At 43.6% G+C, this 50,629-nt stretch overlaps 2 protein-coding genes across 2 annotated transcripts; both read left to right on the top strand.

The window, feature by feature from the left end:
- Positions 1 to 4,977: 4,977 nt before the first annotated feature.
- On the top strand, positions 4,978 to 24,034 carry LOC140070953 (cathepsin D-like). The gene is made up of 9 exons (XM_072118085.1): positions 4,978 to 5,142; positions 7,950 to 8,100; positions 13,780 to 13,903; positions 14,565 to 14,683; positions 16,704 to 16,903; positions 17,219 to 17,341; positions 22,484 to 22,628; positions 22,732 to 22,830; positions 22,913 to 24,034. Exons 1-9 carry the CDS (start codon positions 5,072 to 5,074, stop codon positions 23,072 to 23,074), a joined length of 1,194 nt encoding a protein of 397 aa, XP_071974186.1. The 5' UTR covers positions 4,978 to 5,071; the 3' UTR covers positions 23,075 to 24,034.
- A 16,170-nt stretch (positions 24,035 to 40,204) lies between these two features.
- IFITM10 (interferon induced transmembrane protein 10) lies at positions 40,205 to 46,280 on the top strand. The gene is made up of 3 exons (XM_072118083.1): positions 40,205 to 40,383; positions 41,423 to 41,770; positions 44,208 to 46,280. Exons 2-3 carry the CDS (start codon positions 41,510 to 41,512, stop codon positions 44,343 to 44,345), a joined length of 399 nt encoding a protein of 132 aa, XP_071974184.1. The 5' UTR covers positions 40,205 to 40,383; positions 41,423 to 41,509; the 3' UTR covers positions 44,346 to 46,280.
- The last annotated feature ends 4,349 nt before the right edge of the window (positions 46,281 to 50,629 follow it).

Genomic DNA, 50,629 nt, shown 5'->3' with positions numbered 1-50,629 from the left:
TGAGGAGCGCTCACTCCCCTCCCTTCTCCACCTGGTCATGTGTTGGCCCGGGATCTGGTCAGCCACGTGAATAAGGCCTTAGGTTTTATTCATAATGTATAAAAGGAATACAAAAAAAAAAATAAAGATGTGTAGGTTTGCTAATCTGTGGGGAAAAAGTTAATCTCATAAGGTGGTGTATTTGTTCACTCTTTATAAGTTAGAGGAAAATGTTACCATGTCCAATATGGCTTTACTTGAATGTATATTTATCTATGGAATTACTGCCATGTTTATCCATGACAATCTTGACTGGTATAAAATATAAAACGATGTGCAGGAAAACTGCTTGGTACAAGGCAATAAGAACAATTGGTGGGGGCATTCACATCACTGTGACTGTAAAAAAAGCAGATAAACAATAAAATCATCTACATACTAATAAACTGGCATAAGGCACAATCATTAAAGACTGTATTGTCTTCATGTCTGAATTCTCCCAGGAATCATTCCTGCAAGAAACAATGAGGGAGATTTATCAAGCTGCCTAAGAGTAAGAATGTGCTTAGTTGCCCCTGGCAACCAATTACAGCTCGGCTCTCATTTTACCAGTGATCATGAATATTTTAAAAAGGAGCTGTATTTGGTTGAATGGGCCTACTCTTAGGCAGCTTGATTAATCTCCCCCAATGTCCTTCTGTTTCTTGTATGTTGCATATTCACTTTTAAACATCACCCATTTTACTCTGAAGGCAACGTATGAGAAGTAGTGTCCAAGTGTGAAAGTAATTTCATTATTTTGGTTTGATCAATGATGACACTTACAATACCAATCATACCATAACTACTAGTATGAGCATAACAGAATGACACAGAGATGTTTTCCTGGATTGTCAGCCCCATGTATATGATGTTACTGTATATGAGTGGTTAGTATTTATTCTATACTGAGTATCCTAGCTTGCCATGGGTTGGGGGGGGGGGAGGGATCATACAAGGACAAAGATGAGCATGATATTTTGATCTTAATTTGCTTCTTTTGGAGTGAGTAGGTTCATATGTCCAATGAGAATTTGAGTTGGGGCTCAAACACAAAAACCTGGTTTTTGGACGTGTGCTAGCCATTGCTTCACCATCTAGTACATGTCTCCATGTATTTCTGTGAGCTCAAACTTCTAAATCAGGTCTTATTCTTGGATTTATTTGCAGTCTTTTCTACTGTCATCGACATGTGACCTCACAAAGCGATGACACAGCGTTTTCAAACAACGGACTGTGGGTACTTTGTTTGCGGTCCAAGAATAATCTGTAAGATCTTGCCCGGATTGGATGATTATTTTATATATATAGGGGTCTATGACAATTTTTCGGTGTTTCTGACACTGTAGACGACCATGTGGTTTCTTCAACCACTGGTTTATACGTCACACATGCTTCATAGATTTCGGATTAAAAAATTAATCTAGAAACATTTTCATGAACTTTGAACTCTTGAGTGTATATTCTCTTTAGCTGGTTTTACCTCAGCCTTCGCTGATTGAAGGGTTAAAGGGGTTGTCCACCATCAGCAAATAATTGATAATTGTTTCTTTAAGGTAAAGTTATGTAATTTTCCAATATACTTCCTGTATTCCTGTGATTTTCAAATTTTCCTCTGCTTGCCGACTTTTAACAGAAAGGTTTATTGTCCTGTGAATAAGCAGTGATCCCTGGTCATGTGACATCACCATTCCCTTAAACTTATGCAGCAGTGAAAGAGGGACTGAAGATGTGGTGTAAGTTGCGCACCGCGGAAAATGTTTTGTACCCAAATCACATTCCTGTTGAATGACAGCAAGCAGAGATCTAGAAAGCAGAGATCAATTGATACAAAAAGTATATTTGAAATTTTTTAATAACTTTGCATTACAAAAACAATTTCATTTTATTTGCTGAAAGCGGACAACACCTTTAAAAGCCATACTTAAAGGCAGTGTGCAGTGTAGGGTACTGACCATGATATCATCAAGTCTTGGATGCGACCACACATTCTTCATCTAAATAACTAGTGGAACAACAAAAATCTATAACTACTAAGATCATCCAAGATTGAGGTGAAAGTGTGACCTGTCTTCAGACTGAATCCTATCAAAATCTGCTTCCAAAATCTGGATCAAAAACTGTTTGGAAATACACTGAAGTAGATTTTTACTTCTTTGTGTGAACAGACAGAATAATATCCCTATGCAACATTAAAGGGGTTATCTGAGAGTATACATAAATTAGGGATGGGCTGGGATGGGCTTTTTTAAAAAAAATAAAGCTGTGCTCTCCTCCTCCGTCGCTACTGATGTCCCGCGCCACAGTCCATCTGATCCGTGCCCATTTGTTTACAAGGACATGGAAGCTGCGCTCGAGGAGCTTCCGGCCGGCCCGGTCACTCCCATCTGTCACCATATCCCAATGTCTACAATGCTGGCCATAATGCACATAATTTTGTCAGATGGTCCCACTGTAATCATTGGGTTAGGCTGACAAACATCAAATGTGTATGGCCAGCAAATGATAACTGCCATGGCTCACAAGTTATTGCCGTCTTTAGTATCTGTCGTATACAGTTGACAACATTAAGTTTCTTTGCAGCAAGTTTATTTAGATCCATTAATCTTGGTGGGCTTGGTGGACATTAGTACATATTATAAATAATATTTAACATTAAATATGGTTTTATCTGCCAACAAATACGTGTTACTGATTAAATGGTCACTCTCTAAAGGTTTCTCCTGATTTCATCTTGTTCTATGGCAGTGGTGGCGAACCTATGGCACGGGTGCCAGAGGTGGCACTCAGAGCCCTTTCTGTGGGCACCCAGGCCTTCACACCAACACAGAGTTTGCAAGCTAAGACTCAAGGCTTTCTCCTGTAATCCAATACAACCCAGGAGCCGAGCTCAGCGCTATTTTAAAGCAACATCCTTGGCTGCCAGGACTACAAGAGGGGCGGGAAGGTGTGGATAGAGATGGATTGTCATTGAAGCTCCTGCTCTGGGCCCCCTGATTCTTCCTCTTCAGGGGACACTGGAGGAAAGCTACAATCCAAATTTCTCCATCTTTCTATTGTATTGTTGAACTCAGGACGCCAATACGATTGAAACCTGTGACACAGCAGGGATCAATAAGTTACTGCTTAAATTGTCGTGTTGGCACTTTGCGACATATAAGTGGGTTTTGGTTGTAGCTTGGGCACTCTGTCTCCCAAAGGTTCGCCATCACTGTTCTATGGTAACTATTGACCCATGTTACAGGTGCCTTGAACTCCATTAATGATGAAAAAAGTGGTGATTTTTGCTTAAACAAATTGTAATGATGTTTTCAGTTGTCAAAAAATAAAGAACAAATCAATAACATTGTCTCTGTTATTCTCTGTCGCTACTAAAATATTGAGTTAGTATTTTTGGGGTGTTTACAACCAATTACTATTTTCCCGCATATTTATTGTTTACAAGTTATGAAGAGACAAGTAATGTCCCAAAATGAGAGAAGGTGCTTAATGTTGATATAGAATGTAAAATACATACATAATGGGCCTCAAACCTCAAAGCAAATCAACCATCAAAATGAAGCATGGTAATCCAGCGTAACTACTGCTACTGCTATGGGGCCCACAGTGTCAGGGAACCAAACCTCCAGATCTGCCACACTAAAGAATGGAGGATGTGCACCATTATATACATATAATAGTGCACAGTACATATAGTACATACAGTACATAGTTGAGCCGGCAGCTCAGATAACAAATATCTGGTGAGGGGGGAGGCAGGATTGCAAGAACTTTGTATATGTATTTAAGTAAATAAATGTTTATAAATGAGTGTGTGTCATTCTGTAAATGTGTGTGAGCAAATTTTATTTTTTAGCAAAAATGATTCTAATGATAATGGGTTGCCCACCTCCATCTGAATTCAGTTTAAAATAATAACCTGCATCCACAAAGCTCTGCACAATGCTGCACCTCCCTATCTTTCATCTCAGTCTATCACCTGACCCGTGCTCTTTGATCTGCCAGTGATGTTAGATTAATCTCTACATTAATTCAAACCTCTCACTTCTCCCGAGCCCTGAGCTGCACCAATTCTCTAGAATGACCTTCCCCCATACAATGAGACTAATATCCAACCTCCAAAATTTCAAACATGCTCTTATGTGAACAAGGACATAAGATACTTCCCCCATTGGGACGTTCTATTACATCCCGCGTCTGGCACCGGCTCACGAAAGGGGCCGACACAAGAAGCATATTACTGTGAGCTACAGTACCACTGATTCAGGCAGCTAAAGACATAGCTGAAAACACAAGATCCAGGTAAAAATCCAGTTCCTGCCCCTTTTTTTTTAGCTTTCTGTACAGTTCTGTAGCTCACCATATTCTTGATGGGATATGAAAGATGAGATTATTATCTTTAAAATGACACAATGGTATGTTTCTAGGTGCTATAGTACAGAAGAAAGGGGCGTTTGAAGTGACACTACAGCTGCAATCACTAAACTTGACTCATGCGGCTGTGAAAATGAGGTGAGACGAGTCATATTTGCCTGACTTTGGGGGAGATTTCACATAAAAGAGGGAAATTCAGGAAGAACACTCCTCATTCCTATTGTTCCATATGACTGTTTGTACTCTGTAATGTAATATTATATATGTATATGTCCCCTATGATTTGTAAAGCGCTACAGAATTTGATGACGCTATATAAATAAACATTATTAATAATAATAACAACACTATATCCTTGAAATGTCTCTAATGACCACCATCTTACAATCTTGACATTTCTCACATTATTTTATAGTTTAGGCCACTTTCTCTGTAATTTTCTGTAAATTTATTTAATTTTACGGTATTTTTGTCCTTTGATTTCTGCATTATCTGTGCGCAGAGTCGTCCATCCTCCTCTGGAGGGCGCCAGCGTGCACAGTCACGCGGGAAGCACATGGTCAGGTCAGGTGACGGGCGGGTCAGGTGACGGGTCACGTGTGTATAAGAGGCCGCTGTGTCTGTGCTGGTGGCTGTCATAGTGCGCAGTGCTGTGTAGTGATCACTAGCGGCCGCCGCCATGGACTCACCGCTGCTATGGACGCTGCTCTTGTGCGCTGTGCTCATACAGCCCGGCTCCGCGCTCATCAGGTGAGGGATTAGAACTCCCAGCGTGCCGCTCCGGGTAGCCTACTGGTAGTTGTAGTTTCACTATGGCTGAAGCTGATTCCTTTTCTATGGCTTGGTCGGGGGAGAAGTATTAGTGATGTCATGTTGAGTTTTCAGATGCGGTTTTCTAGCCGGTATTTTTTTAATGACGCAAATGATGCGGTTTTTCAGTGCTTCTCTTTAGATTTGAACTAATCGCACCAAAAACTTTCACGTCACGTGATGAAATGTGACAATCTTTATGGTATCCATCTAGCTGTTTTGATGCAAAATTTGATTTTTGGTTCAAGGTACGAAGGAGATCACTTGCTGTGTGGTTTTTTTTTTTTTGTTTGGGCCACATGTTTAACTTACCAGATTGCTCTTATAATAGTCTTATTGTTTTCAACTGTAGAAAGGACCTTTGTTCTGATGGCACTTTTTATGATGTTTCGTGTCCCATCTTCAGGCAGCATGTTATAGAGTAGGGGGAGCTGAGCAGATTGTACATTGTGCCCTGTCTGCGGGCAGCATGTTATAGAGCAGGGGGAGCTGAGCAGATTGTACATTGTGCCCTGTCTGCGGGCAGCATGTTATAGAGCAGGAGGAGCTGAGCAGATTGTACATTGTGCCCTGTCTGCGGGCAGCATGTTATAGAGCAGGAGGAGCTGAGCTGAGCGGAGCTGTATAGTGGCTTCCATGTGCCTGTATATTGGGATGTGAGGTGTCTTTATTGCAGATAGCAGCGTACATCACACTTTATAGAGGAGTCTATGGATGGCTCTTGTGTTGCGAGGACTTGCGGTTCTCTTTTGTAAGGTTTCCTGATAGTTGTAGAAGTTGAGAGTTCTCAATGGTAAAACTATGATTTTTAAAGGGGATGCGGCTAATAAGTGGATGGGTGATGGCTGTCCTCTAACGGCGAGGACCCCCTACAATGCTCAGACACCAGTCTTAGTGGATAACTGCAACCAATGCATCAAAAACTTCTAGGACCAGGACCCTCAACTTTTAATTTCAAAATACCTTCTAGGAATAAACCCCTTTTATAAGAAGTGTATGCTCTGTACCTCTCCTCCAGGAGTGTAGGCCTGGTTTGTGCTGTGTACACACATGGAGTGCTTCTATCTCACTATAAGGAATGCCGGCTATGTCAGTACAGTCCGACAGGTTCTGGTGTTGTGATATTGAGGGCGTATAAGTGTTTCCTGCTCGCTCTGCGTGTCTGCACAGGCTGTGTGTCATCTAGTATTATCTAGCCAAGCGGTCACGAGACGCTGTCACACTGTCTGGGGCAGGACTAGTCCTTGTGCTTCTTGTATCATGGTGGATGCAGCACCATGACTCAGAATTAAAGGGATATGCTGAAGTTTAAGCTGGTCTAAGACTAGGACAAGACTAGCATTGCTGTCCTTCCATGCAGAAGTGTTTTACCAGAACTTTGAAAGCAATAGTGGCTTTGCTGATGGTAACTGGGCCCTATTCCTCTTCTTCTCCTGGCAGCCGCGTCTTCTGAGTAGGGACGCACATAAAGACGTCACACCGGATGTTAAGAGCGGTGCCGACGGATGGTGTCTTAAAGGCGTCAACTGATTTTTTTTTTTTTTTTTAATAACTATTGGCAAGTCCATACTACTCATGATTTGCCCCAAATCTCATGATCTTTAGAAACCTTAAGCAAATTTATCACCACATCATGTCCCCCACCCCAATGAATGGTCCTATAGGTAATAAAAAACAGTTGTGAAAAGCCAGATTTTACGGACTTGCCACAGTGCAGAGGATAGGTCTCTGAGCATCAGTGCTATATGATGCATGGAGTCCCTGCTGCCTCCACTGTAATTATTGTGCATCATAGTAGTGAGAACTGAGTCCACTGCCCTGCAATTCGGTTAGTGAAGTTTAGCCTGCACACAAACTTTTTTTTTACGGACTGACCAGACGTTTTCCGTCGTCCTAAGCCTTATAGGTGTTTTTTTTTCTTACACATGTCTTACAATGGTATCCATTGTGTAAACCTCCATCACCTGCCAATATTTATTGTGTTCATTGGGCTTCAGCAATAAATAATTATTTATATGGCGCCTACAGATAACGCAGCGCTGCACAGAGCTTGCCAAATTGTTTCCTGTCCCCATGGGGCTCACAATCTAAACAACCTACCAGTATGTTTTGAGCGTGGGAGGAAACCAGAGGAAACCCACGCAAACACGGAGAGAACATACAAACTCTTTGCAGATGTAGGGTTGGATTCAAACCCAAGACCCCAGCGCTGCAAGGCAGAAGTGCTACCCACTCAACCATCATGCCACCCTTAGTGGCAAGTTAATCTTAGATGGTGGCCTCCTTTCTGGCCAGTCATTATCTGTAGCGATTACTTGACACAAGGCCATGTTGAGAAGTGAGTAGACACCTGGTAAACAGAACCTTTTTGTAGCTTTTATCCGAGGACAACATCAGAAGCCACCCCTACCTAAGCTAAACAATTGGCCCAACACCTAATGTCCTGGTACCACCGACACGCTGCTGACTTTTGATAGCCAGGCATTTTCTTTGCAGCCGGAGTAAGTTTGTATTATTACATAAGCTCTCCTCCTTCTAGAGGGTGGTCCCAAGAATCAGACCCCCTCTGTGGTTTTCTTATACCCTGATAAAGACAAGGGATTTCTTCATGAGATTATATTGTGAAGTATCTATAATCTCTTATATAAAGATTTCGTGGACAATTAATGTCCTTAATATACTTTGTGTGTGTGTTTTTTTTTTTTTTTTTTTGTTACGTTTAGTCTAAATCCATGTTTTCTCTGCAGAATCCCATTAAAGAAAATGCCGACTATCCGCCATACAATGGCCTCCGCTTACAATGATCTACAGAATCTGGTTGGAACAAATGAAAAATATTACGCAGGATTTCCTTCCTCCAAAGAGCCCACCCCAGAGAAACTGCTCAACTATCTAGATGTGAGTATGGTGGTCTGGGTGATTCTGTGATTGGTCATCACGCCTCTTCACTTGCTACACAAAATCTTTCACTCCTTTGTGCTAACATTGCATTATGTAACTATATAATGGGACCCGAAGGGAAGGGATTCTAAGACTATTTGACAGTGGAGTTCAATGCGGTTTCTCATAAATTTCTCAATGGTTGTATCTGACCCCATACACACAAACGTATATGGCGCCGACTGCTCCCATGCAAAGGGCAGCTACTATCCAACCGCCGTATAAGTGCAGTATACGGTATGCACCTGTGACATGTCAAAATAAAGATGCTTGTCCCAGAGTGACTTGAAAACCTCTGGAATGTTTTATAGGTAACCTATGACTTTACTTCCACATTTTGAGATTCTCCTTCTATGACAAGTTTATTTCCCCCCCCCTCTCCCGACCTCTCCTATCCTCTTCCCCCTGACATCCTATTCAAATGTGATAGTCAGGACCGTTAAAAGGAACATAAAAAGATTACATATCCAGTGTCTGCATATTTCTTAAACTATATTCACAACTTCTTCTAGTGCAAATCTGACCAGCATATTAGTCTAAGAAGATCTATATGTTCCGTACGCTATAACCTGCCAGTATCTCATTATAGTCTCTGCGATCCAATTCTGTCCGCCATGCAATTGATTCTTGGCCAGCTTTCTGCTGGAAAGAAGATTCCCCTTAGTGATAAGTGGTGTAGGCATCTCAATGAATTGGATTTCTCTCATGCACATGCTGGCGGAGTGCTGATGCCTCTTTCTATCATCAATTATAGTAAATTTGATAGGAATTTGGGAGGCTCCACTGCCTCTCGCCAAGATTTGCCCCTGACATGCCATTTGGACAAGGACCTAAACTTATAACTTAACGTATATTTTATGCCAAAAACCAGTGTGAAAAATATGCGAATTTTCACTTTGAGTATTAAATGATAAAGGGGTTGTTTCCAAGTTATTCCATGCCTTCATGATGGGAGAAGATTACACTGCCGGGACCCCCACTGATCACTAAAACAGTACCCACAGCGATCTGTAGAATGAGTGCACTTATTCTCACTATGGCAGGTTAAGCATGTGTTCTCCCAGTAGTGATAATTGGACCCCCGATCTCTGGATTGCAGTTGGACTCGCACCGATCAGCCTTTCCACTAGTGTATTCTCACAATCTGTACAGGCACTTAGAGGAAACCTACCACTTGATTTGATGTATTATGAAGCAAACATACCTTGAGATGACTGTAGCTACACTGATGCAGGAACATATCTTGGTTAATCCCTGAGCTGAGTGGTTTTGCTGATGAAGCAGATATAACATTATGATAATGAAGCTCTGTTGCTTCTATGGTTGGTTCAGCACTTCTCCTAGCACGTGAGTTGTTATTCTCTGCAGTAGAGGATGATGAAATCCCTGGGTTGTGCCTGAAGCCAGAATAATCAATTGCTGAACCATCCCCCATCTGATGTGTATGAGTGATCCAGCTCAGGTTGATTAGTTATATCTTGACTAACCTCAATTTGTAATTACAAGCTCTGTGCATTGTGTTTATCTAGGCATCCAGCCTGACCCAGCTCTCCGAAGGTCCAGAATTTGATAATTGTTTTTACAGCAAAACTACTCAGTTCAGGGATTAACCAAGATATGATCCTGCATCAGTGTAGCTACAGTAGTCTCTAGTTTTATGTTTGCTTCATAATACATCAAATCAAATGGTAGGTTTCTTTTAAGTGCCTGCATTGTTTCACAATGCGACTCCCAGACTTCTTCGAGCATAAATTTATAAAGTTAGATATGTCTTCCTGATCAGCTTCTCTGTGAAAGCGGAAGCAAGCAATGATTTGCTGATGCTACGTTTCTGAGGGAACACCAGCAGTATGGGGAAGATTAATCATACGCCTGCGTTGGCATATGATGGTGGCCTTGGTACACATCAAGAGACTTGGGCCGCTTGATGTATCTGGTGGGTGGCAAGACTGCTGGGCAAAACTACTCCCGGTCTGACCTGACCTCTGAACGATTGCAGGCCATTCAAAATTATGCGTGCATGGAGCTGCAATGCCCCATGGTTGCCCACTCCACAGAACCCCTCTATGCTGCCTCACTTGGTGTGTAGGTGAATTTGCAATTCTGGCACTGCTTCTACACCAGAAAACTGTCTGAGAAGCCGTGATAAATCTGATGCCAATTTATCATAATTGGTTTCCATGGGTAATTGGAACCTCATACTCTTGATATATCCCCTTTATGTTTAATGGAGCCCGGAGATGGATGCCTTATAGTGGTATCCGTCTTCTATAGGCTATTTTGTCCTTTAAACTGCTATAGTTATAGCAGCTAGCAGGAAGAAATGGCCCTAGTGCATTTCCCTCACACATCATACACAATAAGCCTTTCAGGTCCTACTAGTATGGAAGAGGCTACTCTGGCTCTAGTACAATAACATAGTTTGCTTTTTTTATTGTTTCCTGTTGGAGCCAGCAGTCACATGTTATCAGAACAATAGATCACTAAATACATCTGCAGCAGCAGAGATCTCTCTGGCAGATTACTGTATCGTGTCGTTCTGGCTTCCAGGCCATCTAGCTCCTAATATGCTTATGATACACTTGCTGAAGGCAAAGTAATATCTGGAGAAAATAGAAATCATAGCATAATTTTAAAAATTTAAGAATTTTTGTCTAATCCCTTCTTGGTTCCATATTATAATAATAATCTTTATATAGCATCATCATATTCTGTAGCGCTTTAAAAATCATAGCGGACATATACAAATATGATATTACATTTCAAAGAGTCATATGGAACAATAGGAGTGAGAACCCTGCTCACAAGAGCTTAGTCTATTACTTGTCTATTTGCAGTATGTGTCCATTTCCTTTCTTGCAAGATCTTGATTTTTTTTTTTTTTTTTTTTCCTACCGCTCCTTCTGTCCCGGTGTTGGTTTAACCAGTTGTGTAAAACTTGTTCCCAGCATACATACAACTTAAAGGAAATCTACCTATTAAGGATGGTAGGTTCACAGTGATGGCCTAGACCAGTGGTGGTGAACCTATGGCACGGGTGCCCGAGGTGGCACTCAGAGCCCTGTCCGTGGGCACCTGCACCATCACCCCACCGGAGAGTTTACCAGACATGACTCAAGGCCTTTTGCAGTCCCTGGCAGCCCAGGACCCTAGAAGGAAGCTTCAATGATAACCAAAGGTTTTTCTCCTTCTTTCTACTGTATTGGTGTCCTTGGGTGCCTATACAATTTAAACATGTGACAGAGCAGGGAGTAATAAGTTACTGTTTAAATTGTCGCATCGGCACTTTGCGAAAAATATGAGGGTTTTGGATGTAGTTTGGGCACTGTGTCTAAAAGGTTTGCCATCACTGGCCTAGACCCTACACTATAATTCCCCAATCCTATAACACTTCCTAACCTGCAGTTTATCTAATCTAAATTTCCAGAGAGGCGACTGGGGCGGGGAGTAGCCTCTCTGGGGAGCGGGAGCAAAGACTACTCCACGCCCCAGTCGCCCAGTAGCACAGAGCTCTGGATGCCAGCAGCACGCCAGATATGACTTGGCCACGCTTAGGTAGGGAGGTATAGTGCATGGTTTAAAATACTACTGGGAACCTACCATCAGATCTACCCTAATAGGGTATGTGCAGCGCATACTGGAAAAGATGACCTATCCTATCTTTTCCCCGTGTATGGAGCGGTGTGGCACCATATCGCTCCGTGTGGCCATTGCTGTCTATGGGGGGGGGGGATACATATGTACAGCCGCAAGCTTACGTCCCCCTTATGGTTGTACAAATGCGGCCTGACCTGATGAAGCATATCGAGCAGAGTGAGCTTATGTATGTTTTATAGTGTGCAAGAAATCAATGAGTTGGGGCTATGTGCACCCAAACTCACAATTTTTCTAAAGGTTTTCCCACCAAGTAAGTAACTTGCTGATCGGTGTGGGTCTTGGTTATGAAACTCCCTCAAATCACGAGAAGGTTGGGGGTTTGAAGGGGTCCGAAGTACCTTCGTCAAACCCTTTGTCGCTCACCAGGATGAGTGGAGCAGACGACCACACATGTCCGTTCTGTGCCATTCATCTCTATGGAGCTGACAGGTTACTGAGAGCTACCGGCTCCATAAAGAGGAATGGCACAGAATGGACAGGCGTGGCCATCAGCTACACTTATCTCAGGGTTTGACGCTTTCACCGCTTCGGTATTATGCTGTAGGTTTTCCGCACCAAAATCTGTGTGGAAAGTCCATGGACAAAGGGTAGAGCAGCTTGACTGAGCCCGCAGGACACTCAGGCTTTCAGCGCTCTTATAGTAATAGTTGTGGAACTTTTCCCAATGGTCATTTCACAAGTATCCGCAACCAGCAATAATGGTGTTTTCATGAGCTGATTTTGTACCTGCATCCGCTAAAGGACATGCTACAGGTTAGAAATATGCAGTGCACAGATGCCAAAGACTGCAATTTGTGTATGAAATGTCCATAAATCTCATACACCACTCTGTTAATGTATTACGCAGGGGATTATCCATTTGTGTGGGCACCCATAGATGGCTCTGAGATTTGATGCTATATACCAGTGGTGGCGAACCTATGGCACGGGTGCCAGAGGTGGCACTCAGAGCCCTTTCTGCTGGCACTCAGGCTATCATCCAAAGACAGAGTTCACCAAACAGGATCAAATCTTTCTGCAGTCGCAGGCAACTTATGAGATGCTGCTCTCAGCGCTATTTTAAAGTAACACTTTATTGGCTGTTAGGATCTGCGGGAAAAGTGAGAAGGTGTTGACAGAACTGCATTATCTTTGGAGGTCCTCCTGCTGGACCCACCATTCTTCCTGTACAGAGAGACCCTGGAGAGAAGCTATTTGCCCTCTTTCTTTCAACTGTATTAGTGGCATTAGGCAGCCGATACAATTGAAAGATGTGGAAGAACACAAAGCAATAAGTTACTGCTTAAAATGCCACGTTGGCACTTCACGGTAAATAAGGATTTTGGTTGTAGTTTGGGCACTCTGTCTCCAAAAGGTTCACCATCACTGCCATATACTAATCCCCCCCCCCCCTCCCTCAGTGTGCGCAATGAGCAGGCACTTAATGAAACGAGACTCCACCGTCTTCATGCAAAAATTTCTAGGACCTACAATAGTGTCCACTTTACATGTTCTCCAGGAAATATTTCTTAGAATTGTGTTATCCTTGTAAATCTCTCTTGCTGAGCCTCTATAGCTCTATCCTTTATGCTGTCTTGTTCATTATTGCAGCTGTGCCACACACTACTGTTACTTCCCTCCGTTACAAAATTTAAAGAACGAAGGTTTAACATATCAATTAAAAATCCCATTGACATCAATATAAGTGTGTGTTTTTGTTTTTGGGACCGGAAAAAATGGAAGCTACAATACCTTTCCTAATTTTGAAGAAAAAAAAAAAAAAAAAACCTAACGGATCCCTGCCAAACAGACCATAACGGATGACATAAAATTTACATTGCTGTCAATAGGATTTTTAACTGATCTGTTAAGCCTCTGTTCTTCACTTCTTGAAAAGAGAGAAGGAACGGTAGTGTGAACTTAGCCTTTGATGTGTATATACACACACTGCCTGATGTCTCTTCTTTTCTGCAATGATTTTACCCTCCTCTTTCATGTCAGGCCCAGTATTATGGTGAAATTGGCATCGGGACTCCACCACAACCCTTCATGGTTGTGTTCGACACTGGTTCTTCCAACCTTTGGGTGCCATCGGTCCACTGCTCCTTGTTGGACATTGCCTGCAGTGAGTTTGCTTTTTATTTTTTTCCTTCTTTGATGTGTTTTATGTGGAAAAATATAACAATATACATCTGTCTACCCCTCTGTGGAGTAGAAACCGATAAATGAAGTGCTGAAAGATTTTTTTTTTTTTTTTTTTTTAATGTAGTCTCGGAGATCAATATTGCTGCCCCCAATTCTGCCAGTGGCTGGAGCTCTCAGCGTTGTGCTGCCCTAGGATTAGAAATGTATCCCTCATCTTTTGGACAGGCGAAAAATATCTTTATTCTGTACAAGCTTGGCATATCTCTTCCAGAAATGTCACAAGGCCGCTCTACGAGCTGTCTCTAGTATTGGAGCTCTGCTCCATTGATGCATAGATGGATTTTGGCACACATGTTTCTGTAGCCTTGGGCAACCCTTTAAGGGAAGCTGTGCACAACTGGGATTTGATCAGTATTTGTATGCCAAAAGCGGGAGTGAAACCTACATATAGAAAAAGTATGATCTGTATCCGTTTTATGTTTTGGATCATCCAAAAAAAATTTGGCTTAGAAATACCGCTGCAAAATACTGATCAAATACTGACAGTGTGCTGCTACCATTCTGTATTTCATCTAATTGGCACGTAATTTTTAGGTTTTTTTTGTTTTTAATAATAATTTTACTGTCTCCTCTTCTAACAGTGGTGCACCACAAGTATGACTGCTCCAAATCCTCCACTTATGTTAAAAATGGTACAGAATTTGCCATTCAGTACGGCAGCGGAAGCCTTTCTGGATACATCAGCCAGGACACTGTATCGGTAAGATGAAATTGGTCTGGGATTAGTGAAGAGTGAAATCAAATTTGATCACAAAGTTCCCCTTTGTGATCAAACTGGTTGGAATCTAATGTTTCTTCAATTGTCCTGGAATTTGGTATATACTCGAGTATAAGCCGACCCGAGTATAAGACGAGACCCTTAATTTTGCCACCAAATACTGGGAAAACCTATTGACTCGAGTATAAGCCGAGGGTGGAATATAAGCAGAGGTTGTGGTATACAGCCTGCCCCCTGCCAAGCGTATAAAAAATAAAACTTAATACTCACCCACCGGTGTCCGGATCGTTGGTGAGGCTCCCGATCCACGTCGCGGTACCAGGCGGCGGCTCCTCTTTCTTCTGTAGCCAGCAGATCGCATCCATGCACTATGACACCGCTGCATCTTATTGTGCGCCCGCCGGCAGATCGCATGGACGCTGCAGAAGAAAGAGGAGCCGCCGCCTGGCACCACGCTGAAGATTGGGGCCCGCACCAACGATCCGGACACCGGAGGGTGAGTATTAAGTTTTTTTTATTTTTTACTTGTCCCGTGTATAAGCCGAGGTGAGGTTTTTCAGCACATTTTTTGTGCTGAAAAACTTGGCTTATACACGCGTATATACAGTACCTGCATCTATTCCTCTAAACTCATAAAAACCAAAATCTCATCTCATTGATTGTTTAACCATTTAAATGACCCTGCTAGCAAAGCTGCCAGAAGCAGAAGTATTGCAGTATATGTTGGGTTCGATCAGATCCTTAGGGTTCAGGTACCCTAGGGAATCTAAATATACAGTAAACTTTTTTTAAATGAGTGTGGAGGGATATATTTTAAACAAAAACCTAAAGTTCAAATCTACCCCCTGCCTTTAAATTTTTTTTTTATATAAGTCTTAAACCAACAAAAAAATTATGCATTGTGCAGCCCTGTACACCAAAGTATGAAATTTAGTGGCCTCAGAATAGGGCAAAATAAAAAAAAAAAAAAAAAAAAAAAAACCTTTTTGGACACAAGATTTACTTTTTTTTTTTTTTTTTTTTTTTTTTTTTCTCCCTGGTAAAACATATATTTTTATTTCATGATCCTACTGGCCCAAAGGATAAAGGGGAGGTGTCCTTTGGTGCACACAAAGAAAGTCATAAAAACAAGGCCCAAAAGAAAAGTGTGCAAATGAAATTTAATGCAGTTTCCCAGTACACAGTTTGGAATATTAAAAGAAATCTACCATTTGTTTTTCAAACAAACCTTGATACCTGATCAAGTGGTTTTGCTCAAAATTATAAAATTCAGCACCTGGGGAAAGCTGGGTTGCATGCTGGCTGCCATTCATAAACACATTACACAGAGCTTCCTGAACTGTCCAGACAGGACTATTCAACCTGAGCTGGATAACTCATACACAGCAGCTGGGGGATGGTGCAGCAATTGATCACTTCTGCCTGTCAGGGACAACACACTGATAATTGGGGATTGCATAACTGGGGTAAGAGGAGAAGCACCGGAGCAGCCACAGAAGCGACAGAGCATCATTTTGTTTTCTCAGCAAAACCATTGGGGTCATGGATTAAACCAGAAATGTTTCTGCATCCATGTAGCTAAACTATTCTCAAGATATGTTTGGTTCACAATGCATGAAAACAAATGGTAGATTTCTTTAAATACCACTAGGAATTACAATGTGTCACACAGAAAACAACCCCTCATACAGCTGTGTACACAGAAAATTAAAAAAAAAAATTATGGACTTTGGAAAGTGGGAAATGTAAATGATTAGGGCTATGTCCTTAAGGGGTTAAAGATTTTAAGTGACAGAGAAGACTTCTTTAAAAGCCCATGACCTAGAGGCTCACTTTGGCTACTTAACCTTTGGCTCATGATTGATATGTCCTACCTCTGATGCATGTGTCCTAAGCTGAGTGCATAGACAGGTGGTCGTACATATGCAGCTTTCATACATTCATGGCTTACCTGTGGCATGAGAATACCCTGTTAATTATTAATTCTCATCTTCTATTTCAGATAGGAACCATTGCAGTAAAGGGGCAGCTTTTTGCAGAAGCTATAAAACAGCCTGGCATCGTATTTGTGGCAGCAAAGTTTGATGGCATTTTAGGCATGGCCTATCCCCGGATTTCTGTGGATGGAGCACCTACTGTGTTTGATGACATCATGGATCAGAAACTTGTGGATAACAACGTGTTCTCCTTCTATTTGAACAGGTACAAATCTTTGATGGATAAAATGACTGAAAAATCAAGACTTTTAGGTTTCTTAATTTCTGCTCTGAGCACATATATACCACGATTGACCTATCATTTAATAGATCAGTGTCCACGGATGTTATTTTTACCGACAGTTTAGACCTACTTTGTTAACAGATCGGTCACAAACCATCTTTCGAAGTTCACTAGTTCATGAGGATCCTTGAAAAGCTATGTTTCCAAACTGATTTCAAATTGGTCTTTTGCGGGTTTTGCAACATTTTTGTTTTTCCGATATCCTCACTGTATCCAAATACTTTGTCCTTTTGATAGGAACCCAGAATCTGAGCCAGGAGGAGAACTTTTACTTGGAGGCACCGACCCTTCATACTACACTGGAGACTTCAACTACTTAAACGTGACCCGTAAGGCATACTGGCAGATCCATATGGACCAGTAAGTAACGGAAAGTGATCATCCTGTAAAGCATTGTACAGGCGTTCTGCAACTTAACACCAAACTTGTAGACGACCCCCTTCCCCCTCCCAGGTATAAACTAACCTCTCTGCTCACAGGGAAATATGAAGAAGCTCTCTCAGTATCGGTCATTTTCTGAACTTTAACCCCTGGCATGATGATCATAATCATTATCACACTCTATACTTTGTTAATATTGGCTTGTGATTGGAACAAGAAGGGTCTCTTGATGAAAATATGATCATCACAGGCAAAAATAATACTGTGCATGCAAGTCGGATCTGGTATATTATGCAAGTGTAACTTCAGAGGAATAGACCTACAGAACTGATCCTGTGTGTAACCCAGTGACTGTCAGTGATCTTTACAAGATAACTGCATTCTATTCAAAGGGTATTTTGACACCTGATTTTTGGTGGAAACTGTCCCCAGCACCACCAGTGACCCAAGGGTGGATTTGCACACACGACTTATTCTGAGCAGTGGTGGGATAAGGTTCACAATAGTCAGAATAAATTAGACCAGCCCTTAAGATGTCACAAGACTTTTACATGAGTCACTGACCCGCAGGCCATAAATAAGGAAGTGACTTATCTAACCGTCTAAGAAACCTTTACAGTTTTAACCCCTGAACATCCACAATACTCGTGTCTGCATTACTTCAAGGGATCTGTGCAGTAGTGTAGAGATGTTGCATTTTCTGAGTGTACTTCATCTCTATTGTGCCACATATCTTGTATGAGACTCTAACAGGTTATTAAAAAGATATTTGAGACCGTGAATGGAACCCAGGTGAGTGCCACTGGTCATTAACCAATTTCACAAGTAACCCATAGATAATAACTAGATAATATAGGCAATTCCTGACTTAAAAGGAACCTGTCACCAAGTTTTCTCATATACAACCAGTGCCATGTTCCTATAAAGCCCTAATAACCAACTGGCACCCTTCTTTAAGCTAAAAAGGAAGCAGGGCAGTGATTTGAAGAGACAGGTGTCAGTCAGAATAATGGGGCGTGGTTCACTGCCAGAGAGTCAAAGCCACTAGAAGGAGTTAGGAAAGCTAATTTGAATATAATTAAACTGTCTGTAATTAAGATATAGTGCCTCACTGGCTGCTAATTTTAGGTGATATGGGGAGGACTTTAAAAAAAATGTACTCATTCCAACTTGCATACAAAGTCAACTTAGGTTTGTTCTTATCTTGTATGTCGGTTGGGGACTGCCTGTACTGCGCGTAGTGTTCCTGCAATCTCCATCTCTAAGGATACATTCAGACGGCCAGGTTCTTGCCTGGACTGGATTCCTCTTCACCCCTCCTCCCTCAATAGGTAGATGAGCGTCCATGCCACAAATCTGCACCATCACTGTGAGCCATAGAAATCTATAGGGGCCGAGATCTGGTCCTAAATCATGCAACCAGACCACAGCCCTCATAACGGCCGTGTGAATAAGCCCTAACATTGTACACAGAGTAGCCGTAGAAGTTGACACACTGTGCAGGAGATGCGGAGAAGACCTGCACACTTTGTGAGGTGTCCAGACCAACCATGACGCTCTTTCACACTGGCGTTGATATTTTTCCATGTCCACGCTTCAGTGACTTTCAGATTCCTTACTGACCATTTGTGTTTTATGGGTGTTTTTACGTGGGCTATTTTTTTTCACTGATCCGTTGTCTGTGGAAAAAAATCTTGAAACTTGTCGGAACGAACAAAGGCACAACACACAAACCAATGCGAATCTGCCCAAAGGCACACAATCGTGGTCAGTCCGGAAAAAAAGCCTAGTTCATGGCAGGATTTCACGGACCAACCACAGTGCAGAAGAGGGGGCTCTGCATGTTTGATTGATATATATCTCTCATGATCACAGTATCTGCGCTGCTGCTTGCAGGGAAGAAAGGACTCCATGCATTGTATATGACTAGGCTAAAAGAACTGCTTGTAGCCCTTCCTCCACATTGTGGTAGGTTCATAAAACCTGGCCAGTCTGTTTATTCACGGACCAACCAGTCATGTTCCGCCATACCTGAGGTGTTTTTTTTTTTTTTTTTCGTTTTTTCCAAGAAAATGTAGTAATCATCCAGGCAATCTGTCTCACAAGAATGTGAGGTAAATAAAGCCATATGAGAAACAGATGTTTTGGTCTTCTACCATAGTTTGTCAGGCTTTACAGGTTTAGTTTAAATCTGCTTTTATCTCTGCATCGTGAAACTTGACTTGTTTGACTTAACTTGCTAATAATGATCCTCAAACCACGGAAGGGGTGGGGGTGCTGCACATGAAGCAATTTACAGAAATGGAGAGGACTGTGAAGTAAGGGACCACACAGGAAAGACTAGAGTGCAACAAACATTTACACTGTATTTTAAAGTGTAGCTGTAAAGTTATAATTTTACCAAATTAATTTTCCCCTTTAAAAACCAGCAAAACGATGCCTACTTTGTACTGCTCACCCTTTCCTTTCCAAAGGTATGGCATTTTCTGTTCTGAAAGTGTTTTGACAAAAATCTCTCACCAGAGCTGAAGTGGGCAGAGACTAATGTCTCAGTCTATGCCCTCAATCTGAGGCCAACTAGCATGCCCACAGATCCCATGATACCTTGTGTTCCCTTTAAGTAATTTAGCATTAAATCCATTTAGATTCCCACTTGTAAATCCAGTACACTGCACAGTGCACATACAGGATGTATATGGTGACCGGTCTAGCAGCTTGCATCACATGGAGGAGACGGGAACATTTGGTAAGTGGTAGAAATCATAAGTAAACAAGTTACATGAAGTCTATAGCCTGTGCTGTGCGAGCACTAAGGATTAATAGGTTATTTGCACAGCTGATACTGCTGATGACAAGGTGGGGAAAGGGAGCACCAGGTGCAAAGAGACAGAGAAAGTTATGCAGAATCAGTTGGGAGTGGATGGACTGAAGGGGAACAGGGGAGATCTTCTACCTCACTGCTACATACTGCTACATACTGTCACATGAGCATTTTGCACCCCAAGATCTATTGATTTGAGGGGAAAAAACTTTAGTTATTCTTTAAGCTGAAACATAGTGTAAAATATATCATGGGGGTGATTGGTAACTGAATGTCCAGGTCATACATTTGCAGTTCTGTTCTGCACTTCTTTGATATGTAAACTGGTTCAGCTAATAAATGCCATCGTAGCCCTTTTTAGGGCTAATCCTTTAGTGGCCGCTAAGTTTGGAAACGTTTTATTGCCCTAATGTGAATTTGTGAAAGGGGCTACTGGGGCGTGGAGTAGTAGCAGCAGCTGAGGCTACACGACCTGGCTACTCCATGCACCAGTAGCCTTTTTCGATCCTCCTACTATGTCGTCTTCAGCGTGCAGCCCCTGGTAGCTGTGCACACTCGTCTGTGCTCTGCATAGACAACAGATGCTGCAGATGATATGGTTGAAGGATCAAGAGGCTACTGGTGCGTGGAGTAGCCGCGCCATGTAACCACAACTCCGGCTACTCCACGCCCCAGGAGCCTCTTTCACAAATTTGCATATTGGGGGAAATAAAAAGTTTTCAAACTTAAAAGGCCTCTAAAGGATTGGCCCTAAAAAGTGCTATAGTGGCATTTATTACCTGAACCTACCACCGGATCTACCTTAATAGGTAGATCTGAGATGGTAGGTTTCCTTTAATTGCATGGGTGTTTTTTGTTTTTAGAAAGAATTGGCAGATAAATTACGAAGATTAAGTGAAATTATACTTTTTGGTAATGAGCAGTAAAACTTGCCTAAAGATTTTAAAAATTTGCATGGCCTCAATCAATTGCTTTTCTCCAGGTTAAGCTACACATGCAGAGGGTGCATGTACTACTGTAAACTGCCAGCTCCATCTCTCTGCAGATCATTCTTTCTTCTGCTTTTAGGCTGGAGAGGGTCACACTTCACATTCCTATAGGGTGAATTTATAATTCCTTTATTTATATAGCGCACACCGATTAATCGGCGCTGCACAGAGCTTGCCAAATCAGTCTGTCCCCATGGGGCTCAGTCTAATCAACCTACCAGTATGTTTTGGAGTGTGGGAGGAAACCCACGCAGAGAACATACAAACCCTTTGCAGATGTTGACACTGGGACTTCAACTCCGGTCCCCAGCACTGTAAGGTTGTAGTGCTAACCACTAAGCCACAGTGATGCCCTTAATTTATCACAGCTTGAACACCTGAAAACGGGTGTAAAAGCTGTGATTTGGTCCCAATTCATTGTGCAGGCCAGGGTGCAATTCTATGCCAGGTCAAAAGCCTCCTATATAGAACTTGAGAGATCCACTGTTGGTAAAAATCTAGCTGTATATAAATAAATCACACTTCTGACAGCAACTTTAAAGAGGACCTGTCACCCAATTTATCGGCACTAGGAGCTGCTTACTAAAGTAAGCAGCTCCTAGTGCTCGATCAAACGTCCCAGTATTAGTGATAGCATTACGCTATCAAACACTGCGGCGGGGTAGGATGTAATTGTCGGACAGCTCGCAAAGCTGTCCGACGTATTCATGAGGGGGCGGGGTTGAGGTGTGGCTAGGGACGGTGACTGCCGCCTAGCACGTGGCAGTCACTGCCGGCCTATGGAGCTAGTGGGGCGGTCCGGGGAAGAGGCAGCGCCTCGGACCGCCCCCTCATGAATACATCGGACAGCTTTGCAAGCTGTCCGATGATTACACTGTACCCCGCCGCAGTGTTTAATAGCGTTACCGGAGGTTTCCGGTAACGCTATCACTATAACACTGCAGCGTTTGATCAAGCACTAGGTGACAGGTCCTCTTTAACAGTTGGTTCTGTGTCACCTAGAAACTTAATCGTGGGGGGGGGGGGGGGGAGGGGGAATCTCTTTAAAAGGACACCAGACCTGTGCCTGGATACCACAATTTAAAACCTTTATATATAATATAGCCGTTTTGACTTGGGATGTGTATTGACATCAGTGGCCGATCTGCCTGGGGTTAGGTTGTATATAGCAGTATGGCTGTTAAAGACCTACCAAATTCTGGACAACATGTCTCTTCCGTTGGTGCTGTGCCACAACCTGACTCTATAATAATTTTGTGAATTTGTTTGAGATTACAAATCTATGCTGTATAAATGTCTCCCCCTTTGCAGATTAGGGGTTGGGGACCAGCTGACCCTCTGTAAAGATGGCTGTGAGGCCATTGTGGACACGGGGACGTCGCTGATCACCGGCCCGGTGGCAGAAATAACTGCTCTGCAGAAAGCTATTGGAGCCATCCCACTGATCCATGGAGAGGTAAGGTCTGATCACATGAAGCATTGTGTAGTGTATGATGTGCACATGTGATGAGGATTGTGCGGTGTGATGACCCTATGGATGACTCTTCTGTCTTTTGTAGTACATGGTGTTGTGTGACAAGGTCCCATCACTGCCTGTTGTTCACTTCAGGCTTGGAGGAGTAGACTATAGCCTGACCGGAGAACAGTATATTCTGAAGGTGAGTTTATTTAGGTACACGTTGGCCTAAACCCTAGTGAAATTGGACATTGGCTTCACTTATTTTTTTTTTTTTCCATTAGGTGACTCAATTTGGTCGTACAGTTTGCCTTAGCGGCTTTATGGGGCTTGACATTCCTCCTCCAGCCGGACCTCTTTGGATCATCGGAGACGTTTTCATTGGGCAATATTATACTGTCTTTGATCGTGCGAGCGATCGTGTTGGATTTGCGAAAGCGAAGTGATTTCATCTACTCCGACCAGAGCACCCCAGCCACCACTCTCCCTGTTTAGTTTTGGATTGAGCTATCCTCTTATTACTCAGTGACCCCTTTTGCATGACCCCTCCATCAAAGTACATGCTGTCCCTGTGGTCTCCGGCACTATGGCGGGGTACTTCCGTTATTTACCATACTGAATGGTCCACTAGTGCTACTCCTCATTGAGCTTTACAATGATCTCTTCATCTTGGTTTTTTTTTTTTTTTTTGGAAAATTTTTATATAACCAATTCAGCTTGACAAATACTCTGTCACGTTTTTGCAGGAAATTAATGGGGTGGTTTTTTTTTTTGTTTTCGGGGGGGGGGGGGGGTTGTTCTATATTTTAACTTGAAGTGGGTGAAATGCACATAGTGTGGTCGTAATCTGCAATGGATGCTAATATTAAGAAATCTGTACAGTGAAACTTCACAACCTCTATTCTTCTTGGTGTGAACATGGTCTTCCTGCCCCTCATGTTGTATTGTCCACAAAGTCACTGCTCATCCAATTTGTCCGAATGTCAAAAGGTAATAATTTATAGGATACATGCAGCATATTTTATGGTTCTGAATAAATTTAAGTGGCACTTATAGGGGTTATTTAGAAGAACTCTCCCTGGTAAATGAAGAAGCCACAGACCCTCATAAAATACTGATGGGTGTCAGTCTGACCAATAACATTCTCATTTTGATGACTATCTGCATTCAAGGTCTACAGGGTATTTGGATCAAATGATATAATCTCATTCCACACCATTCTTGTTGTGTTTTGTAACGAGTTTTTTGGAGTTAGATAATCTAGGCAAATAATAATTCTAGATGAAATAAACACTGATTCTCTTGCTTAAAAACAGAAATGCTGAAAAAAAAATGTAATGCTTTACTCAAAATAGTAATTGTTTGTCAATTGTACATCTCAGGAATAAAATATTTCTTTGTGGAAATTTTTTATTTTTTTCTTAATTTTCCTCTCTGGTTGTCTTCTGCACCTCAGTTATACGCTTTGTCACTGGAGGGCCTCATCTTTAAAATTTAATTTGCTCCCCCCGAAAGTTACAGGTCTCGCCGTCACCTGCTGTATGCCCTGTGGAGGGTGGGACTTATAATTTAAATCGCTGTCCTGCTGCAATACAAGGCTCGCCCTCCACAGACAAAGCCAGACACTCCCACCCCCCACCCCATCCCACCTGATGACTTAACTCGCTCACTCCGGCTTCTGCACGCTTTCTAGTTTATAGTGAACCTGACAATAACTGTTTTCCCCCCCCCCCCCCATTGTGCCACCCACTTAGTATGCAATCCACCTTATCCACCAATACCTGTACCACTAATTTCCCCTCAATGTGACCCCCTACACTAAAAAATGAACTTCCTAATCATGTCCACCTAAAGGAGCTCTTCACCTAATAATACTTGTAGGTTGTAAAGTCCACCCACTTTCTCACCAAGACCATAGCTATGTTCCCAAAAGACCCAGTCCCCTGAGTGTGCCTCTCCCTCACGCTGCATGATTAAGAAAAAATTACCAACACTTCCACTCGCCTCTTCCATCCGGCTTCTTGCGGGGGGCAGTGATGTCATCACCTGGCTCTGTAGTCAGCGGCATGAAGCAGGAGACTCTATGTGATGGCATCGGTGTCTCCTGCTCTCTGCAGTAGACGGCTCCATTCACCACTGCATTAGTCATCGCTATCTGCGTCATGAGGGGATCCTGGATATGGGCCCAAGATCTTTTGACCTAGGTTCTGTACTACCGTCAGTAACCCGAGTCTGTATCAGAAAGTAGAGTAGATCCACACTTGTTTTTGATCCACTTTAAAAAGGCACATGTTTAATATTAAAGATCCACACATTTCGTGTCCCTTAATCACAAGTTCTTATTCATGGTCATTAACTGGACTCGTCTAAGGCTAAAGAGGACTCTACTCTGTCCATTTGCATATGACTTTAGCTATGTAAGAAAACTGCATCCAAACAGGTCAGCTTTCATACATGAGGGAATTCTAGAAAGGACATTTCATACCCTACCTGAGGGGGCTGATAGTTTATTGGGGTAAAATCTGATGACCGGTTCCATAAAATACCAACCCTAAGAGCAATAGCCTGGTCTATGATGAAGTCGGCAAACGCTTCTAGTTTTGAAAGCATTCTTAGGCTGCATTCACACGAACATATGGGGGACGTATATGCAGCGTATTGGCTCGCGGCCCTGTATGGGAGCTGTACGGTGCCGCTCCATAGGGCATGGTCCTATCTTTCTATCTAATACGGCGCTGTATTTTCCTATGGAGAGGGCCGGGGTGAGCTGCACTCATCCCCCTGCTCCTCTCCGCAGCACCGATGTGTGGTTGTCCCATGGGAGTAGCCTGTGAGGAGTGAATTCATTCTTATGCAAGCAGGAAGTATCCACTCCGATAGCGCATCCTCTAAAGGTTCCAAATATTTTATTTCACAATAGGTGGGTACATAAAATAACGCGTTTTAGCATTGAACCAATTCCTTCATCAGGTTAAAACCACATCTATACCGAGATCATCTATACAGATCTTCTTCCTCAGTGTGATATACCATATATACTCGTGTATAAGCAGAGTTTTTCAGCACAAAAAATGTGCTGAAAAACATCCCCTTGGCTTATACACGAGTCACAAAATAAGTAAAAAATACTTTAAAAAAATAAACTTATATACTCACACTACGGTGACCCCGATGTCCATGCGTGTCCTCTTCTAGCTTCCACGCCCGTCTCCTGCCCGCGGGACATCGCGCTGGGTGACGCCGTTGCTCTCTCCCGGGCGCGCTGCTGACGTCATACTAGGCGCAGCCCGAGAGAGAGAGCAATGGTGGCGCCCAGCGCGATGTACAGAAGTCGGGCGTGGAAGCCAGAAGATGAGCCGCGCGGACATCAGGGGAGCAGCGCTGTAGATCGGGGCCACCGGAGGGTGAGTATATAAGTTTGTTTTTTTTTTTCCTGGGGTGGCTGTATACTACTGGGGGCAGGCTGGCTATATACTGGGGGGGGGGGGTCTGTGACCAATCCATGTCGGAGTGGTTCCCCAAGGTTTGTTTTTGGGGGAGGGGGGGCACTCCCATGGGACTAGGGACACAGCTCTGCATACATTAAGGTTAACTTTGATCCAACTTCTCTTTTGTTTGTAAAAAGACAGTTTTACGATAAAAACTCTTTGGCAAGGTGCACACTTTTTTTTATGGGGACTTGGGTTAGAAAGAAAACGGCCTGCTGATGACAGGTTCCCTTTAAAACCTTTACACTGTATATTGGTTGACATATTCCCTTTTAAAGTGTCTGGTTCTTCTACCATGCAGTAATTAAATTTTTTCCTAAGGTTAGGATACATTAAAACGCTCAACATCCGGCAGCCTACCTCATGCATGAGGGCATTGTAGTAAATGAATTGCCGTTATGTTAATAGACCGCAAGTTTTCCCACAGTGCTCCCCGATTAACACTAAGCGGAGCACAGCAGGCGTGGGTGACAATTTATGCTGCCAAACAAATTACCACAGTAACATTAGATTAAAATTGGACATCCTGTCGACTGCAATCTACCAAAGTGATAAAAGTGGCGCGGTGGAAGGGTTTTACGGCTTTGGCATGCGGCCACCGATGCTCCAGGTGCTCAGTAAATTCAGTTGGGACTTGTAGTTCCACAACGACTGCGGAGAAGCCTGGCTCGTCGTGCTGTTGGATGTGTAGAGCGAGCTATCTGTATTTTGGGCCAGCAATATTTGGGCGGTATATCACAGTGTAGCACAGCAATTATACTGCTGGCAGCACAGGCATATTTCATTTCTGATTACACTGAAAGGGGAAGACTATTTCCTCCAGGTTTCACAGCAATGAATTAGAGCTCACTGCAATGCAGGGTCTCCAGTGTATAATGGAGGCTTGTTCCAGGCTTTCATTCGGGTGCATTGAGACAGAGAGAAGATGAGATCTTCTGGCCGCACTGTAACCACAGATCGGGCCGAGGGATTATATTGCCGTATTGTAGTTACATTTTGCATCGGTAAAATTACAGCCAGATGTTACATATATCTAAATGGAGATCCTAAATTTTCATTTACAGATGTTATTTAATATTTTAGGCCCTCTGTGCTGGAGAAAAGGCTCAGCCAGACCGAATGTTGCTAAGAGCCAGTGACGTAAGGGCTCGTCTGAAGTGAAACTGTAATAGATAGTGATTTATGATCCAGTGTTTTCCAGAATAACCACGAGTCTACTTACCCTTACACCCAGCATCATGTGAGCACAGGACAGTAGAGCTGAGGTCATTCTGGAAGTCGCTGCCTTATAAATCACGACTGTGCGTTTTAGGCGTGCCAAGCCGTGTTCCCAGGCTCACATACAGCCATAGAAAGTCATTGTTACTTTACTGTTATTCGGATTGAAATGGTAGAAACCTGAATTTTGGTTTCCATCTGGCTGCGAATCTTGCGCATAATTTGCAGATACTTCTCTTGCAGACTCTTATTGAATACGGATTTCATTACGCACTATACAATCCTTGTGAAAATTATGATATGTAAATGTAGGTATGTATAAAAGGCATATAAATAATACTAGGAACAAAAAAAAAAAAAAATGGTTCTAAATCTGTCACGCAACAGATACCACCAACAGTGACCAATGGCTCCCATTGACTATAATGAGGTTTATTAGGTTTCCATTATGGTGTCTGTTGTCACAGAGTTGAAAAACACAACGGAAGTTCTTACTAATTTAACAGGTTGAACATGTGTCCTGCTACTTCTATGGAAGCATCAGAAATTTCTAAGCAGAGAACTTGACTATTTCTGACACTCATATTCACTGTCTATGAGAGTTCCAGAGATAGGGGAGCGCTGTGCCTCTCCCATAGCATTGAAATGCACAGCAGGATGCATTCTTGACCTGTCACTCCATTAAATAATTAATTAACCATGGGTTTTGTGATCTAGGGGGTCTCAACAGTTGGATGGGGGATAACAATAAACGTTGGCACAACCCCTTTAAATAGGAGCTTTCACTTATTATTTTTGTATCTCTACTCTCAGAGAAGCAGAGACAGGCTATCTCCTCCATCCCAGCAATGCACCGTCCATCTGACAGCAGAAATCCTGGTTATCATCTTGGGCGCTGGACCAATAATTAATAATAATTCCTTTATTTAATAATAATTCCTTTATTTATACAGTGCACACAGAGCTTGCCAAATCTGTCCCTGTCCCCAAGGGGCTCACAATCTAATCAACATACCGGTATGTGTTTGGAGTGTGGGAGGAAACCGGAAGACCCGGAGGAAACTTACACAAACCTGGAGAGAACATACAAACTCTTTGCATATGTTGACCCTGGGACTTGTGTGCTGCAAGGCTGTAATACTAACCACTAAACCAAAATGCTGCGCTACAACAATTATTTAATTTTGTCAGATGGGGGGTCCTGGTCAGGTACAGAAAGCTTGGCCCTGCCCCTCTTACATTAGAGTTCCAAAGATAATGGGAAGGATGGAGGCTAAATAAAAATTTCACTTACATTAGCATCCATTGCCCAACTTATTCTTAAGTCTCCTTAAGTCCTCCTTAAATGTACATCTGTTTGGGTTTTATGGGGTTTTATCACCAAGAAATATTACGGTTAACGACAAGGTGGCTTTCTACAGTCAAAAGGCAACACTACAAGTGGTTGGTCCTTCCAGTAGCTGGCCACACTAAGATCTTGGCTTACCTCAAAGCTTTGTGAGTAATGTGTAAGTACACACTCATCTGATACACACATTTCCTGTGTTAGTGTTTCATCAACCTAAAACTTGCTTGTAACTTGCCTTGCTGCACCCCCGCACACTTGTAAATGTGTCTCAGATCAGTCTTTAAACAATCCAATTATCAGAAGGTGGAGAAGCGCACTCGCTCGTGTCCGCAAGTCCCCGCCAAGAAAATAGAATTATGGACCATATGTTTCCAGCATCTCTGGGGAAAGCACCAAAGTGATGTAAACATCTGTGCTCTGGAAAATGGAAGTCTGCCTATGATCAATTATTATACCATGTGTTCAGAATACACAAAGCGGTTTTACCTTATAACGTCTGACAATCTATATTCATTAAACGGAAATATAACACAAAATGTCCCTAGTGTGTGCTGCTCCAATTCCACCACAATGCAACTGAATGGGAAGTCAGACAGTCCCTAATAGGCCATAGATGATTGACAGCTGCAAACTATAGCTGCTTACATTATATGTAATATTGATTCTTAGAATGTGGTCTTAAAGGGAACCTGTCAGTCAGATTAAATAAACATATGGACAAAAAATGTTTTATGTAAGTGTAATGGCCCGCGGGATGGATCCTTACTAGAGACGAGCGAACATACTCGTCCGAGCTTGATGCTCGTTCGAGCATTAGCGTACTCGAAACTGCTCGTTGCTCGGACGAATACTTCGCCCGCTCAAGAAAATGGCAGCTCCCGCCGTTTTGCTTTTTGGCGGCCAGAAACAGAGCCAATCACAAGCCAGGAGACTCTGCACTCCACCCAGCATGACGTGGTACCCTTACACGTCGATAGCAGTGGTTGGCTGGCCAGATCAGGTGACCCTGGAATAGACTAGCCCCTGCCTGCGCTGCTCGGATCATTCTGTGTCTGGATGCCGCTAGGGAGAGAGCTGCTGCTGGTCAGGGAAAGTGTTAGGCTGTTCAATTAGAATAGTGTTAGGCAGGAGTGATTCTACAAGAACCCAACAGCCCTTCTTAGGGCTACAATAACGTTATCATTTTTTTTTTTTATTTGCAGCTAGTACCAAATTGTGAGGAATTTGTAGTGAGACTTGCGACCTTTGTGTTTAGCGCTTAGTGACGCACATATCCATCCCAAAGACTGAAGTGGGAAAATTTATTGGGGGTTGGATTTCAATTAGGCACAGTCTGCCATTTCCTTTTTATTTTAAGTTTATTTTTTCATAACTCAGCGTCATCTCATCTGGCATAGCAGTGTGCTTTCATACTTGGCTAGAAAATAGCCATAGAAGAATCCAAACGGCTTACTTACGCCTACAATAGCGTTATATATATTTTATTTCTGGTTGATCTGCTGGTGGCTGTCCTTGCTGCAGTGCATCTACTACCAAATTGTGAGGAATTTGTAGTGAGACTTGCGACCTTTGTGTTTAGCGCTTAGTGACGCACATATCCATCACAAAGACCGAAGTGGGAAAATTTATTAGGGGTTTGATTTCAATTAGGCACAGTCTGCCATTTCCTTTTTATTTTACGTTTATTTTTTCAAAACTCAGCGTCATCTCATCTGGCATAGCAGTGTGCTTTCATACTTGGCTAGAAAATAGCCAAAGGAGAATCCAAACGGCTTACTTACGCCTACAATAGCGTTATATATATTTTATTTCTGGTTGATCTGCTGGTGGCTGTCCTTGCTGCAGTGCATCTACTACCAAATTGTGAGGAATTTGTAGTGAGACTTGCGACCGTTGTGTTTAGCGCTTAGTGACGCACATATCCATCGCAAAGACCGAAGTGGGAAAATTTATTAGGGGTTGGATTTCAATTAGGCACAGTCTGCCATTTCCTTTTTATTTTACGTTTATTTTTTCATAACTCAGCGTCATCTCATCTGGCATAGCAGTGTGCTTTCATACTTGGCTAGAAAATAGCCATAGCAATAGGATAGCATCGTTTGGTTTTAAAAACTAAAAAACACAAAAAAAAAAAAAAACACAAAAAAACACAAAAAAAAGTTAAAAAAAAAATTAAAGTTATAACTTTCATTTTCAAAATGTTTAACCCGAGGGCTAGGGGTAGAGGACGAGGGCGGGGACGTGGGCGTCCAACTACTGCAGGGGTCAGAGGCCGTGGTCCTGGGTGGGGTGAGACACCACCTGCTGATGAGGGAGCAGGGGAACGCCGCAGAGCTACACTCCCTAGGTTCATGTCTGAAGTTACTGGGACTCGTGGTAGAGCACTGTTGAGGCCAGAACAGTGCAAACAGGTGATGTCGTGAATTGCCGACAATGCTTCGAGCAATTTGTCCACCAGTCAGTCTTCCACGCAGTCCACCCATGTCACCGAAATCGGCACTCCTCCAGCTTCTGCACCTCAGCCTCCTCCCCCCCAGTCTGCCCCCTCCCAGGAAAATTTGGCATTTGAACCGGCATACTCTGAGGAACTGTTTTCTGGACCCTTCCCACAGTCACAAACCACTTGTCCGGTTGCTGCTGAGCAATTTTCCGATGCCCAGGTTTTCCACCAGTCGCAGTCTGTGGGTGATGATGACCTTCTTGACGTAGTGGAAGAAGTGTGTAAAGAGGTGTCCGACGATGAGGAGACACGGTTGTCAGACAGTGGTGAAGTTGTTGTCAGGGCAGGAAGTCCGAGGGGGGAGCAGACTGAGGGATCGGAGGATGATGAGGTGACAGACCCAAGCTGGGTTGAGAGGCCGGGTGAACACAGTGCTTCTGAGACGGAGGAGAGTCCTCGACCAGAACAGGTTGGAAGAGGCAGTGGTGGGGCCAGACGGAGAGGCAGGGCCAGAGCAGGTGCATCAGCGCCAAATGTTGCCCGTAGTCAAGCTCCCGTGGCGAGGGCTAGATTTTCAGAAGTCTGGAGGTTCTTTAAAGAAACACCGGATGACCGACGGACTGTGGTGTGCAACCTTTGCCAAACCACGATCAGCAGGGGTTCCACCACTACTAGCTTAACTACCACCAGTATGCGCAGGCATATGAATGCTAAACACCCCACTCAGTGGCACCAAGCCCGTTCACCTCCGGCCGTGCACACCACTGCTCCTTCCCCTGTGTCAGCTGATAGTCAGCCCCCTGCCCAGGACCCTGGCACAAAAACCCCATCGTCGCCTCCACGATCCTCCACCGCATCCACCAGCGTTCAGCTCTCCATACCCCAGACGCTGGAGCGGAAACGGAAATATAGTGCAACCCACCCGCACGCCCAAGCCCTTAATGTCCACATCTCCAGATTGCTTAGCCTGGAGATGCTGCCCTATAGGCTAGTAGAGACCAAGGCCTTTCGCAACCTCATGGCGGCGGCCGCCCCTCGGTATTCGGTCCCCAGCCGCCACTACTTTTCCCGATGTGCCGTCCCAGCCCTGCACCAGCATGTGTCAGACAACATCATCCGTGCCCTGACCAACGCCGTTTCTGACAAGGTCCACCTGACCACGGACACGTGGACGAGTGCTGCCGGGCAGGGCCACTATATATCGCTGACGGCACATTGGGTTAACTTGGTGGAGGCTGGGACCAAGTCTGACCCTGCGGCTGGTCATATACTGCCGACGCCGAGGATTGCGGGGCCTACCTCGGTCCAGGTCTTTCAGGCCTACTATGCCTCCTCCTCCTCTCACCCCTCCTCCACCTCCTCCTCCGAACTACCATCCGTGGGCATGGCGCCATCAGTCGCTAGCTCTACGCACAGCAGCAGTGCCGTCGCTAAGCGACAGCAGGCGGTGCTCAAACTGCTGAGCCTAGGCGATAAAAGGCACACCGCCCAAGAACTATTACAGGGCATCACGGCGCAGACTGATCTGTGGCTGGCACCGCTGAACCTGAAGCCAGGCATGGTTGTGTGTGACAACGGCCGTAACCTGGTGGCGGCTCTGCAACTCGGCAGACTGACACATGTGCCATGCCTGCGTTTCCTCAAGACATACCCCAATCTGTCTGATTTGCTCACGAAGGTGCGCCGCATCTGTGCGCATTTCAGGAAGTCCAGCACAGATGCTGCCACTCTCAGGGCAGCGCAGCGCCGCCTCCAACTGCCCGCTCACCAACTGTTGTGCGACGTGCCCACGAGGTGAAATTCAACATTAACCATGTTATCCAGAGTTTACCAGCAGCGCAGAGCGATTGTAGACTGCCAGATGTCAACTTCCACCAGAACTGGTAGTCAGGTCAGTCAGCTTCCTCAAGTCTATAATGAGGAGTGGACATGGATGTCTGATATCTGTCAGGTGCTGAGTAACTTTGAGGAGTCAACACAGATGGTCAGTGGCGATGCCGCCATCATCAGCCTCACCATCCCGCTGCTTGGCCTGTTGAAAAACTCTCTGATCAGCATGAAGTCGGAAGCTTTGCGCTCGTCACAAGAGACGGGGGAAGAAGATTCCCTTGTTGATAGCCAAAGCACCCTTAGGTCTGTTTCTCAGCGCATATCGGAGGAGGTGGAGGTGGATGAGGAGGAAGAGGAGGAGAATGTTGGCGAGACACAAGAGGGGACCATTGTTCAGTCCTTCACTGTTCAGCGTGTATGGGCAGAAGAAGAGGAGTTGGAGGAGGAGGAAATGGACAGTCAGGCCAGTGAGGGGAGTGAATTCTTACGCGTTGGGACTCTGGCGCATATGGCAGATTTCATGCTAGGCTGCCTATCCCGTGACCCTCGCGTTCAAAGAATTTATTCCAGCACCGATTACTGGGTATTCACTCTCCTGGACCCACGGTACAAGCAAAATCTTTCCACTCTCATCCCTGGAGAGGAAAGGAGTGTGAGAATGCATGAATACCAGCAGGCCCTGGTGCACAAGCTGAAACACTATTTCCCTTCTGACAGCGCTAGCGGCAGAGTGCGTAGTTCTGCGGGACAAGTAGCGAGGGAGAGTAGGCGAGCAGGCAGCTTGTCCAGCACTGGCAAGGGTACGCTTTACAAGGCTTTTGCCAGCTTTATGTCACCCCAGCAAGACACTGTCACCTGTCCCCAGTCTCGGCAGAGTAGGGCTGATCTTTACAGAAAGATGGTGAGGGAGTACGTAGCTGACCATACCATCGTCCTAAATGATCACACAGCTCCCTACAACTACTGGGTTTCAAAGCTGGACATGTGGCACGAACTGGCGCTGTACGCCTTGGAGGTTCTTGCCTGCCCTGCCGCTAGCGTGTTGTCCGAGCGGGTTTTCAGTGCAGCTGGTGGCATCATCACCGATAAGCGTACACGCCTGTCGAGTGACAGCGCTGACAGGCTGACGCTTATTAAGATGAATAAAGCCTGGATTTCTCATAATTTCCAATCTCCACCAGGTGAAGGAAGCTCAACCTGAATAATTTATGCACTCCTCCTCCCTATTTTCCTCCTTCTCCTCCTCTTTGTACACTAAAGCAGAGGAAACTGGCTATTTTTTGACAGGGCCCACTGGCTCTAGCTATAGTACTTTATGCATTTAATTTTTCTGGAGGGCCACCTACCCGGTCCTCTGTTTTAAACAATTTTTGGGAGTGCCACATACAGGCACTCAATCTATTCAATTTTTCTGGAGGGCCACCTACCTGCTCCTCTGGTTTGAAAACTTTTTTGGACTGCCACATACAGGCACTCAATCTATTTCATTTTTCTGGAGGGCCACCTACCTGCTCCTCTGGTTTGAAAACTTTTTTGGACTGCCACATACAGGCACTCAATCTATTCCATTTTTCTGGAGGGCCACCTACCTGCTCCTCTGGTTTGAAAACTTTTTTGGACTGCCACATACAGGCACTCAATCTATTTCATTTTTCTGGAGGGCCACCTACCTGCTCCTCTGGTTTGAAAACTTTTTTGGACTGCCACATACAGGCACTATCCAAATTAAATTGTCTCCATAGCAGCCTCCACACGTTGTCTCCATTGCTACCTCCAAAAGTCGTCCATATAGCTGCCTCTATACATCGTCCCCTTATCAAACGAGGTGTGTCGGGCAGAAATTTGGGTTGTTTTCATGGATTCCACATCAAGTTGTTAACTTTGTCGCCACCCTGCTGTGTTATCCACAAAATATACTGGCAAACTTTAATGATTAACCGATATTATTTCAGCGCTTCTTGCGCATCTGTTTACATTCCCCTCACCCGCCATATCCCAAACTTATAAGAACGTTACTACACTTAACTTGGTGCAGGCTGGGACCGAGTCTGACCCTGGGGCTGGTCATATACTGCCGACGCAGAGGATTGCGGGGCCTACCTCGGTCCAGGTCTCAAAGGCCTACTATTCCTCCTCCTCCTCCCACCCCTCCTCCACCTCCTCCTCCTCCGAATTACCATCCGTGGGCATGGCGCCATCAGTCGCTAGCTCTAGGCACAGCAGCAGTGCCGTCGCTAAGTGACAGCAGGCGGTGCTCAAACTGCTGAGCCTAGGCGATAAAAGGCACACCGCCCAAGAGCTATTACAGGGCATTCCACATCAAACTTGTTAACTTTGTCGCCACCCTGCTGTGTAATCCACAAAATATACTGGCAAACTTTTATCATTTACCAATATTATTTCAGCACTTCTTGCGCATCTGTTTACATTCCCCTCACCCGTCATATCCTAAACTTATAAGAACGCTACTACACTTGATCTTATACAAAAGGTTCTTAGAAGTGCTGTTTGGGGAGTAGCCTAGAGACAGGGGCTTGGATTGGCGAAAGCTCGCCTGGCAGCGGAGCGCCAGCTCCATGCCAAGATCCAACTAACATAGTTTTAACTGCAGCACCTTTAATCTACTACTAGTTCACTGCCTCCATACATGGTCCCCTTATCAAAGGAGCTGTGTCAGGCAGAATTTTGGGTTGTTTTCATGGCTTCCATGTTAACTTTGTCGCCACCCTGCTGTGTAATCCACAAAATATACTGGCAAACTTTTATCATGTACCGATATTATTTGAGCGCTTCTTGCTCACCTCCTTTGGTTCCTCTCTGCCACCCATTGGTTTGAAGCCTGAGTCCATTTAGGGTATGTCGCCATGCCACTCTCTAGCCTGCCGCTGCTGCCGCTGCCTCTGCATGCCGTCCCCTATAGTGTCAGGGTCAATTATTGGATGTTTTAGATGCTATCTAGCTTCATTCTGTCACTCTGTCATGGCCATGCTGTTGCCCATAATTTTGGCATAATGGTGCATTTAAGCAGCCTCAGAGGCATCCATTCATGCTGCCCCTGCTGTTTCCTGTCCATTTCCGTGGTGTTTCCATCCTTTTCTGAGGTTCCCAGGTGTTTGGCCAAGCTTCCCTGTGCAGAGCCTTGGTCCCCTTGAAAAATGCTCGAGTCTCCCATTGACTTCAATGGGGCTCGTTATTCGAGACGAGCACTCAAGCATCGGGAAAAGTTCGTCTCGAATAACGAGTACCCGAGCATTTTAGTGCTCGCTCATCTCTAATCCTTACATAAGGCTAGTTCCAGTATAGCATCCTGGTTAATGGATAGATCAGGGTCAGGCATGATGCAATCCATAGGTAACATCCAGCTCGCTAAGTATTTTTGACTTTCCATGTGCCTGTGGTCATGTTGGCCGGTCAAAAATACTTATCCATCGTGCAGACAGAGCAGGGCCTACAGCAGCACACAAGCCAGATGCAGGATGAGGAGTTGTGCTCCTGGCATGTGCCCTTTAGCAGAGCTGGGAGTAATACACTCCCTGTATTTCCACTATGCAAAGCATCGCTCCCAACACTGGCAGCACAATGATGTCATCATGTTGCTGGCACAGGGAGCCTTACTGCAGGGCAGAAAACGCCAGAGAGTCCAGATCAGAGGAAAGGTGAGTATTGTGTTTTTTACCATCAAAAACTGCATTGGAATAGGGGGACGAAAAGAGGGAAAAGTATAAAAGGAGGAATAAAGGAAAGGGAATGAGAAGAGGAGGCATAAGGAGAAGGGGCTCATTGAGAGGGGCATTAGGTATTGGGTAGAACTAAGGTAAGTATATTTGTTCGGCCCTATAAAACCATTCTAATGTCTCATGTGGCCACAGTGTTGGGGTAGTGGACCCACTGTACCACCGAGAGCGATGACGCAAGTCGACACCTGTGAGCGGAGTCTAAGTGGCACTTGGTTTTCACCAGAGCCTGCCGCAAAGCGGTTGGACTTGCTGCAGTGGGATACCACCAGTTTGCTTCACAGGCGTGACTTACTTGCGGTGGCGGCCAAGGCGAGTCAGCAGAGAAAATTGGAGTCATTGTCAGGCAGAAGGTCAGGACAGGCAGCAAAGGATCGAAGTCAGGAATGTAGCAAGAGGTCACAACAAGTTATACACAGACAGTCAGGGAACGCTTTCTCAATGGCATACGGGCACAAAGATCTGGTGTGGCATAATGGAGGATGTTGGCTATTTCTAGATTGTCAGGTGAACAGCGCCAATTAGTGGTGCGCTGGCCCTTTAAATCACAGAGAGGCGGGGTCGCACGCTGGAGTGCAGTGAGGTAAGTGAACCTGCTGCTGGCGTGAGAGGGCAAAGGGAGGCACAGGACATGGGTCACAGGAGCACCCGTGACACATATTCTGCCTACAAGAATCTATGCCTGTGAGCTGGTGGGTTAATATCTGTGAGCCCTTGGAAATCCCCAGATCTGGAAGTTTATAAATATTTACTCTAGCTGGATTTCAGGGAAGTGGATGAGATGCATTTTCCAAATTTATTTACTTTTTTTGGGAGTGGAGGAGTAGAAAGCATCAATTCTGTAATGGATTTTTTATTTACCGCATGAACTCAAGTATAAGCCGAGTTTTTCAGCACAAAAAATGTGCTGGAAAAACTTAACTCGGCTTATACTTGAGTCAAAAAATAATAAAATCAATACTCACCTTTCCATCGTCCCTCCAGGTTCTCTTCTTGCCTCCTGTGGGCAACCGGCGGCAAGTCTTATACTGGGGGGCAGGAAACTGGCTATATACTGGCAGGATGCAGACTATATACTGGGGCCCCCCTGCACCAGAACTCACCTGAAAGCATTAAAAATTCAACTAAAAAAGACTCCAGTACCCTAAAATATTCCCAAGTTTATTATACCAAACAACCCACTCATAGGTATTTTAGATAAAGCCCCCCTCACCCCCATGGATTTCTTACATACAGCCTTGTGTTGGCCCTCCAGCATCTCTTGGCCCTGGCACTTGCCCGATAATGCACAGTGTTGGTACCGGCCCTGGTATGCTATATACTGGGGGATGGCAGGCTATAGTCATAGTGGGGGGCAGGGGGCTGGCAGGCTTTATTTTGGGGAACAGGGAGCTGGCGAGCTATATACTGGGTGGAGGCTGGGACCAATGCATTTCCCACTATAGGGTTATACTCAATGGGGGGTCATTTACTAAGGGCCCGATTCGCGTTTTCCCGACGTGTTACCAGAATATTTCCGATTTGCGCCGATTTTCCCTGTATTGCCCCGGGATTTTGGCGCACGCGATCGGATTTTGGCGCATCGGCGCTGGCATGCACGCAACGGAAATCGGGGGCGTGGCCCGAACGAAAACCCGACGAATTCGGAAAAACCCCCGCATTTAAAAAGCAAAAAGTGTCGCGGGACTTGCACTTACCTTCACCAGGAATAGGCTGGTGTACTTGAGTGCATTCCAGCGGGCCTCAGGGAACTTCAGCTCAGCAGCGCCACCTGGTGGACATCGGAGGAACTACCTTAGTGAATCCCGGCCGGACCCGAATCTACCGCAGAGAACGTGCCGCTGGATCGCGAATGGACCGGATAAGTAAATCTGCCCCATTAGGTTTTCCCAGTTTTTACCTCGGCTTATACTCTAGCATATACAAGAATAATTAATTTTTTTTTTGTACGACATATAGCCTAATAAACATGTTATCTTTATTCTATGGGTCAATACAATTAATTACAAGGATACCATACTTAGATATACAGTATATCCTTACGTTTTACTAAATGTTTTACTAAATTTGCAAATCAAAAAACCTAATGTGGGGAAAATCTATAATCTTTGCATCACCGTCTTTCAAGTGGCATAACATCTTTTTTTGGCTGCAGAACTGGTTAATGGCTTTGCAGGACATGTTGCACACATGCATATGCATAGGCTGACGCTGTGACTGTAAGATCCCATCTTGGAAGATGGAGGAGAGACCCTCAGAAGGCAATTTAAATGCCATAGTTGCGCTATCTGCAGCATTTAACAGGTTAAACACTCGCGATCGGAGCTAACTCTAACCGCAGGTGTTACACTGGGGTGTTAGCTGTTAGTTACAGCTGACAACCCGTGTAAATTGATGCCAGCCAGCTCCGATTGTGTGCTGAATCGGCATCAGCTTAGCATCCGATAAATCAGACCCTGAGCATGAAGTTACAGCGATCAGCGTCCAAGGGCTGATAATTTATTCAAGTCCCGATTGTTGTAATCTTAGTCGGGTCCCGCCCTTGTATCGTTCAGAATGCTGGTGGCATTACCCAGCATTCTGCAGATCTCACAATTTTTTGTTGATCTTGTCTGCTGCCACAGCCAGTCCATTGGACACTTGGCTGTGCTGCTGTTCAGTCCCTTTTAAATTGAGAAATGTGCTGCAATACCAAACATAGCCACTATACAATGTATGGGGTAATGCATGGTTTTCAGTTGTATATTCAGAAGTTCCACTGTCCTGATATTGATAGCATAACCTAAGGTCAGTACATAAGGTCGCAGGCTGTATCTATCCGGATGCTGCCATTCCGAGGAATAGTAAGGAAGCGGGGAGTTGTACTCATTAGTAGGTACAATTCCTTCCAATGAAACTTATTCAATCTATATTTTGGAGATTTTGGCTCCAGTTTTTTGAGATAGGGAAATTGAATTGTGATCTATCCTTTCATTCTATATAAGGAACGATTGCCAGGAGTATTTGGTATTTGGCAAAGGACATCTGCTTGTACATTTGTCACTTGTACAGCAGGGACATGATTTGTGACTGTTGCTGGCTCCCTCTGCGGCGATGCATTTTGGGACCAGAAGAAGGGTTACGGGGATTATTATCACTGTTGATAGTGACTCAGTCTGCAGGAGCCAGACATTGCAGTACTGTCAAGGAGACCTGATAATTCCCGCACAGCCAGCAGTAATGTATACCTGCTGTCTGTTCATCCATACGTGGCATCACGGAGAAGTGGCAGAAGCTATTAGGTTGAACAAATGGTATAACCAGCAGACAGAATTGCTCCCTAAGGTCCATATTTGGAGGTCAACTTGATGTACGTTTCCATATGCCCCCCTTTCCCCTATACAAAGCGCTCATTGATGTACTGTTTCTTATAAGGACACTTTACTGTTTTATTAGGTGTTTTAGATGAATCATGTGTGAATCTTTGAAAGGAGCCCCCCTCCATCCTCTCTCCTCCCTTACTGCTCCTCCTTCCTTTCTTTTGCTCATTCCAGCATCCTCGGACACCCCTTATTCCTCCTCCCTCCTCTATAGTCTGACTGATATAGACGGTCTCTTGTTTTAAGACATGTAGCTGTTCCTATCTGCACTCTCTCCCTGGGGGTACCCACTTGTCACGGACAGGCGGTCAGAGTGGTCCTAACAAGAGCCCTGCGAGGTGAGTAGGGAACATGCCTACATCCACAGCATCTCTGTGTAAGATGATACTAAAGGGCAAACACGGTGGGATACTCTGCAGGAGTCATTCAATGCAGTAAATCCATGTATTGCAGACTGATGCCCTTGCATGCAGTGCTTTGAGATAATGATTCAGTGTTGTAGTTGAGTGTCCTGGCTAAATAATTGTGGATCTGTTGGAGGCTGGAGACAGGGACTCTGTTGTTTACCCCGCTGTCATCATAGTGACACACTCTGGACGCAGCCCAATACTTCCAATGAAATGTAAATGCACTCGCTGCATGATGTTTGGGTATATTGGGTATACTTTGATGTGTTCTGGCAGCGTCGGATGGGAATGTTATGGGGGATGCCATAGAAGTCTGTTGAATGCGGCTGGATCTTTAGTGCATTGGGACCCTGTAAAGGATACGGATCAATGATCTCAGTTGGGCGCAGAGCAATAAGCTGCAGCTTATTGACAAGTTAAGATTTTTTTCTGCAGTGCCCAAAGCAAAACGAAGAATGGATGTGTGCTGCAGGATCATACTGCAGAACAGAAAGATGGGGGGGATAGTGAATGGGGGAGACGAGACATGGAAAGGAGGGTCAATAAATTCTTATGGCAAGGGAGAAAACTGGGCTGATGGATGACTCAGAGCTGCCAATTTCTTTGACAGCTCATCTTGTAAAACAGCAACATGTACTTCTATTATCATGGCTTACATCTTGTTTGGTGATTCCGCTCACTCAATCACTCTCCATGTCATCCAATGCACTTTGCTGTATTCTCATTGACCTTGTGTGTGTCACATAATCAAACAAGACTCTTCCTCTGCCTCTTGACTTTGGAGATGTGACCTAACACCACTAATGATTCAATATCATTAGATTCTTCATAAATGAAAAATATTGGGGTCACTGGTTGGGAAACCGGAGAACATTACAGGACTGAACTTGCATGAATCTCAATGTGTAGAGGCTGCATCCTTTAATGTGGTTTTATTACCCCTCTGTCATTTTGTCTCTTTTGTCTTCAGCTGCTTTTGCTCCTCGTGGGCAGGCTTAGGCTCTGGACCCCCTCAGTAGTGACAGCACTCACATTGCTTGTCTTCCTTTTATGAGACATGGAAAGTAAGGCATATAAAGTTGAAGGTACGTGGCACCTACCACAATGCAAACACACTCTGCAGCGTGAGAAGAAGAAGACCAAGCCTCCACCAGGGACCGTGTCAGTGGCCACTGGTAAAAGTGGTCCTGCGATTACAGTAATAGAGATCTCCCCTGAGACCACTGAGGTAAATGATTATTACTTGTGGTCCATCTTCAACTTTGTCTACCTGAACTTCTGCTGCCTGGGCTTCATCGCGCTGGCCTACTCTCTGAAGGTGAGTAAACTTCCACGTATGAGCAGACACAAGAACAACTAATTTTATTGTGTGCACAAATTAAAAAAAAATCACAGGAATACATTTTTTAGAGATTAGAATATCCCAGTTACAACCCAGTTGCAGCCCCATCGTTCTTAGGATCAGTGGTTATCCCACTGGTCACTTTAACATAAAATGATGCTACTGTAGGTACATGTTTTCCTTGTCGTACTCTTGTTAAAACTGTAGATGAATACACTGACTACTTACTGCCAGGCAACCATAGTCCAAAACATAGACCATTTAGATTTTAAAAGTTCTCCAATTCTGAAAAATCTTCAATCTTCACGACAGAGATTACAATGTGATTGGTAGAGACACCCATCCATTGTGAAAAGAGGTTCCCTTTCCTCTTAAAGGGAACCTGTCATCAGGAGCCCTTTTTCTGGCTCCCCCATGTCCCCATAGAGAATAATGTACACATTGCTAAACAGTTTTTATAGTAAAACTGGATTTCCCCCCCAAAAAAGATAAGTGAGATGAAAGTTTGAGATGAAATGCTGTGCTGACAGCATTAGTGTATGCCAACTAAGCCCAGGAATCAGTACGACAAGGAATGTACGTATTTTGTGCCTAGAAACAACATAAACACATTCTTACTAACCAATTTGTATTTAATAATGTATTAGAAAAGAATAAAAACACCAAAATTCATTTGAGCAAAGATTTATCGGAGTGTCTGGGTTTATTTCCAAGGGGGTCGGATCCCTTCCAAGTTGATTCCACCAATAATAGTGCAATATAAGAACACCACATTGATTGAATACACTCTTAATGTGTAAATAATATGTGTTGCTTGGAGGGATTTTTTTTTTTTTGGGGAGGGGAGTAAAATTATATAAATAATTATATAATAATAGGCAGAGGCAGTTCCCAGGTTACATACAAGATAGTTTATTATTGCAGCCTGGGGCTAAAGTTCAATTAATTACTAGCATCCAGGGATGCTCACCATGGGTCACGGTGGGCACCAAGGTCTGTCTGTAACTAAAAGTTGCCTGAAAGTTGGGCGTTCTTAAATTGGGGTCTGCTGTAATTAAGTAATTTATATAATATAAGCAGTATTATACGAACACCCCTAGTTACAAACGGACCTCTCTGTCCATTGGTGAAGCTCTCTGGATGCTGTATATTTACAGAAGGCTGCAATGATCATCTGTAAGGTGTCTGTAATGAAGCTTTATTATTCATTCTTGTTCCAATGACAGCACACAAGTATGTAAATCCTATTGTCAAATGGAAAAAAAAGACTTTGTTTGAGGCTAAATTCACACAACCATCAGGATTTCCATTTTTTTACCTCCACTACAAAAAGATAATGGATGGTAAATAAATGGTAATAACACTGAACATAACGGATGACAGTGTCTGTTAACAGGACAAACACTTTGGGGAAGAGTTATCATCAAGTTTCTGAGGTAAAACTGTTCTAGTTGCCCATGAAAGCCAATCAGAGCTGAGCCTTAATTTTATAAACAGCTGTGGGAAAATGAAAGCTGAGCTCTCATTGGTTGCCATGGGCAACTAGAACAGTTCTGCTCTAAGAGACTTATGATAAATCTCCCTATTTATACTTTCAAGAAATCGATCTACAGCTTCTATGGTGGGGATTTATCAAAAGTGTCTCAGAGCAGAACAGTTCTAGTTGCCCATGGCTACCAATCAGAGCTCAGCTTTCATATTCCCACAGAAGTTTCTAAAATAAAAGTTGAGCTCTGATTGGTTTTGATGGGCAACTAGAACTGTTTTAACTCAGGCACCTCTGATAAATTTCCCCCTATATCTGTATGTCTATTTATCCATTACTCACATTTTATCTATCTATCTATCTATCATCTATCTATCTATCTAGCTATTGATCTCTCATTTCTATCTGCCTACCTCTCCTTCCATCTATACCACACATCTATCTATAATCTATCCATTTATATATCTATATATTAACTATTTCTGTCTATGGATATCTATCTCTTCATCTATACATTCCCATTGATTTCACTGTAAAAGATAATTAATGTCATTTGTTATGGTCAGTTAGTCATCAGCTGTTACTTCAATCTCAGTCCAAAAAAAATGGAAGTTCAACTTAAGAACAAAGTTACAGAGGGAGATTTATCAGAAGTGTCTGAGAACAGAACTGTTCTAGTTGACCATGGAAACCAATCAGAGCTCAGCTTTCATTTTCCCAAATCTGTTTACAAAATTAAAGCTGAGCTCTGATTGGCTTCCATGAACAGTTTTACCTCAGACACTTCTGATTACCATAATCTCCCCTACAGAACCTATGTTGTATGTAACCTAGCAGTTCTTGTATTCTTCTAAACATTTAAAATATTGTATCATGAGGACACACATCCTCACCCCATCACTGACTATATACTGGCTCCTCTTTTAGGTCAGAGACAAAAAACTCCTGAATGACCTCAGTGGAGCTGTGGAAGATGCAAAGACAGCGCGACTTTTTAACATAACAAGTTCTGCTCTTGCCACTCTCACCATCATCATTTTGCTGTTGTTACTACTGGGATGGTAGTTCTCTTCGGAGTGAGATAACTCTTCATCTTATACTGAGACAGTGAGTTCTGTGCAGTATGATTACATGTAGCGGTGAGCCACAACAAGTATCTTCTTTTCCTCTAAAATTCCAACTCCATCTTTTCCGGACCACACTGTGATGTCATCACGCCTAGCCGTAAGGCAGCCTCCAATTGGCTGATGGCAGCTTATATGCAAAACATCATCAGCGGAAGAGATGAACACCTCAGCGCCGCAGGGGGAGGAGACTCATTCCGCTAGATTGGGCTGTCCCTTGGGTTACTCCCCAACTGTGCCTCATCAAAACTGACCAAGCCTGTGAAATTAGAGTGTCAGCTCTTTGGGCAAATGATCACATCTATCAAATAAAGGACTAATGTTTTCTTACTGAATGTGTCTAGGGGATGGTCTAGTTTCTAGGACATGGTGGCTTTATAAAACCATAGTGTATTCTTATTCCAGTCCTCTTGATAAATCCCATGGTAGGTCAAGATGGTATTAAGATTTTCATACTGCTGTTCAGATATTTAAAGAATGGCTCTACTAGCCTAGAATGCATCGAGTCAGTCCAGAGTCAGATGTTATGTAAGGTAGATGGCTGCCCACACTTACGTCTGTTTTTTCATATAACCAAGGGCTCTTGTGTAGATAGCCGTTAGTAGGCCACCAAGTATTTCCTATGAAATTTCCTTAATCCAGTGTTTGGCAATCCCAAGAATCTGGTAGTTTTGTAATCTAGAACAACTAATAATCCAGAATATTTAAAGGATCCCTTCTGATTTAATAAAATGTAACAGTGTACAGTAAATGGTATAACATGTAGCACATGGTAAAACAAATAAGGAAGGACAATAGTATTTGTTTCAAGCAGAACTTAGGTTTAGACTTAAGTTGAATTTGTATGTAAGTCAGAACTGGTATACTTTATAATTGTAAATCCTGAAATAAAAGTTTTTTTATGTTCCTGTGACAATTGGATTTTCAGCTGTCATGGAGACAAGGATTATCAATAAAGCTTCATTACAGACTCCTTACAGCTGATCATTGCAGCCTGGGACTAAAGTAACATCCAGAGAGGTCCGTCTGTAACTAGGGGTCATCTGTAAGTCGGGTGTCTTTAAGTCGGGGACTGCCTGTACTTTGTTAGACTGAAACATATGTACAATAAATATTTTGTAACCCCTGGAAAAAAATTAAATAAATAAAATACATAAAATATGTCTTTAAAAACACTCCTTAGTCTCCTTTATCAATATGGGTTATGACATCTGCATGGTTGATGCTGTCAACCAAACAATATGATGTTTTTCAGCGACAAAAGTGGTATTTAACCCCATAAGTTATATTATTTATAGTGTGGACATAATCTGAAGATCATACCTCCAGGTTTCAGTAGGCCCCTGGGTGACAGAGCCTGAGTGGGGCCCCTTTGCAATAAACTCACATGGCAACATTGAAAATTCAGAAACTTAAAAACAGTCTCTTGTTCCTTAAAGCCCCCCTCATGCCTTATGGATTCATTAGATATAGCCCCCCTTTCCCTCATGAATTCATTATGTACAGCCTTATGTGGGCCCCCCAGCAGCTCTGGGCCCTGGTATTTGCCCGGGCATCCCCAGTGCTGGCACTGGCCCTGCTTCATATCTTCCTAGCCAGTCACACCAAGTCCTAAATGTGTGTCCTGTGGCATAATTTCCTGACACATATTTATTTGCCATGTTTATTGTTTGGAAAGAAAAAGATTAAAAGTAAAAGTCAGATTTTTAAAAATTATTTGACATCAATTACAGCGCAAATGCATTTACAATAATCTCATTTTAATACTGTTTATTGAATTAGTATCACAAAACACTGAACAACATAGAAATGTGTGGTATCTACTAACTTATAACAGCACGTTGCTTCCGCTGATTGGGAAATTGCATTTATAAAATGGGGCATTTGCTTTTTTCCTGCATTTATCTCATAATAAAAGTTGATATATACTGAATGCTTATTTATTTGTTTCAAGATGGCACCTAAAAAATAACAGTTTTGCAAAAAAAAATTTAAAAAAAGAGACCTTATTCAACTAAAAGTAAAAGTAGAAGCTCAAAATATATCTTGAAAACTAAAAAGTTCTTGGTTCCATCCCAGCACTCCTCACCTATTTTGCATGTGCATAAAATAAAAGGTGAGAGGCATTTCCCTTCCCATTTCTGCTCTGATGAGCCACCATCTTTATTGCTTTTATTGGATTTCTCTATCTTTTTGCTCTGCTATCAGTTCCATGATGCCTCAGCAAAGAATTGCTTTTATATCCTCCTTAAAACGGTTGGCCACATATAGGAAACTTTAACAAGGTAAGTATAAGACCCTAATACAGTCTCCCATATTGTACTTACCCCATTAAAGTTTCTTGTTTACCACCACGAGACCACGGTCAGTAAACTCCTGAGTAGGAAACTTAAACAGGGTAAGTATAAGACCCTAATAAGGGTCACCCATATTATACTTAAAGGGGTATTCCAATTTCAGCAAATTAATGTTATTGTTTGTATTTTGAAAAATTATAAAATATTTCAATTTACTTACTATATCAATTCATCACAGTTTTCTAGATCTCTGCTTGCTGTCATTCTATAGGAAGCTTCTATGTTTACTTCCAGTGGACAGAAATCTGACCATGGTGACACAGGTGCACGGTTCGTTACATCACACAGATCTGATTACTGTCTGTGATATAACGAGCCGTGCACCTGTGTGACCATGGTCAGATTTATATCCACTGGAAATGAAACTTTTTATAGAATGACAGTGAACAGAGATCTAGAAAACCGTGAGGAATTGACACAGAAAGTATATTGGAATATTGTCTTCCCCCTTTAGAAAATATGCATATTTGTGTACAATCACACACATTTATACACTCGTATCTAAACACGTTTACCGGTATATACTTATATACTGTACATATACATACAGCATAAACATAAATGCAGTATACACACCACATATACATACAGAACAAACACACATACATACAGTATCATATACACATATTGCTACATATACACATAACATATACACACACATATAGCAAATACACACATACATACAATGACATATACAGACATATAGCATATATACACATCACACACACATCATATACACATCCAATGCTATGGCTGCACCCCTGGACTGACAGGGAGATCCGTTGCTGTACTACCTCTCTGACCTGCTACCTATTCTCCTGCAGATCCAATGCAAGAAATCACCTATCCCTGGGCAATGTCCACAATTATATTCTCTTCCCGGACTATATACTCTGCATTAATTCCAAACTATACTCTGCAGTTTTAGCTGTAGGTCACTAAAAACTGTATTTCTGTGGTGGTAAATCTGCCTCTTTGATAAACAAATTAAAGAAAACCTTTTACCAGATTTTACGCCATTAGTCTATATGCATCAAGTGTAATTTGCTGTGCTGCTTTTCCGGTCATTTTCTGGTCACAAAAAGTGCCCTCTGTATGCCACCATTTTTCCTGTAAAAAAACAGTGGGGTGGCAAATTATGTCAGTAGCTTGTCTAATCCCAAATTTGGTGAAACTCAGCCAAACTCCATTGGTTTACAACCCTGTTGATGGTCTTCTTCTGGACTGGATCGCTCTTGAGAACCTCAGAAGGTTGTCATTTACGCTGGGAGGAATGAAAAAGGAGCTGGTGGTTTTGGGTTTATCTCATTGTTGTCTAGCAGCCTAGGTAGGGTCACTTAGGGAACCTGTACGCTGGTACATGTGGCACCATCTGGAAAAGTTTCACGATAACATTAAAATGAGCATCTCCCCATTTGATCGTCTTCTGTTGGATCTGGAATCAGAGCTCCTTGAGGTTGTCCTTTCCCCGAGGAACAACACTGCGGTAAGTTTATGCTTATGGTTGTAACTACTAACCGCATCAGGTAGGGTATGAAATGTTCTTTTTAGAAATTCCCTAAGTTATTTTCTCTATGTTCCCCTTGAATTCCCTTGGTGAACACATAACACTGTGTTACCAGGGATCCATTGTGCCAGCCTTGCCAGCATAATAAGTACCATTCCCAATCAATTTTAGGGAACAGGGGTCCCTAAGAATTCTGTATGAATATTGGGATACTGTCAATGTGGGAGTGTAGGGCTAGAGCTTTGTCATTCTAAGGCCTCTTGCCCACGAACAAGTTTGATGCGTCAAACCCGTAATGTGTGATTCCTACAATGTCCGCCACGAATGTTCAGAAACCAGAACTGAACTGACACACAGAGATCAGTTCTAATTTCTGAGCAATCGGGCCTGACATTGCAGGAATCACACAATGCGAATTTGATGCGAGTTCGACACATAAAACTTGCTCATGGGTAAGAGGCCTTATACAAGTGCTGCTAAGTATTTCGGAATGATATGGCTGGTGACATGGACAGGTTGAAGATCTCATGGAAGTAATACAATGGATATCTCTCCATGGAAGATGGTGAGAATGTAGAGCATTATCCATTGGGTTGTCAGATGCATTTTTAGCTGTACAGTCCTATTATTTTCTATGTAGATAAGCGGTTACCTGGCAGCCACCAATCTCTTTCCTTCCATAATTGGGGGGATAGGATTAAGAACTAGGACTGTTCAGTAATATAAATATATGACATTCAATTGATGTATTGTAGATAGAATGATTTTGACTAGAAAAAAACTGAAACACCACTACATGAGAAAACTCCAGTAATTTGGCGTGTAGAAGCCTCCGGCCTCCAGTAGATGGCAGTGCGGAGCAGGCCCTGTCCTCCATGGTTGCTCTCGGATACTTCTCAGTAATAGCCGCTGGTTTCTATAAATACTTGTCAGTCCTGGTATTGCTGACCGAGCTCTTCAGCACAGCAAATATCCAATGAAAACAATTTAGGCCCATCGACTGATTTTTCTCTCTCTCTGAGCAATGACATGCTACTCCTAATATCATGGGGGTGTACACCGCTGACTACTCATTCACAGCGCAGCCAATCACTCATCCTGTGTTGTACTCAACTTGCAGAACAGTGATAGAAGCTTCACAGCGATAACTATGCCTACGGGGCCCAACCAGCTGCTTTGTGAATAAGCTCCAACATTGACCCTTATCCTTATAATGGAATGCACACTCCATTATTTTTGATGTTCAGATTAGAGATGAGCGAGCACTAAAATGCTCGAGTGCTCGTTATTCGAGACGAACTTTTCCAGATGCTCGAGTGCTCGTCTCGAATAACGAGCCCCATTGAAGTCAATGGGAGACTCGAGCATTTTTCAAAGGGACCATGGTTCGGGAATAAAATGTGTTAATTAATTGAAAAAGAATGTCTTCTGATAAGTTAGCAGATGTATGCAAACATCTGCAATCTATTCTTCACTGTTCCGCGCGTATATTATCTCCCGACAAGTTAACAGATGTGAAGAACAGTGAAGAATAGAATAAAAACAGTGACCACATGATCATTTAAGTGAAAAACACAGTGAAGAATAGATTGCAGATGTTCTGCACATCTGCTTACTTGTCGGGAGATACGCTGTCCCGGGATCCGCTGCTCTTCTTCCACTGAAGTCTCCCCGATGTCTCCGTGCCCCGATGTCTCCGTGCCCCTATGTCTCCGTGCCCCTATGTCTCCGTGCCCCGATGTCTCCGTGCCCATATGTCTCCGTGCCCCGATGTCTCCGTGCCCATATGTCTCCGTGCCCCGATGTCTCCGTGCCCATATGTCTCCGTGCCCATATGTCTCCGTGCCCATATGTCTCCGTGCCCATATGTCTCCGTGCCCATATGTCTCCGTGCCCATATGTCTCCGTGCCCATATGTCTCCGTGCCCCGATGTCTCCGTGCCCATATGTCTCCGTGCCCCGATGTCTCCGTGCCCATATGTCTCCGTGCCCATATGTCTCCGTGCCCATATGTCTCCGTGCCCATATGTCTCCGTGCCCCGATGTCTCCGTGCCCCGATGTCTCCGTGCCCCGATGTCTCCGTGCCCATATGTCTCCGTGCCCATATGTCTCCGTGCCCCGATGTCTCCGTGCCCCGATGTCTCCGTGCCCATATGTCTCCGTGCCCATATGTCTCCGTGCCCATATGTCTCCGTGCCCATATGTCTCCGTGCCCATATGTCTCCGTGCCCATATGTCTCCGTGCCCATATGTCTCCGTGCCCATATGTCTCCGTGCCCATATGTCTCCGTGCCCATATGTCTCCGTGCCCCGATGTCTCCGTGCCCATATGTCTCCGTGCCCATATGTCTCCGTGCCCA

This window comes from Engystomops pustulosus, chromosome 7 (genome assembly GCF_040894005.1).
Source record: "Engystomops pustulosus chromosome 7, aEngPut4.maternal, whole genome shotgun sequence".
Lineage (NCBI taxonomy): Eukaryota > Metazoa > Chordata > Amphibia > Anura > Leptodactylidae > Engystomops > Engystomops pustulosus.
Note: the sequence above shows the minus strand (reverse complement) of the source record. Positions and strands in the feature narration are given on the sequence as shown.

Coding starts and splice junctions, on each gene's coding strand:
- LOC140070953 (XM_072118085.1), top strand. CDS start 5,072: ATGGACTCACCGCTGCTATGGACGCTGCTCTTGTGCGCTGTGCTCATA. Junction 5,143..7,949: donor CCCGGCTCCGCGCTCATCAG/GTGAGGGATTAG, acceptor TTTTCTCTGCAG/AATCCCATTAAAGAAAATGC. Junction 17,342..22,483: donor TGGCAGATCCATATGGACCA/GTAAGTAACGGA, acceptor CCCCCTTTGCAG/ATTAGGGGTTGGGGACCAGC.
- IFITM10 (XM_072118083.1), top strand. CDS start 41,510: ATGGAAAGTAAGGCATATAAAGTTGAAGGTACGTGGCACCTACCACAA. Junction 41,771..44,207: donor CGCTGGCCTACTCTCTGAAG/GTGAGTAAACTT, acceptor CTCCTCTTTTAG/GTCAGAGACAAAAAACTCCT.